General features: G+C 38.2%; 3 protein-coding genes and 1 long non-coding RNA gene across 4 annotated transcripts; all 4 read right to left on the bottom strand.

Moving 5' to 3' along the window:
* Window positions 1-3,621: 3,621 nt before the first annotated feature.
* Window positions 3,622-17,799, bottom strand: LOC103425089 (methylthioribose kinase-like). The gene is made up of 7 exons (XM_029109852.2): window positions 17,569-17,799; window positions 17,118-17,327; window positions 16,434-16,743; window positions 15,775-15,949; window positions 15,478-15,679; window positions 4,441-4,652; window positions 3,622-3,987 (listed from the first exon to the last, which is right to left on the bottom strand). The coding sequence occupies exons 2-7, from the start codon at window positions 17,301-17,303 to the stop codon at window positions 3,819-3,821; spliced, it is 1,254 nt and encodes a 417-aa protein (XP_028965685.2). The 5' UTR covers window positions 17,304-17,327; window positions 17,569-17,799; the 3' UTR covers window positions 3,622-3,818.
* Window positions 17,800-20,079: 2,280 nt separating this feature from the next.
* Window positions 20,080-22,193, bottom strand: LOC114827307 (uncharacterized). Its single transcript, XR_003776482.2, has 4 exons — window positions 22,037-22,193; window positions 21,564-21,617; window positions 20,992-21,047; window positions 20,080-20,410 (listed from the first exon to the last, which is right to left on the bottom strand). It is a non-coding gene; the product is annotated as an uncharacterized lncRNA (long non-coding RNA).
* Window positions 22,194-30,351: 8,158 nt separating this feature from the next.
* LOC139188638 (flavonol 7-O-beta-glucosyltransferase UGT74F1-like) lies at window positions 30,352-30,723 on the bottom strand. Its single transcript, XM_070806272.1, has one exon. It carries the CDS (start codon window positions 30,721-30,723, stop codon window positions 30,352-30,354), a length of 372 nt encoding a protein of 123 aa, XP_070662373.1.
* Window positions 30,724-47,285: 16,562 nt separating this feature from the next.
* LOC139188637 (uncharacterized mitochondrial protein AtMg00820-like) lies at window positions 47,286-47,834 on the bottom strand. The gene is made up of 2 exons (XM_070806271.1): window positions 47,651-47,834; window positions 47,286-47,608 (listed from the first exon to the last, which is right to left on the bottom strand). The coding sequence occupies exons 1-2, from the start codon at window positions 47,832-47,834 to the stop codon at window positions 47,286-47,288; spliced, it is 507 nt and encodes a 168-aa protein (XP_070662372.1).
* Between the last annotated feature and the right edge of the window lie 13,114 nt (window positions 47,835-60,948).

Here is a 60,948-nt window from a genome sequence, read left to right as displayed (position 1 = left end):
ATCCCAGATGAAATAAGTCGTTTCTGCCAGGTGTTGACACGTGTCCTATTTGATGACTTTTCCAACTCATTTCAATTTTCGTTGAGTCACACGCTACGTGTAAAATTTATGTAATACACGAGCGTTGACACTTTGATTTATCGGTCAACATTTATTTACCGAAATTTCGATGTCTACAGTTTTTTTTTTTATAGGAAAAAAGATTTAATTAAACAGAAAAAAACTCTAGTACAATCGATTCCCAAACAATTAAATCTAAAAGCATCCAAGGTCGAAGCAGGAAGGCAATAATCCCAAAAATATGGATTCGTCACTGATAGGCCCATGTGAGCTAATTTTTCTGCGACAAAATTTGTCTCCTTAAAATATGATGCCATCTAATGCATAGAAATCCCGACGCTAGCCACTTGATGTCCTCAATGATCGATAGATGAGCTTGGAATCCCCCTCCACCACAAGCTTTCTCACACCTTTGTGCCTGGCAAAAGAAAGGCCCTCCTTTAAAGCAGTGGCTTCCGTGAGCGAGATGGTGGCCCTATCGAGATTGAAAGCACCAGCTCCAACAAGTTGTCCAGCCTCGTTCCTTAAAACAAACCCAGTAGCCGCTTTATTTAAACAAACCGAGCCATCAAAATTTAACTTCACAAAACCTTGAGGTGGAGACTTTCAACGAATGTCTGTTTGATTACATAGGTTGCTTTTGTTAGTCCTTTACAATTGGCCTCAAATAATATAAACCCACTCTAGCGGCAATGGCAATACTTATAGTAGGATGAGGACTTATACTTCTGAAAAGTTTATTATTCCTATCATTCCATATTTGCCAACATTTCAGAAGAGCCTTACTAAGCTCACTCAGACCACTGCATTTATCATTGTTAATTAATTCTAACCAATCTAAAAAATCATTTGTATGACCAACATTACTCCATCGTGTATTTAACGCAGATTGTTTCCAGACTTCTTTTGCAAAATCACAATTCCGAAAAAGATGATTTTGTGTTTCTTCCTCCTTGCCACATAACGGGCAATCATTGTTAGCATTTTGAATGAATTTACTCAATCTTACCTTAGTATGCAATTTTCCTTGAATAAGCAACCATGCAAAAAAATTTACCTTAGGGGGAATGATTAACCTCCACATCCTCTTAAGGAGCTTTTGTCTCTTCACTTCATGGTTTTGATTACTATGAATCCAAGTACCTAATTTAATTGAGAATTCACCAGTTGATGAATGATCCCAAATGAAGTAATCTTCCTTATTCTGAAGGGAATAGTTACCAAACAGATTTTTTTTCACAACATCTGAATCTAATACTTGAGAAAGCCGAACTTTGTCCCATTTCCCATTATCAATAAAGTCACAAACTTTAGCTTCCCAATTAATATTCTGACACTGATTAACTGGAATGAGGTGGGCAAGTGGATAAGAAAAAACCCAACGATGGGTCCAAAAAAGGATGTCCCTATCATTACCCATGACTCATCTCATTCCCATGTGGATAACATGTCTACTATTTAAAATTCCTTTCCAGGCTATAGAATAGTTTTGTCTAACGTTACAACTTAAAAAATCATTATTCCTTAAGTATTTCCTTCTAACCACTTGCGTCCACCAATTGTTCTCATTTTTTCAGAACTTTCCAACCTAACTTAGCCAGACAAACATTATTGAAATGATCCACTCTTCTAATTCCTAGTCCCCCTTGGTCTGTAGCCATGCAAACTTTATCTCAAGCTAAAGGATAAAGTTTCCTATCTCTTCCTCAGAAGAAATCCCTACATTCCTTGTTTAAATTTTTTGTTACACGAGGAGGACACTTAAAGTAAGACATGATATGGTTAGGCATACCAGTTAGATTAGACTTAATAAGAGTTAATCTACCTGCTTTAGAAAGAGTATTCGTCTTCCACCCCGCTAACTTTTGTTTCACTCTTCTTAATAATTCTTGTTCATTAATTGGATCTTTCCAGAACACAATGTTATGAATACCCAGGTACTTACCAATTGTTGTTTTGTGTTGTATATGTAGGATATTGACACTTATCTGGGTTTCAGCTAATTTAGGGGTTTCTAGTAGCTCTAATTGATCCTCCAATTAACCACTAGGCTTGAGGAATTTGTGATGCTAATCTATCTATCTATCTATATATATAAAGTAAGAGCAACAAAATGGTTACTTAAGCAGGAGGGCACGGTATCAATCTACTGCAATTGGATAGGTTTCCAACTTTCCACAAACTGATGGTTAAATTCCAATCAAGTTGCAATATACACTTTACATTGGAGAAGGCTTTTTAACCAAAATAGTCCCTGAGATTTGCATAACTCCTCACTTTGGTCCCTAAAATTTGAAATCAATAGAATTAGTCCATGAGTTTGTACACAATCAATCATTTTGGTCATTCCGAGAAAAATCTCCATAAAATAAGGATAAAATGACAAAAAAAAAAAAAAAACCTAAATTTTTGTTAAATAATTTTAGCCTATTGTTTATTATATTGAGGGTAATTTTGTCATTTTGATCCTTATTTAACATAATTTTTCACTGAATGACCAAAATGATAGATGATAGGCAATCTCAATGACCACTTCTATTGATTTCAAATCTCATGGACTATAGTGAGGAGTTAGACAAATCTCAGGAACCATTTTGGCCAAAAAGTCATTGGAGAATAGGTTTTTTCCATTAAAGTTCGAGTAACGGAACGATATTACTAAGATGACGTGGAATTTTTTGTACCTCCTTTTCTTTCACAAGAAAAGAATGAAAAAAAAGAAGATAAACGATTTCTACATACTTCTTTTCACTTTTTAGATATAACTTTTTCAAGTCGTTTGATTTAAGTAAAGGAGAATTAAAGGTCAGAATTATGAAAATATGGGCAAAATAAATTGTAGAACTGTAATGGATTATCGCAAGCAAGGTATAAAATATCGATGATATCGGAAATATCGGTAGTCCAAAAACACGGAAATTTCGATGGAAATATCGGGATATTATCGATATCAATAAAAATTGAATAAAAACCACGGAAATTGTAAGAAAAAATTGGAAATTTTTATTGAAACTTTGCAGAATGTTTATTTAGTCAATTCTCTATTAGTTTATCACAAAAAATTGGAAGGAAATGCATTGCATGATAGATATAATTGATTTAAGTTGATTATATAGCGAGCTGGCAAACATTGTGAGTTTAGAAAATATGTAGTAATTAATGAAAGAAGTTTAAACACACCATAATCATTTATATATAATGAATTAGTACAATATTTTACACTTTATACATTGCATGGTAAGATAAATGAGTGACTTAGTAAGGTCTAAAATATCGATGATATCGGAAATATCGGTAGTCCAAAAACACGGAAATTTCGATAAAAATATTAAGATATTATGGATATTTTAGACTATGATCGCAAGGACAACAATACAGACTCTGGAACTTGGCCAGCATTCCGATTCCACCGTGCCGTGTGATGGGTAAGTTTATCTTCACGTGTTATGGCCTTATTAAATTGTGATGTCACGGTTGTAAATCGGCTTCGTGTAAGTATTCACAGGCTTGGAAAACAGATGAGGGATGATCAAGTAGGACATTAAGAATTCACAGGCGACATAATCAAAGCATAGAAGTGATATATATGACATAAAAGAAGCAAAAAAAAGCCATTTTTTATTAGGTATGTTCATAGCCCTACGAAATCGAATTACAAGCAACCACACCAAATTTGTATATTTCTTCCCTGAAATCACTGTTTCAAATTATCAAACATACTGCCAATTTGTCGTAGAACCGTCTCAGAAGTCGTAACGTTACTGGTGTTGAAGAATTGCTGAAATAACTTCATTAATGTCCTGAAATTTTTTCCTCTCCTTGAGAAGGAGCTTTGCTAACTCAAGAGCTCGACGCTCACAACCCGCCCGCTTGCTGGCATCCGCTATTGACTCAAAATCTTCAACATGAGCAACTCCAACGATTCGCCTGTCAAAAACAAAAATAAAAGCATTATTATCGAAATTAATTCAACAGTTTCTTGATGCACTGTGTGTGTGTGTGTGTTTTTGTGGTGTTTGTTCTAGTAGGCCATCCTTCACCGTGGAATATTTATTTTAAGCACGGTGTTTTCTGGTCTAGAAGCTCTTCCTCTTGGTTTTAAAATGACTACTGAGTTACTAAAACAAAAATCTCATAGACGCAACGGGTAAGAAGTTAAGAGACCATGTAAGAATGGCACAAAACTACAAACAAGAAAGCAGTCTCTGCGTATGGGCCATTCCAACGATTCGCAGAAGAAGATTCCAGTTAAGAATGAACGTAAATGAACGATCCATGATCATGATTCTGAATAGATCTCATTATTAGTTTCCAATAAATTTCTTTTGTGCAAAAACATCAAATGCGAGAACTAAAGAAATATGCGGTCTGCCTTCTCACCTTATCATTTTTGCAGCACCAAATCCAAGACTGTCATGAAGCAGATCTTTAATAAATTTCTTTTGTACAAGCTGTACAAGCTCAGGGTTGTTATAAATTGCAGGTAGATATGCGTCGCCAGAATCTTTGTTCGCATCCCATAGTGCAAGGAATTTTCTGTCGAAAAGGTTCCAAGTGTTTTCAATTGTCCTCAAAATCCAAGCCTTGTATGCCTGCATCATAAAACAAATTTCATACAAGACCATCACACCACACCACAACTGAACACTAATAATAGCAAGTCGAACTATGAACTAGGCAGAGGTAGAGTATGGCTAGGCTGGGCTATAGCCTAAATTTTGGAATTTTAGAAAACAGCATGTAGTTTTATAAGCCAAAGTTGTCTAATTTTGAAATTAGCACAGCCTTCTTTGATAAAATTAGACTACCTCGAACACAAAAGGAAAGATAGCCCACCCATATAAACTTTCCCAGCTCCACCCTTGGAACTATTACTCTAACTCTCAGGTTTAACATGTTATAGAACAGGCCTTACACAGTCGGAAATTATAATGAAACTACATGAAGTTTTCTTTTAGTTGCACAAACACCCCTGCTGTTGGATCATCATAAGCCAGGCACAGGCATTGGTAGGAAACCATTTTTAAATACCAATAGTAACAATAACTAAATCTAAACTATCTGGCAACCAAAACAGCATCCGGAATTCCAAATACTCAAAATGTATTTAAAAAAAACACCACTTCCAGAAACAGCAATGCTCCTTCTACTATTGAAACTAAAGCAAATCTAAAATCCACCGTCGAATGTGAAGACAAACTCTACATCTATTCGTTCTATTCAAATGTCGATCTTACAAATAAATTATAATCCAGCTTATATTTTGAAAACTGAATTGGGATCACATTCTTCTCCGATTTTTACCTTTTCCTAAGAAGTTTCTAAAAACACTCTAAAGAGAATCAAGCTTTTAACTTTACTAGTACTGACTGAAGAGGTAGCGTTCTCTAATTTTTAATCTGTTCTTCAACTTGAACACTCACAAGGTGACAACCAATTTCACTACAGAAACTGAGACGGCTTCTTACGCTGAAACATCTAGCAGATGTTGCCAACATTTCCAGTCCACAACTATCCAATGGATGGTTATCGAAATACAACATTTCCGGTCTCCCCCGGGTTACATTTCAAAAACGAAAAAACAAATCACAAACATGAAGGTAATGAAATTATTTGAGAACTCTTGAAGATCAATTTAATGTGATAGCTAAGATGATTAGGAAGGTCTTGATAGGTGACACTGTTGGGTTTTACAGCTCAAAATTAGGATACAACAACAACAACAACAAAGCCTTTTCCCACTAAGTGGGGTCGGCTATATGAATCCTAGAACGCCATTGCGCTCGGTTTTGTGTCATGTCATCCGTTAGATCCAAGTACTCTAAGTCTTTTCTTAGGGTCTCTTCCAAAGTTTTCTTAGGTCTTCCTCTACCCCTTCGGCCCTGAACCTCTATCCCGTAGTCACCTCTTCGAACCGAAGCGTCAGTAGGTCTTCTTTGCACATGTCCAAACCACCGTAACCGATTTTCTCTCATCTTTCCTTCAATTTCGGCTACTCCTACTTTACCTCGGATATCCTCATTCCTAATCTTATCCTTTCTCGTGTGCCCACACATCCAACGAAGCATCCCCATCTCCACTACACCCATTTTGTGTATGTGTTGATACTTCACCGCCCAACATTCTGTGTCATACAGCATCGCCGGCCTTATTGCCGTCCTATAAAATTTTCCCTTAAGCTTTAGTGGCATATGACGGTCACACAACACGCCGGATGCACTCTTCCACTTCATCCATCCAGCTTGTATTCTATGGTTGAGGTCTCCATCTAATTCTCCGTTCTTTTGCAAGATAGATCCTAGGTAGCGAAAACGATCGCTCTTTGGTATTTCCTGATCTCCGATCCTCACCCCTAACTCATTTTGACCTCCATTTGCACCGAACTTGCACTCCATATATTCTGTCTTTGATCAGCTTAGGCGAAGACCTTTAGATTCCAACACTTCTCTCCAAAGGTTAAGCTTCGCATTTACCCCTTCCTGAGTTTCATCTATCAACACTATATCGTCTGCGAAAAGCATACACCAAGGAATATCATCTTGAATATGTCCTGTTAACTCATCCATTACCAATGCAAAAAGGTAAGGACTTAAGGATTGTTGATGCACAAAATCAGTGAGGACTTTGGTACAACAGAAAGTATTAAGTTTGTGACCTTCGCTAGATTGCTCCGGTCATTATTGTAGATAAGTATGTAAATGGATAGAGACAGAAAAGCAAACACAAGATGTACGTGGTTCACCCAGATTGGCTACGTCTACGGAGTAAAGGAGTTCTCATTAATTGTAAAGGGTTTACACAAGTACATAGGTTCAAGCTCTCCTTTAGTGAGTACAAGTGAATGATTTAGTACAAATGACATTAGGAAATATTGTGGGAGAATGATCTCCTTTTATAGAAGACAGTTTCTAGCCTTGTTCTGACATTGACACGTGTCGTGTTGTGATTGGCTTCCGATGTTGACACGTGTCGCTTTGTGATTGGCCTCCTGGTTGGAGAGAAACTCTTCTGGGTCCTTAACGGTATAACGTTGATCGGTGCTCGGTAGTTTCGGGATTGGTCAAGTATGGTACAAACAGTGTTCCCCTAAGTTCCCGAGTGAGGGAAGCTCCTCGGTTGGGGACTTGCAAGATTCAAGCCGCTGAGTAATCACGAAACTTCTAAATACCGAAGTGTGGTATCGTCTTCACTTGCCTTATCTGTCTCATAGGTAGATGTGGCATCTTCTCTGGAAGTACTCTTCCTCCATCCAGAGATGGTATCTTTAACCGGTGGAGATGCACAAAGTAATGTATCAATTTCACTTGAAGCTTACTTGTAGTTTCAGGCTTGGTCAAGAGCGATACAAACCATGTAGTAGGAGTTCCCCAAGTCGCCGAGCTAGGAGATCTATTGAAAGAGGTGACAGACAAGGTAAGCAATCAGAGCTCCAAGCAATTAGTCCCAGATCAGAAGTTTGATTTCGAGTTCCGGCTGATTGTTCTCATTCTCCTTATCTTGCAGGCAGCGTGAAGGATAAAGAGAAGAAAAAGGAGAAGAGATGATATGATATACTTTTGCTTTTAAAGAAATAACTTTCCACAAGGCTTATCCTTGAACTGGGCTGGAGGGTTTTCTGGTTTCCTCCAAAGTATAAGGCCGACTGAAGAATTTGAGGGTCAAAACAAGTCCATCAAATTTAGAGTACGTTCGACCCTGATGATATGTACATTTGCTGTTGACAAAGTAGTGGATGTATCGGCACGTGTTCTGTTACGCTTGTCTCCACATGCTTCCTTGTATCCTTCTCACTTGCCCTATCTGTTCCTCAGGCAAATGTGGTATCTTCTCTGGAAGCATAAGATGTTGAAGATGAGTACTCAAGAGCAATGCCAGGTAAGTAATCAAGTAAGGGATTCTAGGCAGTCAGTTCCTGACTGGAAGCTTGATTCTAAAGGCTGACTGATTGCTCTCTTTCTCCTTGTCTTGCAGGCAGTGGCGGATCCAGGAATCTTACCCCAAGGGGTCGCAGTGTAAAAGTTCAAATAAAAATTTAGGTTGTTTGTTGTGGAGACCCAATCTGAATTGTGTGTTCTGGTCGATCTTGGATAATTCCCTTAGAATTAATGGAATTAAATTGTCCCAATTATGGTGTTTTTGTTTTTTTTGGTGTTAGATTTGTTTAATTATTGGGTTTTTGGAATTTTAACTAAACTCACGTTATAGATCATGCCATGATGATAACAAAAGGACTAGTAGATTTGTGTATGCGATGAGTTTTAGTGAAAATTATACCATTGCAGTGAGGAGAAATCTTCTTGGGTGTGGCCTCTCTGTGGCCCCAATGAGTGTCTGCCACCTATTAAATTCATAAAAACAAAATTAAGAGAAGTTAAGATATTTAATAGATGTCAGACATTCATTGGAGCCATAGAGAGGCCACATCCATTTTGGGTGCAGAAGATTTGATCTCTTGCAGTGAGTGGTTTTTCGGACTTTGGTTTTCGCACTACAAGGATTAAAAACTACCATGTCCAATTAAATTATGAGTTTAATAAAGGTTAAAGTGAAAGTTTAATTAAAATAAATTATCCCTTAAAACCCCCTATTCTCCGCAATTAGTTCTAGATTTTACACATCAATGGCTTTCTTTATCATTTTTTCTTAATGGGTTATCGATTCCTGTTTTCAGCTTTCCCAGCTCGAGTTCTTCTCTCTCAGAACCCAGCTTTCCCAGCTTGCCCGTCTGTTTTGAAAAAAAAGAAGCGCGCGAGCTGCTTCTTCTTCCTCTTCCTGCCGAGTCTTCTTCTTCCTCTTCCTGACGACCCCGACGACCCCAGCTCCAAGAGGTCGCATATGGGAGCTTCAAGGTTGTTTCCATGGTTTCCAAGGGGTCGTTCGACCCCGACGACCCCACTGTGGATCCGCCCCTGCTTGCAGGTAAGAACAAGGCCAAAGGAAAAGACAGGGAAAAAGCATGATATGGGATACTCTTGCTTTTAACCCTGATGATATGAGATATTCTTGCTCTGGTGTAGGTTGTTTGCAGAGGTATTATCGGGGGGAAAGAAAGCTGAGTATTTCGAGAAGCTTCGTTGGGAGTGCCCTCTCAGATATGAGGAATGGTTGAGCATTTTTGCAGGTTTGCCTGTCTGTTGAGGATGGAGGTCGACATATATAGGAGTCTCCCTAACAACAAGTAGTAATGTTATTCCTTTACCCTTCTTGGTCATAGCAATGTAGTAGGAGCTGCAAGCTTCATGTGTTTTAACTTTGTCAGAGCACATTGAAAAAGTGGTCTGTGGTATCTGGAAAGCTGATGTTGAGTGTGAAGATTACAGACAAGTTTTATCCAAAGAAATCTGGCTCTCGAAGTTTAGAAAACGGTGCCTTTTCGGTTTTCTAACAAGAATCTTGTCGGAGATCTGGCTCTCAAGATTCGGAGAACGATGCCTCTTCAATTTTTGAGAAAGCAATCCTGCTAGGAGTCTGGCTATTGAGATTTGGAGAGCGGTGTCTCTTCGATTTTTGAGAAAATAATCCTGTTGGGAGTCTGGCTCTCGAGATTCGGAGGACGGTGCTTCTTCGATTTTGGAGCAAACAATCTTGTTGGAAGTGTTTTCTCGAATGTGAGTAAAAGTTGGGCATTTTTGCTAGTCTACCTTGCCACGGATCACAGAGGTTGACACACATAGGGACTTTCCAGTTATCAAGCAGTGGTGCTGTTCCTTTACTCTTGTGGGTAATAATATAGTAGCTAGACCTTCAAAATTTATGTGTCTAAACTTTATCAGAGATTTTTGGCAAAGTTATCTGTGGTACCCGAGGAGCTGATGTTGGGTGTGAAAAGTGGTGCCTCTGCGAAATCCGGAGAGTGGTGTCTCTTCGATTTTTGAACCAACGGCCATGTTGCGCTTTCTTTGCTATTCTTTAACCTTCTTGGTCATAGCAATGTAGTGAGAGCTGCAAGCTTCATGTGCCTAAACTTTGTCAGAGATCTTTGGCAAAATGATCTGTGGTACCCATGAGCTAATGTTGCGTGTGGAAAGTGATGCCTTTTTGAAATCCGGAGAGTGGTGCCTCTTCGATTTTTGAACCAACGTTCTTGTTGCCCTTTCTTTGCTATTCCTTTACCATTCTTGGTCATAGCAATGTAGTGGGAGCTGCAAGCTTCATGTGTCTAAACTTTGTCAGAAATATTTAGCAAAGTTATCTGTGGTACCCGAGGAGCTGATGTTGCGTATGGAAAGTGATGCCTCTTCGAAATCCAGAGAGTGGTGCCTCTTTGATTTTTGAACTAACGGCCATGTTGCCCTTTCTTTTATAAGGGCACCAATTGTGTGCAAGAAGTACATTCAGAGAGTTATTGTTTGTAGGAATTTTCCCCTTATTTTGTACTTTAGAGATTTATTATACCTCATTTCTCCTTCATCATTTCTAAAAATGTCTGGCCCATCCGACCGTCGTTTTCACTTGAACTTTGGTGAAGAGGTAGCTATGCCTCCTCAGGACAACATATGCCGCCCATCCTTCTTATCCCCTACTGGTCCTCTTACCGTTGGAGACTGTGATGAAGAATGATATGACCGCTGCGGTGGTGGCCAGGAACCTTCTCTCCCAAAGATAAGACTACTTTCCAAACGGTCTGATAAGTTGGCTGTTAAGGATTCCCTGGCTTTCAGTGTTCAGTGTGCAGGTTCTGTGTCTAATATGGCCCAACGCCTATTTGCTCGAACCTGCCAAGTTGAATCATTGGCGGCTGAAGTGATAAGTCTCAAACAGGAGATTAAAGGGTTCAAGCATGAGAATAAACAATTGCACAGGCTCGCACATGACTATGCTACAAACATAAAGAGGAAGCTTGACCAGATGAAGGAATTTGATGGTCAGATTTTACTTGATCATCAGAGGTTTGTGGGCTCGTTCCAAAGGCATTTATTGCCTTCGTCTTCTGGGACTGTACCGCGTAATGAAGCTCCAAATGATCAACCTCCGATGCCTCCTCCTTCTAGGGTTCTGTCCAGTACTGAGGCTCCGAATGATCACTTTCCGGTGCCTTCTCTTTCTGGGGCTCTACTGACTGCTGACACTTCTCCTAAGCAACCTTTGTGAAGGCTCCCTCTTGTTTGTTTATTTTGACTCATGTATATGTATATATTTGTAACTTATCGGAGATATCAATAAATAAGCTTTGCTTCATTTCAACGTATTGTGTTAAATACACCAAAGCCTTCTTCACTAAGTTCTTTGAATTTTTTCTTTTGTTGAAGCTTGTATGTTGAAGTTTTGTGAGTGAAGCATGTAGGTTGAGGTAGTGTTCCCTTAATTTCCCGAGTGAGGAAAACTTCTCGATTGGAGATTTGAAAAATCCAAGTCACTAAGTGGGGTCGGCTATATGAATCCTAGAACGCCATTGTGCTCGGTCATGTGTCATGTCCTCCGTTAGATCCAAGTACTCTTAAGTCTTTTCTTAGAGTCTCTTCCAAAGTTTTCCTAGGTCTTCCTCTACCCCTTCGGCCCTGAACCACTGTCCCGTAGTCGCATCGTTTAACCGGAGCGTCAGTAGACCTTCTTTGCACATGCCCAAACCACCGTAATCAATTTTCTCTCAACTTTCCTTCAATTTCGGTTACTCCTACTTTACCTCGGATATCCTCATTCCTAATCTTATCATTTCTCGTGTGCCCACACATCCAGCGAAGCATCCTCATCTCCGCTACACCCATTTTATGTATGTGTTGATGCTTCACCGCCCAACATTCTGTGCCATAAAGCATCGCCGGCCTTATTGCCGTCCTATAAAATTTTTCCTTGAGCTTCAGTGGCATACGGCGGTCACACAACACGCCGGATGCACTCTTCCACTTCATCCATCCAGCTTTTATTCTATGGTTGAGATCTCCATCTAATTCTCCGTTCTTTTGCAAGATAGATCCTAGGTAGCGAAAACGGTCGCTCTTTGGTATTTCCTGATCTCCGATCCTCACTCCTAACTCATTTTGGCCTCCATTTGCACTGAACTTGCACTCCATATATTCTGTCTTTGATCGGCTTAGGCGAAGACCTTTAGATTCCAACACTTCTCTCCAAAGGTTAAGCTTCGCATTTACCCCTTCCTGAGTTTCATCTATCAACACTATATCGTCTGCGAAAAGCATACACCAAGGAATATCATCTTGAATATGTCCCATTAACTCATCCATTACCAACGCAAAAAGGTAAGGACTTAAGGATGAGCCTTGATTTAATCCTACAGTTATGGGGAAGCTTTCGCTTTGTCATTCATGAGTTCTTACGATAGTCTTTGCTCCTTCATACATATCCTTTATAGCTTGGATATATGCTACTCGTACTCATTTCTTCTCTAAAATCCTCCAAAGAATGTCTCTTGGGACCTTATCATACGCTTTTTCCAAATCTATAAAGACCATGTGTAAATCCTTTTTCCCATCTCTATATCTTTCCATCAATCTTCATAAGAGATAGATTATCTCCATGGTTGAGCGCCCTGGCATGAACCCGAATTGTTTGTCCGAAACCCGTGTCTCTTGCCTCAATCTATGCTCAATGACTCTCCCAGAGCTTCATTGTATGACTCATTAGCTTAATACCCCTATAGTTCATGCAATTTTGTACGTCGTCCTTATTCTTGTAGATAGGCACCAAAATGCTCTTTCGCCACTCATTTGGCATCTTCTTCGTTTTCAAAATCCTATTGAAAAGGTTAGTGAGCCATGCTATACCTGTCTCTCTCAAGACTTTCCACACTTCGATCAGTATATCATCTGGGCCCACTGCTTTTCTATGCTTCATCTTCTTCAAAGCTACAACCACTTCTTCCTTCCTGATTCAACGATAAAAGAAGTAGTTTCTACACTCTTCTGAGTTACTCAACTTCCCTAAAGAAGTACTCATTTCATGTCCTTCATTGAAAAGATTATGAAAATAACCTCTCCATTTGTCTTTGACCGCGTTCTCTGTAGCAAGAACATTTCCATCCTCATCCTTGATGCACCTCACTTGGTTTAGGTCCATTGTCTTCTTTTCCCTTGCTCTAGCTAGTTTATAGATATCAAACTCTCATTCTTTGGTATCTAGTTGCTTATACATATCGTCATAAGCTGCTAACTTAGCTTCTCTCACAGCTTTCTTCGCCTCTTGCTTTGCTCTTCTATACCTTTCACCATTTTCATCGGTCCTATCCTTGTATAAGGCTTTACAACATTCCTTCTTAGCCTTCACCTTTGTTTGTACCTCCTCATTCCACCACCAAGATTCCTTTTGGTGTGGAGCAAAGCCCTTGGACTCTCCTAATACCTCTTTTGCTACTTTTCGGATACAACTAGCCATGGAATCCCACCTTTGGCTAGCTTCCCCCTCTCTATCCCACACACACTGAGTGATTACTTTCTCTTTGAAAATGGCTTGTTTTTCTCCTTTTAGATTCCACCATCTAGTCCTTGGGCACTTCCAAGTCTTGTTCTTTTCTCACTCTTTTGATATGTACATCCATCACCAACAAGCGATGTTGATTAGCCAAGCTCTCTCCCGGTATAACTTTGCAATCCTTACAAGTTATACGATCCCCTTTCCTCATTAGAAGAAAATCTATTTGTGTTTTTGTCGACCCACTCTTGTAGGTGATCACATGTTCTTCTCTCTTCTTAAAGAAGGTGTTGGCTAAGAAGAGATCATATGCCATTGCAAAATCCAAGATAGCTTCCCCATCCTCGTTTCTCTCCCCAAAACCATGGCCACCATGAAAACCTCCATAGTTGCCTGTCTCCTTGCCCACGTCCATTTAAATCTTCTCCTATAAATAACTTCTCCGTCTGAGCAATTCCTTGCACCAAGTCTCCAAGGTCTTCCAAAAAATTCTCCTTCGAACTCGTATCCAACCGTACTTGAGGTGCGTACGCACTAATCACATTGATAAGTTCTTGTCCTATTACAATCTTGATTGCCATGATTCTATCTCCTACCCTCTTGACATCTACAACATCTTGTGTCAAGGTCTTGTCTACGATGATGCCAACACCGTTTCTCGTTCTATTTGTGCCCGAATACCAAAGTTTAAACCCTGAGTTTTCTAGATCCTTTGCCTTAAGACCAACCCACTTAGTTTCTTGTAGGTACATAATATTTATCATTCTCTTCACCATAACTTACACTACTTCCATAGATTTTCCCGTTAAGGTTCCTATATTCCACGTTCCTAAACGCATTCTACTCTCTTGAACTATACCCTTCTGTCCTAGCTTCTTCACCCTCCCCCGTCTAATAGGATCAAAGTACTTCTTTTGTGTGTCTTGTGTAAAGTTGATAGGAGCATATGCTCCCAAATAACTTTGAGTGGAGTCCTTCAAAAACAAGTTTCTATGGCCCCCTTGCTCATTTAACACTACATCCTGGTGCCGATGGAGATACAGCGACCCTTGCTCACTTATCACTGTGCTCGGGCCACATAGCGCGCCACTTACGGGTGACGCCCTAGCTTTAGCGCGATTTCGTTATGGATTCATTTTCATAAGGATTCGACGTAACCTAGGAGTGCCGGCTGTCGACTACCTGACGCCCTCCCCCTCCTCCTTTATCCGGGCTTGGGACCGGCAATGTAAGATAAACTTACACAGGCGGAGTTCTTACGGCTCAAAATTAGGATGATGCAAAAAATTAGGTTTGTGTTACCTATTTGGTTTTGGTGTCCTATTTGGGTTTGGATTTTGACTTCTTAGTTGGTTTCCTTGGTGGAGAGATTTTGTTAATTACCTATTTGATTTGGATTTGGATTTACTTCCTATTAGAATTCTTATTGTAACCTAAGTCCTACGCATTATAAATAGGACCTTAGGGTTAGTGTATTTCGTGTGGCTCATTCGTGTGGCAATTTGGTGAGAGTCAATTTGTGAGTTTGTGAGTTAGAGAGCAATTTGGGAGAATCTTCTCCGTTTGTTTGGGTTCTCTACTCGTTTGGTTTAGGGTTTGTAATTTGTGGGATTTGAGTTGTGAGAGTTTAAACACTCTTTTGTAATCTCCGTTTGTTTAGTGAAATTCCTCGCCGTGCTTCGCTCGTGGACGTAGGCTTTACGCCGAACCACGTAAATCTCTTGTGTTAGTTTGAGATTGTTTGTTTTAACTTTCACCTACAACATTAATATTGGTACTTTGTTAGAATTCGCTTCCGTTTGCAAATAAAAGTAAACAGACACAGGGGAACAATAACAATATACATTTACAGAACTAAATGACTTAACAACAATTTAGAATCATCACACTGAAATACAACATAAGAAATTATATGCAAAAGACAAATAACACTGAAAAACAAAATACATCACAAGAACTGAAAAACATGAAAACAATTCATCAAGAAGAAAAGAATAGTAGAAAGCAATGAGTTAAAGGTAATGATTTAAGATGAAATGGACCAGGACATACTTTTCGATCATTCTGGTCATTAGCATGCCCATCTTGTGCATAGAAAGCCAAAATCAAGTTGCCCAGAAAAGCTCCAATATCAAAACCCATTGGTCCATAAAATGCAAACTCTGGATCTATAACTTGAGTTGAATCATGAGTCACCATTACAGAACTAGTGTGAAGATCTCCATGTACTAGGGCTTGTGCTCTCTCACAGAACCTACACAAGAGGCAATTTGATCGTTCAAATGACAATTAAAATGAAAACATGACATAGAGAGTAATACTGCTACAAAGATTCGATGGTTTCATTACAAGGATTTCAACTCAGCAACTTCAAGCTTCAAAGCATTATCCCCCCGCACAGCCTCAGCATCCAAATCAAGATAAGGAGAAGTCCATCGGTTATATTGAGATACTTTGTAAGGATCAGAAAAAACAACCTGCTCAGTGAGCCTGCACAACTCCACATTGCCACAAAATTCGGCAACTGCAGAAAGTGGGCATGAAGATGAGTTATGATAGATATACAAAAGCAGATTGTTCATGAGGCAAAACTGAAATGGAATTGAATCTGTACACTTTGAAATCAATTTTAGAATACTAAGGTTCAAGTCAAGTTCCTTTACTCACGGCATGTGTTAAACTGAACAGAATTCAACAAGAGATTATCAATCTAAGACAATGATTCTATAAACTCAATGACTATCCTAATCATTTTGGCTAACGTATAAGTGAACCAATTATGAACCACAACTGGAGAACATGGTGCATGATTATTCTCTTCTCTCGCAACCAATCAAACTATTGGCAGGATTCAAAACAATACCACTTTGGAATTGGACCAAAATGTTCAACCAATCAAGATCCAGGACAAAAACATCCCTTCACATGCGACATAGGTGTATGACAAAAACGCACATGACAACTATGTGAAAGCAAAGCAAAATCAACTAAAAGAAAACATTACATACCAGCTTTTTTGTGGTCTGTGGTATTGTGATACAGAAGGGATGTGAAGAACAGAGTCTTTGCAATATAGTCGGACATGTGGTCGGCCAGCAAGGGGTACTCAACTCCAGCAATCAACCCTTTTCTCAGTATGATATGCGGGGGCTCCAAATAGTGCATGCCGATCAAAGACATGGTCCGATCGAAATGATACACTTCAGGAACATGATCAGGACTCAAACTTCCATGCTCTTTAAGTGCCAATGCCTCAAAATATGCTCTTTCCTTTGTCATTGGCCATGACTCACCAATCAAACGGATATATGGAAGAGCCTGCAAAACCAATCAACGTATTTCATCAGATGACATCCAAAGCTCACTAATTTTACATTTTCACCCAATCAAAGTTAAAAAACAAAACAAAAACAAAACATAGACCCCATTGGAGCTGAAACCAAGAAAAACATTTTGGAGTTGAACCCAACAAAATTTGATCTAACACCATAAACCCATTAACATATTTCATCAAAGGACATCAAAAGCTCACTGATTTAATTTTACCCCTATCAAAGTCAAAATCTTAGAACACAAATTAAACACTTTGGAGTAGGACCCAACAAAATTTGACCAAATCCCACAAACCCATTAGTACAATTTGATCAAACACCAAGAACCACTTACTGCCCAAATGGTCAAAAATTATTTACCTGCTTGATGACGAAAGAACCAGAAGAACCAACGACGATGAAGACGAAGTTGAGATTGCCATCGCCAACTTCTTTGATAGTTAAGTTGTCGAACTTGTTGCCGAGTTTAGAAGCGAGAGAAGGCGTGGCCTTTATGTACTCTATGAGGACCTTCTCGTCCAGCGGCCGGAACTCGGAGAAGGCCATGATGCATCGGCAGCGGCGATGTAACTAAATAAATAATGAACGGTGGAATATATGTGTTAAAAATTAATAATTTAAAAAATAAAATTATCCATCATTCTTATTAAAATCTGTGATGTACCACTTGTGTTTCTGTCACAACTAAAAATTTATCCCTCATTACAACTTTATTTATTATTGAATTTAAATTTTGAAATTTATACTTATTAATTATACGAATTTTGAAATTCAAACAATATAACGATGATAAATGAAATTGTAAACATACACCATAGATGATTGTGGTGAGCAAAATTGCTCATTTGGAATTTTGGATGGTTTGAGAGAATTTGTGGACTTTTATGCGCTGGAAATAGAAAAGGAAAGATGGAGACTGTGTATGGATTGGTGCAATGAATCTGGTCCGTTTGTGGATTTTCTCATTGGTTGAATTGGGATGTGGCGTGAGTGGAACCGGATTCTCCAATCTGAAACAGACTCCCTAACAAGGAAACTAAGGGAAGGAATCCTATTTTTTTTTTATAAAAATGGGGATTAGCAGTAGGGTCTACACTAAATCGAACTTTAACGATCTGAATCATTTATTTTTCAAGTTGCACCTCATAGATCATCCTTACAAAATATTAGCCAAATCGGAAATGTTTAAGACATCTAATTGAGTTCAAAGAAATTAACGAATACTTTGTTATATAAGAAACAATGAAATTTTATCTTGATAGATAAATAGGCAAATGGTTTCGGATTGAATTAAATTTTTGCAAAGATGATCTATGAATCGAGACATAAAACTTGACAAATTTTCATTAACTTCTTAACCAATACAAAGAACTTAGTGGGTGCTGATAAATGAAAAATAATTCAGAATTGTTTTTACATTTTTATTATTTTCTAAATTTTTCACGGAGCCAAATTAAACCGACATGCTTAATACTTGTAAGGCTAGAGACTGCTTTCAAGGCCTTTTTCTTTTCTTTGTAGTTATGTAAATCCAATATCACTACCACCTTTTGCAGAAAGAAAACAATTTTCAATTAACAAATTGTTTTGGGAGAGAAAATGGAAATTCATTAATACAAATACCAATACCGATTTCTGGGATTTTAGGGTTTTCTGTTACCCTTGCAACTGAAAGCCTAAAAATCCCAGAAAAATGCCAAGAAGCTTAAGCAGAAAAAAATCAAATTTTCAACAACCAAAACCCAACATCGATTTAATCATAAACGAAAAAAGAAATTAAAATCTAAACACAGAGTCACAAATTAACAAATTGAAAACCCACAAAAAAAATCATAAAATAAAAATAGGCAACTGACCTTAAAACAAAGAATAAATACACAGAACAGAGAGAAGAATACCCAAAATGAGAAAAAATGAAACAAATATATAGAGACAACCATCCCCCAAAACCTGACCTAACTGTACTAAAAAATTTGAAAATAATCAATAGCCCTTTAATCACTACATGTAGGGGACAATATTGAAATCCAATACAAAACTAAGGATTTTCAAATGCCACAATATTTAAAAACTACCATACATAGTTCTTTAAAAATGAGTATAAACTAACATGTAATCACAACAGCAAACAGCAAAAAAATAAAAAATCAGAGAACGCAGTATTCTTTCATATTTTCTAATCAATTTTAAACCCACAAATGGTTACATCTAGACCTTTAATTTACACCCCACCTGTTGTTGTACCCTTGCATCTATTAATCCAAATTCATTCAAGAAACAATGCAGAGGAGAAAATCCAAAAATAAGAATGTCCCCTAGATTCTTTTTTTCATTTATTTCTCACAAATCAATCATATATTTAAAATCCAAGCATGAAAGCTTTACAAAGATAAATAAAAAATGTACATAACTAATTAGGCTTTGAGCATGCAATCAGGGCACATAATTATATACCTAAAAATGGCAAGGAACCAGCTTCTTCCTCTCACGACCAGAATTTCTGAAATTTCTAAAGAAAATAAATCCATTAGCAATTCAGAGAAATTCGAGGACCAAATCTGATTAAATTTTAGACAAATGACCAAAGCTACACCAAATAAATGAGATTAAAAACATTTCGAATCTAAGAAATAGAAGAATGATCATATTAAGACTCCTAATATGACTATATTCAAACATTTTACAGACGAAAAGGCGGGGGAAGGCAGATTATAGCACAGCAAACAAAGAGATAAAGCGAGATTATAAGTTTGACATATTATCAAAGTTCAAACAAACCACAGATTATGCATGTATTTAGTAAACAAAAGAAAACAGTGCTGATATTTGTATATCGAAGATATAAAACTGTGTAGTTACCTTCTATTCGATAAAGGCACTCAAAATCAAAAGATAATGGTGAATTGGTGATGCGGATGCAAAGATTAGCAATTGGATTAGCTATTGTTCTACAATTGGGGATGCAAATGCTAAGATGGCTTTGGAAAACAAAGCAATTGGAGTTGTACCTTTCCAAATCAAGAGATGCAAATTGGCAAAATTTATCATAAATTAGAGGCATATCTTTCTGAAGTGTGGAATTAGAGGCAGCAGAAAACTGGTAGTACCCTGAAATTAACAAGAAATTTAACAAATTGGATGATGAAAATCAAAACAAAGAGGCCCTAAGAAGCAATTAAGAGGGAAAGAGAGTACGTCTACAATGAAGTTCTGATTAAGAGGGTGTGATTTTAGCTTTTGGATTACTCAGGGCCAGGTTTGTATTCTATATTCATATTAGAGATGAGAGTAGAATTGAAAGCACTTCCCAAATTATACACTATTTTCCTTCAACCTAAAAATAGAATTAACCCTTCACATGTTGGGTTCCGAAAACCACATAAGGAGTAAAGTCTAAAATATCAATTTCAATTTAATACTGACCAGATCTCAATAAAAATAAAAGTAAATTAAAGAAGAAAAACATACACACCATGCCTATGCATGTACATTTGCTTATGCACATGAAAAAGAATACACATGTGAATAAAATTAGACATTTTTAAACCTTTACCATCCTGACCACTATGAAAAGCTTTGTCACAGCCGCAGTCATAGATTGCAAAACCACGCCTCTTCTTTACTTGGTCTTCTTAATCCTCTCCTTAATTTCACTGCAAAATTCACCCACATATAAATGACCAACCAGGGTCCTTGTGGAACAATACCCAAAACTGAAGTTCTCATCCTAATCAATTGATTCAATTTTTAACAAATAGACATAAATATTAAAGAGCAACATGCCATGTCGAACAAAACAAATGATTGATCAACTTAAGGAGTGTGTCTGGGAAGGCTTTGGTAAGGCTAAAAGCGTTTCTAGATACCAAAATTTGAGCAGAAATAACTAAAATTGTTATCGAATAGAATTAAATTGCAGTATAAATAGACTTCAATATAAACCATTTACCTTGAAAACCACAACCATGAATAAAATTAAAGTGTAAGTGAACTACTATTTTGTACAATAAATATATAAGGGATATACATTGCAGATATACATGATGCACAAAGTCTCCCATGTTTCCGAAATGAAAACGCTGCAAATCCAAGATATATGGCCAATTAATCATTCAACCGGTAATGGATTGCCGGATATTTTTAGCTGCCTTGTAGTTCTTGTTTGTCATATTCGAACACAACTCAGGAAAAATAAATATAAACACAAAGAGAGAAGAAGATATAAGACAATTACCTATTTAGTGAGTTCTTGGACCTATTTAGAGTCACTGGAATGAAATGAAGCCAGCTCTGCAACAGAGAAACAAACTAAAAGTCAAAACCCGAAATCCAAGTTTAACTCAATCAAATATAATAACCAATGAAGTGAAACTTTGCTTGCTAGTATGGATATGCATGCTATAAGAAACCCAGTTCAAAATGGCATCAGCCGTCTCTGATTGTGACAACTCATTCAACTTAATTTGGTTATCATTTATAGCCTAAATCAAACTACAACTTTATCCAGCGAAATCGAGGAAAACTACCTGTGTCCGATTTCATGTCAGCACCTCAACTTATATCGCATCCAATTAAACTACTACAACAACATACTGACAAAGTGAACATGGAAATTCATATACCATTTGACAATACCAAATCAAGCAATTTCTAAAGACCAGAAATAGATCTTACAAAGCAGAAACCCTATCTCATATGCATTAAAGTGATTAACAATTAACAAATTCTCGGTGAATCATCATAAAATTAACCCATTTTCTCAATTCCAAAAACAAGAAAGATTAAGAAAGGGTTCTGAGTTCTCACCATAACCAAAATAATCATATTGTTTCAGTTTGAACTCGAGTTGATTTCCGTCATCTACATTAACAAAAAACAATAACTTATGTCAGTGCATTCCACCATAAATCAATTCCTAAAATCAACTACATATCACAAAGTTACCCAAAAGACACAAAATACCTGAAAAATTACTATATTAGCACTCCCTCCACCCCAAATTCAGAAAATTAGAAAATAGAACTTGATAACATTGTACGTAGAAAGCAAGGAATCAATAATTTAGGTGGTTTCCCAGGACAATAATGAGCTTGCAGAGATCATATTCATACATGGATGCACAAACACACAGAGACACTACAGAGACCATTTGATGAAAAAAAAAAATAGAGATGCTCAGAGACTCAACACACACTATTCATAGATCCATGACTTAGAAATTCCCAGATCCGGTTGAAATTAATAAAATAAAATAAAAATTTAGGGATGTGAAAATATACCTCTGATAGTCTGAGCTCCGTTCCCCTGATTCCTTCGCCAGCTTGAGGCAAACCTGAGGAGATCGGCAATTAAAGGATAAGAAAACTGGCGGCCGTGCTTTAGTTTTTTGATAAGAGAGAGTTCAAGAGAAAAAGAAGAAGGGGATACCCCTTCCCTTCTGAGATCGTCGATAATATCTGAATTACTTAACACCCATACATTATATTTACACACCTACACTAATCAACACTCATAACATATCAATGGTCCAACAATTATGGAGCTCAAAATTTCTATAAGGGCCAATCAAATCATAAATTAAAATGAAAACATGTAAGTAATTAAGAAGTATTACTTGCTTAGTCGGCTCCTTCTTGTCACTTCAAGGATTATTCAATTCAACCTTGATTCGATTAAACTGCATCACCCAACAAAAAAAACAAAAAATAAATTAAAAAAGAAAATCAGGGGAGTTAAATAAATATACACTGACCTACGTTTTGGCTAGAAAACCCAAAAAGAGCAATTAAACAGCAGTGCATAACGACGAAATTTCTATGAAAAAATATGAATGAGTTTTCAATTAATAATTGAGGCCGAAATAAAGAAGGCCTTTCTCACCTTGATACAGGGGACCAGGATCCTCTCCTGAGCTAAGGATGAGGATCCTCCTCATCAAGGGATATGGGCCGTTGGATGAAAATCCAACGGCTACAAACAGGGAGGTCCTTTTAAAGTTATAATAATTGTAGCCGTTGGATTTTCATCCAATGGCCCACACCCTTTGATGAGGAGGATCCTGGTCCGATACAGGGAGGACAACAAAAATATTATGTACAGATTAATGTAAAATATCTGAGATCCTATCTGTTTTTTATTGACTGATGCTTCAACATCAGTCACCTAATTCATATCACACATCCATACATACCTGAGAACGCTTATTCCCACCACCATAACGTTGTTGCTTTAGTATGTTTTTTCACTGAGAAGAAAAGGAAAGAGCATCATGAAAAATTTAGTTCCAATATACCTGAGAACAATTCACATGTTATTACCTTAAATTGGAGTTAAAATTACTCACCCATTTTTTTTTCATCACACCAAGACAAAAATAAAAGAAGACTTTTAATCCCATAAATTAGCAAATACTCTACTATCCTAAATTCCTAATCCCACTTGACTTTGCTGCCCCCACACCTTTGTCCCGTCTCCCATTAACTAAAAACACTCCTAAATCACATAAGCCACCCATACAACAAAGCCACTGGCTACATCAAATATTAGGCACAATTTAGGTATTGAGAGAGCTAAACCAGTCACAAGTTAGTTACAACAGTAAATAGTTAATTGTGGTATTTGTGTAATTAGGTGTAGAAGATAAGGGTACTGATGTAATGAGCCTCTGTGGCTATATATATTCTTGTGTACTGACAATTAAAGTTAATCAATGAAAATATCTCTTTCTACATTTTCTACATGGTTTCATCGCCAACCGCCTCTCGGCATTCCTTGATCCTCCATTTCTTCCGCTCAGTTTCTCTTATTTATGTTCAAATTAATCAGAGTTCTTCGTTGATTTGGTATTTTGATCACTGTTCTTGATCGGTAATGGCGTCTTTGAGTCGGTGATATTTGGATTTTCTTCTTCTCACCGATTTCATTTCTTGATTGATTTTGTGCTCTCTGTCTTTGATCGATTTCTTGATCGATTTCTTGCTCGATTTCTTGATTGACTTCTCTTTTCTCGAATCTTGAATCTTGCTTTTGTATATCATGGCTTCCCCCTCTCACTCTTCGTCTCCGATTAACTCACCGCCATTACCAAACCCTAATGTTTCTGCAAATTCTCAACCTCAGAACTCGTATATGTCTCTTACGATTCAAAATATTGGTAGCATGGTGCCAATCAAACTCAAACGCACCAATTATCTCCCATGGCGTGCGTTATATGCTCCGATTTTACGCCGGTACAAACTTCTTGGTCTCATCGACGGTACTAAGCCATGTCCGGCTCCACTTCTTCCTGATCGATCCTTGAATCCAGCATTTGAGCAGTGGTTTGAAAAAGATCAAAATCTCTTGATCTGGCTAAACTCGACCCTATCTGAAGATCTCATTCCTTTCACAGTATGTGTTTCCACATCTCGAGAGCTTTGGCAGAAGCTTGAACAACGTTTTGGTGGAGTCTCTGAAGCTCATGTCCACCAGCTTCGCTCTCGTCTTCAATCAATTCAAAAAGGCTCTCAATCGATCTCGGAATATCTACAACAAATCAAGGAAATTTCAGATTCTCTCAATGCTGCCGGCGCCACTATATATGATCGTGATCTAATTGCTGCAACACTTCACGGTCTTCCTGATGAATTCAAGTCCTTTATTGACTTCATCATGTTGCGTTTGTCTTCTACTTCTCTTGATGAATTACATGGTCTGTTGCTGACAAAAGAGATTTCCATGGCTCGTCACAAGCAACATCTGTCCACTGCTGCTACTGAGCCCTTTCAGGCGTTCTATGTCCAATCTTAAGCACCTTTACTGCCAAGGCCTTCTCCACATGCCTTTGCTGCATATAGTCAGCCTCTTCAATCTTCTTTCCATTACAATTCCAATCGAGGCAGAAACAATCGCAATGTTTGCAGAGGCAATCGCAATTTTCGTCCTACTCGTGGACACTACACTGGTTCTTATCGTGAAGGTCGATCTCCTTCACTCTCAGGTTCCTACCCTCTGGTGTGACAATATTTCAGCCATCTCCCTTGCTTCTAATCTGGTATTCCATGCCAGAACTAAACATGTGGAGATCGACTATCATTATATTCGCGAGTTGGTTTTGGCTAATCTCATCAAGGTTAATTTTGTTTGCAGTCAAGATCAGTTAGCCGATATTCACACAAAATCTCTTTCTAAAAGTCGATTTCAGTTTCTTAAATCCAAGCTTCCTCTTGGTTCCTCAGTTAATCCCAAGCTCAGCTTGAGGGGGTGTATTGAGAGAGCTAAACCAGTCACAAGTTAGTTACAACAGTAAATAGTTAATTGTGGTATTTGTGTAATTAGGTGTAGAAGATAAGGTACTGATGTAATGAGCCTCTGTGGCTATATATATTCTTGTGTATAGACAATTAAAGTTAATCAATGAAAATATCTCTTTCTACATTTTCTACATTAGGTAACCAAATTCAAAGAATAGAGTTCGAATAACGAAATGCAAAGAACACGATACATATTGTAAAATTCAAGAACATGATTAAGAGGATTTGAACTATATTGTGTTGAAAACTTACCGAAGAGCAACGATTCTATGGCGGTAGCGGTCAGGCTTCTTGACTCCTTCAATTGGAACCAACTCAAACTAACCCACAAGAAATATATCAAATGAAATGCAAGAACAAAATATAAAAGACACCAAGATTTTAACAAGGTTCCTCAACAGTCAGTGTAACTGGAGTACGTCCTCGGAGCAGTAGGAGCTCACCCAATAATCCACTATCAATCAAATGGGAGTTTACAAAGTGTTGACAATCTCACAACCCAAAATCCCAATACACCCAATAACTTTCACTCATCAAATAAACAAATAGAGAAGGAAATATAATGAATAATTTCATCTCTATACAAAGCTCAAAGCTAATACAACAAATACAACTTTGATTGAGTGAGAACTAACAAAGAAAGAAAATCACCTTTCTTTCTTATATGGGGGCTGCGACACCTCTCTTCTTCTTTTCTGCTGTCTGTTTTCTGCTCTAAAACAAAAGGGCAGCAGCAGCCCTAATCAAAACCTAGGCCACCTCACGTGGCTCTCACATGGGCAAAATAAAAAGGCCCTCTTAATGGGCTATTGAAAAGCCCAATGGAATTTGGCCATAATTCAACAATCTCCACCTTGACCAAATTCCGAAAGCTTCATGACGAGCTAAACCAACATAAAACCATTCCCAAAAGTAGCAAGAGAATAACTCAAGCTGAGCCAAAATGCTCCAAAGCTCATAATGCTCAACGCCTTCTTTATATAGGCAGAATGTGAGGCAAGTTCAAGCAATGAACAAACTTGGCTACACCAACAACCTTAGTCAACATATCAGCGAGGTTGTCCTTAGTTGGAATCTTTTGGAGAATGATATCCCCTTCACCAACAACTTCACGAACAAAGTGATAACGCACATCTATGTGCTTAGTTCTCGCATGATGAACCTGATACTTAGCCAAATAAATGATACTCTGACTATCACAATGCAACTCCACCTGCTTCTGATCAACCCCCAAATCTCTAATCAATCCATGTATCCAAATGGCCTCCTTTATAGCTTCAGAAACTGCCATATATTTAGCCTCTGTGGTAGACAAGGCAACAGATGACTGCAAAATGGACCTCCAACAAACTGGCCTTTTAGCCATAGTAAACACATAGCCTGTAGTAGACTTCCTTTTATCCAAATCACCTGCATAATTTGAATCAACATAACCAACTGCAAAGTGACCAATATCAGAACCATCCCTCTCAAAGCATAAACCAACATCTCGAGTACCATGAAGATACCTAAATATCCACTTAGCTGCATGCCAATGCTCTTTACCAGGATTATGCATATATCGACTCACCATACCAACTGCATAAGCAATATCCGGTCTAGAGCATACCATTGCGTACATCAAATTACCAACCAAATTTGCATATGGTATATTTTTCATTTGCAGCTTCTCTTTATCAGTTTTAGGACATTGTAGATAACTCAATTTAAAATGAGGAGCCAAATGGGTAGTAACCGGTTTGGTTGAATCATGAACTCCAAACTTCCAAATGAACTTCTCAAGGTATTGTCTTTGATTCAAGCATACCAAACCCTTCTCTCTATCTCTAATGATCTCCATGCCAAGGATCTTCTTCGCCTCACGAAGATCCTTCATCTCGAACTCGTTCTTCATTTGCTTCTTCAATTTCTCAATCTCTTCGACATTCTTTGAGGCAATCAACATATCATCAACATATATCAACAAATAAATGAAAGACTCATCTTGCAACTTCTTGAAGTACACACAATGATCATATTGACTTCTAGAATAATTTTGGCCTCTCATAAATTTATCAAACCTCAAATACCATTGTCTTGGAGATTGCTTTAAGCCATAAAGTGATTTCTTCAACTTGCAAAACAAATTCTCTTTCCCTTTCACTTTATACCCATCCGGTTGACACATATAGATCTCTTCATTCAAATCACCATGTAGGAAAACCGTCTTCACATCGAGTTGCACAAGCTCAAGATCATATTATGGAACAAGAGCTAACATAATGCGAATTGAGGAGTGCTTCACAACCGAAGAAAATATTTCATTGTAGTCAATGTTCTCCTTTTGTGCATATCCTTTAGCAACTAATCTTGCTTTGAATCTCACATTGCTTTTCTCATCAACACCTTTCTTCTTAGCATACACCCATTTGCAACCGATAGTTTTCTTACCCTTAGACAATTTAGCTAACTCCCAAGTCTTGTTCTTCAAGAGAGAATTCATCTCATCACCCATGACATTGCACCACTTCTCATTTTCTTCACTCTCAATAGCTTCCTCAAAATTGGATGGAATCTCATCAGTGATAATAGGAAGAGCAAAAGAAATATAATCATTATACCGAGCTGGCTTGGTAATATTTCTTCCTCTGTTCTTGGCAATAGACTCATGAGGTGAAACTTGCTCTTCATCTTGAAAAGAGTCTTCAACTTCTTCAAGATCCTCATGGTCTTCTACTTCTTTACTTGTAGTGGCTTCGACAGCGGAAATAGGATTTAAAGTACTAGAGGCAAGCTCCACCTGTTGGACATCTTTCACATTTTTCTCAGAGTCTTTGAACATACTTTCTTAATCAAATGTCACATCTCTGCTAATTACAAGTTTCTTCATCTCTGGGCACCACAATCTATAACCTTTGACACCACTACTAAAACCAAGAAAGATAGCCTTTTTGGCTCTAGGATCAAGTTTATTTTCAATCACATGAAAATAAGTAAGTGAACCAAAAATACGGATATAGTCATAATCAGAAGAAGGTTTTCCAGTCCATACCTCCATTGGTGTCTTACCTTGAACATCAGCTGAGGGTAACCGGTTGATGATGTGACATGCATAAGTAACTGCCTCTGCCCAAAATGACTTGCTCAAACCCGACTAAGACAATATACATCTAACCTTCTCAAGCAAGGTTCGATTCAATCTTTCTACAACTCCATTTTGTTGTGGAGTTCCCCGGACACCGAAATGCCTCATAATCCCTTTCTCTTTGCAAACTTTAAAGAAAGGGTCGGATGTGTATTCACCACCATTATCCGATCTTAAAATCTTAATCTTTCTCCCAATCTGGTTCTCAACCATTTTCTTCCAACTCAAGAAAATGTTCAACACCCCACTCTTGTGCTTCATAGTGTAGACCCAAGACCTTCTAGAATAATCATCAACAAAGGTCACAAACCAATGTCTACCACTAAAAAAGGGAGTCTTTGTAGGACCCCAAACATCTGAATGCACATAATCAAGAATGCCCTTCGTCTGAGGTACTGCAGTACCAAACTTCAATCTAGTTTGCTTCCCCAAGACACAATGCTCACATAAATCAAGCCTACAAGTCGTGGCACCTTTTAGAAGACCTTGTAGAGCTCTTTCACCAGTATGGCCTAATCTCATATGTCATAGTCTAGTAGTATCTGAATCAGATGTGCCCATATTTTCTGAGACTACAGACGCTTCACCTGTCATGGTGCTTCCTTGCAATAGATACAAATGACCACATCGATAAGCTTTCATCACAACAAGTGCACCATAAGTAACTTTCAATGTCTGCCCATCTAAATGAAACCTGAAGCCCTTGGATTCTAAAGTGCCCAAAGAAATAAGATTTTTCTTCAAATTCGGTACATATCGAACACCTGTCAACTCTTTAACCATGCCAGCATGCAACTTCAAATGAACTGTACCGATCCCTTTTGTTGTGCAAGGATTGTCATCTCCCATGAAAACAACACCACCATCAAACTCTTTCAAGCTTGAAAACCAATCCTTGTGAGGAGTCATATGATGAGTACAACCCATATCCAATACCCATTTAGTAGCACAATCAAATGATGAGGAAACGGTTAAAGCAAAATCAGAAAAATCATTTTCAAGCTCAGCAACATTAGCTTCAGAACTCACTTTGCCTTTGGTTCTCAACCTAGGACAATCTTTCTTCCAATAGCCTTTATTATGACAAAAAGCACATTCATCCCTTTCCAAACTTTTCTACCTTTAGAATTTCCTCTAGGTCGAGATTGTGATTTTTTCTTACTAGAGAAGGATCTCCTCTCCGATAATCTACCTCTAACAAATAAAGCTTCAGGGGTATTATCATGATTTTTATCTATATGCCTCATTTCATAATTCATCAAGGCATTTGACACATCTTCAAATTTCACAGTTTCTTTACCATGCATAATAGTGGTAACAAAATGCTCATAAGAGTCCAGCAAGGAATTCAACAATATTAAGGCCTTATCTTCATCCTTAATATCCTCATCTAAATTCATCAAATCGGCAATCAACTTATTAAAAGCATCAAGGCGTCTAATCATTTTTGTACCTTCTTTGTATTGGAAGCGGTGGAACTTTTTCTTCAAGTGTAGCCGGTTCTCCGCACTCTTCGTCATGTACTTGTCTTCTAATTTTTTCCACAACACATTTGCCAATGTCTCCCGCATCACAAAATATTTTTGAGTTTTTGCAATGCACAACCGAATTGTGGAGCAAGCCCACAAATTTAATTTCTCTCATTCCAATTTCGACATAACTTCCGACTTATCTCCCAAAGCGGCAAGTATATCTTGTTGAGCCAATACATCCTTGACCTCACATTGCCACATCTTAAAGTTGTTTGTGCCATCAAATTTCTCCACTTTAAACTTTGCATTTTGCACCGTAGTTCTTGCAAACCCAAAGCTGCTTCCTAAAGGATTCTCATCTTGCCCGTCTGACATTTTTAGCAACTAGACGGTACCCAAGAGCAACCAGTGCTTTGATACCAATTGTTGTGTTAGGATAGCATCAAACCAATTGGAACCAACTCAAACTAACCCACAAGAAATATATCAAATGAAATGCAAGAACAAAATATAAAAGACACCAAGATTTTAACGAGGTTCCTCAACAGTCAGTGTAACTGGAGTACGTCCTCGGAGCAGTAGGAGCTCACCCAATAATCCACTATCAACCAAATGGGAGTTTACAAAGTGTTGGCAATCTCACAACCCAAAATCCCAATACACCCAATAACTTTCACTCATCAAATAAACAAATAGAGAAGGCATGTCTAAGGGCTGAAGTGGTGGCAATCCAGGAAGCAAAATTTCAGAGTCAGGAGGCAGAGAACTTTGAGCAGTCCTTGTTGGACATGGTAGTAAATGTTGTCCACTGCACAAGACTGAGTGAAGAAAACTGCCTCACCAATCCCAAACTTCTTAGCAACATCTAGAGGCCAAGGCATGAACGCATCATAAACATTACAATCAACGGGGTTCCCTGAGCCCGAAAGCTTTCCGAGAAGCTCGATCAACGTATTTGTCCCTACCTTCTTAAAGCTGTCCAAGTAGGCTTCAATTGTTTCAGCTTGGAGAATCCCACCTTCGTCGTAGCCATCGGAAATGGTTTCGAATGCAATAGAGGTGGATGGTGACCTATGCATGGTGCTGTGGACATGGTGAGTAGTGACGAGTGTGATTTTTAGTCCTTTGTGTTGTAGAACCTTGGAAAATTGGAGCATGGGATTTATGTGGCCTTGGGATGGATAGGGCAACACCAAGCAGTGAGCTTTGTAGTCTCTCTTTCTTCTCCATTTCTCTTTCTTTCCTCTGTTTTTCCTATGTTTTTTTGCTAGGGTTTTCAATTCTTTGCTGTACTCAGCAAGTTATATATACTCGGTATTAATTGTATGCCTCAGTTACCAATCTTAGTCAAAAAACCAGTTTGCGTTTAAATTCCGTCTAAAAGTTGAACGCGAGGGTCACATGCAACAGCAAAAGTACACATGAAATGACGTATTTTCATGCATGAGAGCTACAAGTCCAATTTTTTAATAAAATTTGGGTATGTACTTTTATTGTGATTGGTAACAGAATCCATCATATGAGTATTTTTCAATGAAATATGCACATATAAGTGCAAAAATACACAAGAAATGACGTATTTTTACAATGCATGAGAGCTACATGTCCAATTTTCAAACAAAACTTGGGCATCAATCTCGATTTTTGACTGAGATTGGTAACAGAATTCACCACATGATCATTAAATTTTCTTATTTCATATATGAGCTGAGGGTGATTTGTGCAATTTTCCTGTCAAAATATCTAAAGAACCGAGCCATGCATTGGGTTGCAAAACTCCAAGTGTCAAATATTTGTGTGACGGTGACCATACATATTGGATTGACGAATCTCAAGCTTATGATAAGGGAAAGTAAGAACCAACAGAACCTTGTATGAGAGAAATTAATATGAGAGAGAGAGAGTGTGTGTGAGAGAATAAATCCAAAAAATGCCTTCATATGGAAAATATTGGTCAGTGGCAGGAAGGCAGTGAATGATGAGTTCATAGCAAAACTGGCTATGTGATAGTTTTGAGTCCGTTGTAGTCAAATGTTCATCAAGTTCAATCTGTGATGTTTTGGTAGATATCCGAAAATTTGCCTACTAGAAGTAATGTGTGTTTCTTCTCTATCATTTGCTTGCATTTCCAAATAGCAAAATGAGTTATGTGCATTACGTCTGTTTTTTGTTATAGAACATACACACATAATTTAATGTGGAGAAGTTTGAAATCCGGTCGATACTTTTTGTTGACGATAATGATGGTTTTTTTTTTTTTTTTTCTAGTTGACAGTTAGTTATTTTATATATAAATGAACACACATTTCATAGCCGAAGTAATTGAATGAATATTTTTCTCCTGATCATCCTCTTATGTACCATTGTATGTATAGTTATTGTTAGACTTTGTGGCTTTAGGAACTTGCTTATCCACTATTATGTGGTTTGTTCGAAGGTACTTGTCACTTGTCAATTTCACCATGTGCGTAAGGAAATTGGCCACCTCTGCTGTCTCTGCATCATTAATCGATCTCCTCATATATGATAAATATAGAAGCAAAAATGGAGAACTTGGACCACTTTTCGGGTTTAAGAAATAGAGAACTTAAGAGTGTAGATGGGGCATGATGTGGCAAAAGTACTCATGATGTACGACAAGAATTGCGTTACTTGGAAATGGATCCTTTCTGGATTCCTTTCATCTAATCATTCTCATCAAATAATCTGGATCCTTGAAATGTGATCCAACGGCTAAAAATAAGGGCCTACTTTAAAAGTTATAATAACTTTAGCCGTTGAATAAATTTCAAGGGTCCAGATTATTTGATGACGAGGATTAGGTGGAAGGAATCCGAAGAGGATTCCTTTCCGCATTACTTCACATGCAATAATTAAAAGAAGGAAGCAGCAAGCAATCAAGAATTGGTAATTGGCATGTTGATATGTTATTTTAGGGCCATATTTTGAAAGTTGATGTTTTGAACTTTTCGGGCTGTGCAGATTGATGCAATTTTGATTTGACATATCTGTTTTGAGCCCGGAATATATAGATTTGAAGAGAATGACGAGATCTACAAGATTCATTATGTTGTAATGAGCTCACTCAAAATTTAAGCGAATTATGTTGTTCACCATGTTTTATTCGGATTTTAATATTTTAAAATGTTTTATATTTTGTTATACATTTATTTCCTTTCCTATTTAGATACCTAGGGTTTACATTATAAATAATTCATCTTCGCCTTTAGATTTGTAATCTTCTGCTTTTTATCATATGTAGATAACATTATTATGACCATGTCTATTTCCACTCTGGTGCAGTCAATTATTGATACTTTAGGAGAGGTTCTTGAACTCAAAGACATGGGAAAACTCGCTTACTTTCTTGGATTGGAAATTAAGTACAAAACCATGGATATCCTTTTGTTAATCAAGCTGAGTACTCAAAAGATTTGAGACATACGGCAGGAATGGATATGTGTAAACCTTGTTCCACTCCATGTAAACCTCATAACCAAGTGATGTCTTATGAAGAAATATTATTGCCTGATCCAACTTTGTATAGAAGCCTTGTGGGAGCCTTGCAATTTTTTACTTCATAATGCCTGATATAGCCTTTGCTGTCAATACGGTGTGTTAGTTTATGGCAGCTCCTACAGATGTTCACATGGATTTGGTTAAAAGAATCCTGAGATACTTACAAGGTACTTTGTCTTGTGGATTGACCAATACTGTTGGGACACCAATGGAACTTCAAGGTTATAGTGACTCCGATTAGGCAGCTGATCTTAACCCTAGAAGTTATGTTACTGGTTATGTGATTTATTTAGGGGAAAATCCAAATTTTCTAGCTGTCTAAGAAGCAGAACTTTGTCTCTTGGAGTTCCACTGAAACTGAGTACAAAACTTTAGCGCATGCATCACCTGATATTGCTTGGTTAAGTTTAGTTTTGAAGGATATGCATATGTGGTTGCCCAATCCTCCTGTTCTTAATTGTGAAAATCAATTTGCCATTGCACTTGGTCTTAATCCGGTTTTTCATTCAAGAATAAAGCATGTGGATTAGGGTTGGACACAGGCCAAGCCGGGCCAAGTACAAATTTAGAGGGACATACCAGATTTCGTTTGAAAATGGAACCAGACCTAACCCGACTCGTTTAAAACAGACCCATTCCTTCGGGTCCACGAGTCTTTTTTTATATTTTTATATTTTTTTATATTTTATTTTACAACTTTAGGAGATATACAACCACAACAATGAAGCATCCACGATGAAAATCCGATGGCTAGTAAGGTTAGCTTAGTATTAAAGCTAAGATTGTAAGACAGTAAATACTCTATTCTCTCATTTGTATAAGATAAGATCAATTGTAAACATTCTCTTTCATTGCTAAGAAGTACAAAGCCTTTACTTCCCTCTTCAACTCTTTTCTTCTCTTACTGTTATGATTACCATGAAAAAAGTTGAGATTCCACCATAAAACTAATTGGCAATATTGAGTAGCCTAACTTACGTATAAGTCGTTGTTGTAGGAAGTGTAAAGGAATGGGAATACTTAACAAGTTTATGGGAAATCTGAGTTGCTATAGCAGAGCTCTTGTATTACTTCTTATTGTAACTCTCTTGATACAAAATGATATGCCAAAGGCTATATATATAGTGAATACAAAGTACTAGAGAGTTCTAACTAGAGAGTTCTTCCTAGATAACTTAACAGACATAGGGTAGGAACAATGACTCTAGAATAATTGTTCTTGGGAATGTCTAGAGTTTAACATTTAGAGTAGTGCATGAATAATTATTCTTCGGAATGTCTAGAGTCGTAACATTTAGGGTAGTGCATTAATTCCAACACTCCCCCTTAATGCACTTTATTCACAACTCCAATGAGCTGTCTGAGGTAGCAAAACTTTTCTTTTGGAAGTGCCTTGGTGAGTAAGTCCGCTAGTTGCTCATCCGTTCGGCAATACTCAAGCTGAATTTCTTTCTTCACAACAGCTTCTCTGACAAAATGGTATTTGACTGCAATGTACTTGGTACGATCATGATTGACTGGATTTTTGCCGATTGCAATGGCTAACTTGTTTGTCACAGTACAATGCAGTGCCTCATTCTTGCTTTTCTCTTATATCTTCAAGAATTCTTGGAAGCCATACGGCTTGAGATGCTGCTTTTGCTGCTGCCACATACTCTGCTTCGGCAGATGATTGTGCCACCACACTTTGTTTCTTCATATGCCAAGAACATATCCTTGAGCTAAGAGAGAAAACGTAGGCCGATGTACTTTTCATATCATCCAGCCCAATGATGTGAAATAATCCAACACGCAAATTAAACCCTCTTTTGACAATTGTAGTATATATGTAAGTAGGGATCGTTCTTAAACCGGGGATTAGGAAGGATTGCTAAACACCCTAAACTAACTCAAATAGATAAAACTAAGCTTTAAAACACTTAACTAGACTCAAAAGACTCAAAACAAGTTCACAAGACTCAAAATAAGCTAAAAACACTCAAAACTGCTTAAAAACACAATCTGGGCAATTTGGAACTCTAAACACAGATTTGGACGAATTTTAGGTTTTCCTTAACTCAAAACACTTAAAAACACAATCTAAAACATATTCTAACTAGTTAGACACTCTAAAGTAGAGGGGGATTTGGTTTTGGACGAAAATTAAATAAAACAAAGCAAGAACTAAAACTAGGCAGATTGCATAGATTTGGTGAAATATATGGATGAAGGGCTAACTAGGAGATTTTTCTCCACACATGACATACTTGCATACAAAACAATTTCCAGTTGCTTTTTCAATGAACCATGAACCTCAACACCCCAAGTTCATTAGGTACGCTTAAATTAACCCTCAGATTTCCTTTAAGTCATTGAATTGAATGGAATGGAATTTACTTAACATGATTGTGGCTAACAACCTTTACTACTTATGAATATAAGTTCAAAACGATTAGGTGAAACTCCCTTATATCCTAGCATCACATTTATGCATACAAATTAAGTGTGCACTCTTAACTCACATACATAAACACGTTTTAATTCAAACAGATAATTAAATTGAATTCACAATTCATGAAATCACAACTGAATGTAATCAAATCATATTGCAAGCATAGCCATGGTTTCGAAATTCCCCTTAGCTAATAGGGGTTTAGTTCCTCATACTCATAAAACAAAGATTATTGAATTTAAACATCGAAAACAAAAGAAAGATTACACCTAAAACGTTCCAGCAACTCGAACTTAAGTCCAAGGGTTCTCCTCCTTCTTCCTTGCTGCGGCACAAGAGATGGGTGATGGTTTTGGGGGTGATGGATGGTAAGAATGGCGTGGGATGGCTGATTAGGGTGAAAGGGTGCGGCTGGATGTGTGTGAGAGTGAATGGCTTGAATGAATGATGTAAAATGGTGTCTAGGGTTGCGGCAAAGTTGTTTCTAAATGGCATGAGGGGTGGTGACAAATTTATGGCTGAAAACTTGTATTTATAGACTAGGGTTTTCACAAAATCTGATGGGAAAGGGTTAGGGTTTTGGAGATAAAAGGCTTGGCCCATCCAAGGGAGAAAAGAACTAGGGTTTTATGCAGATTTTTAGGCTTCTAGAAGTGATAGGTGCGGCACAACCCTAGGGGAAATAGATTAGGGTTTAACTTAGCAGAAATAAAAGGCTTATGCCCTAGGGTTTGTGGCAAAAGGGTTTAATCCACCAAGGAAAGGGTTTTGGCCCACTTAGTTTTTGAAAAGGATTTGTATAACCCAAATTCACAAGGAATAAGGCTAGCCAAATCAGAATCCACATGGAATTGGCTTAGGAAAGGCACGGCAAGGGCTTAGAACATAGGTGAGAGAGGATTAGGAAACTTCCAATCCAAGAATAGAAACTTTCAAGAATGGAAACCTCCAAGAATAGCAACTTCCAACTTTAGAAGCTTTGGTTTCCAATTCTGAACTCTTTGTTCTTCATTTTCATTTCTTCATTCCATTATTCATTCCTAGCTTCCTTTGATCTTCAATTTCGTCCATTTCTTTAGCTCCAAGCATGTGTCATCAATTCCAAGCCCAATTTTGCTCCAAAAAGGCTCCAAATGCACTTCTTTGCCACATTAGCCATATAAACTTGAAATTGCACGAAAATGACTTTAAACACTAAAATAACTAAGGAATAACAACAAAAATGCACAAGAACAAGCTAACTAAGTCGCACAAATATGCTCCTATCAAATTCCCCCACACTTAGCTTTTGCTAGTCCTCGAGCAAAACAAAACAAACAAAACAAAACCTAGACCTTCCAACATTTGCCTCAGAGATTTTCAATGAAACATAACATGCCAAAGATCACCACTCACATAGATTTAAGCAATCCTTACCCTCAAGCATACTTAATCGTAGTCACCATTCACTAGCTCACATTTAATCAATTAAAACATGGTTTTGAATGTAGTAACATGCCTTAGAGAATTCCCTCAATTCCTTACTAGATATTCACTCAATTTTCACTCAGACTTTCTGACTACACACCCTACACTAGGTATATGTGAGAAGATTGATTTAAACATGAAAACTAGTACTCATATATGTTTTTCAACAAAGAAAGTAATTTCTGGAATTATTAATGCATGTATATATACGATCTCATGAATGGAATGCTACTACTTAGAAGCGATAACCAGTGATATCATATGCTCACACCAATTCCAAACTCCACATATTGAAACACACAACACTCAAGATAGAAGTCAAGGGTTGTAACGGGGCTAAGGTGTTGGCTAACAAAGAAAGGTAAAGGTAAACAAACGTTCTTAAAGGAATAGTGAGCAAAGTAATGTATTAGGCACTTAGAATTCATTTTAGAATGCATAAATCTACTTTTTAAACACAAGGGAAGATTCATGAAACACCTAGGGTCAAATTCAAACTTTTTGGACCCTTTCTTCAACAACCAACACATGTGAGTTCATTCTCACTTATTTAGAACTCTTTTTCTTTCTTTTCAACACACTTTGTCTCTTCCTTTTTCTTTTCTTTTTTTTTTCACGAAAATTTCTTTTTCTCTTTTATGCCGTGCCCTTGTCTTTGGCACACCAAACACACACCTTGAAACAATCTTCCTTCACACTTGTTTTCTGCAATAATGTCACTCAAAAGGAATTCCTTCTAAGTTATGTTCCACCATACTTAAGAACAACGTATGAATGGTCCTATTCTAGGCTAGGTAGAGATGATGTGGTTAACAAAGAAAATAGGTTAAACAAGGCTCAACGGGGTTTAAACCTACAAAACATATGACAAGGGTGGATTCGGCCATTTGGCTATGGTACACTTAACAACTTCATCTTGAATATGTGTTATGCAAATCAATGTCATGCTTTGAATGGAACGGGCATGAGTTCTAGTATTTGGATCTATAATGATGAAACGCATTCTAAATAGCAGCAACCAAGCAAAGAATAATGAGATCATGCAACGACTTCAGAAAACAAGAATGCATAGATTAATAACTCTCCAATAAACGTTTAGGCTCAAGTCTCTCAGGGATGTAGTGTTTGTTTGAGTTTCTTCCTTCAAGCATGTGACAAAAACTTATTTTTTTTCCTTTGTGATTACATGTGAATTCGTAAACTATAACTACAACCAAGCATAAACCAAAGAGCATATCAAACTTCCACCCATGTTTGCAACTTTCTTTAACAGTTATGCACTTAAAAACCAAATCCTCATCATTGTGTTGGAAGGTACCCTAAGACACAAACAAACACACAAAAACAACTCTTTTTGGCTTTTTCAAAACACTTTTTCAATTTTTTTTTCAAATTTTCGGATTTTTACTTCAAAACACACCAAAACAGCTTAAAAAGCACTAAAAACACCTAAAAACAGTGAGAAACAAATTGTAAGTGATAGGTGATAGAAACCCACGAATTTGCATAAAAACACTTGTTTACCCCTCCACACTTAAATCAAACATTGTCCTCAATGTTTCAAACATAAACTCACAAAAACAAACAAACAAACAAACAACAAATTAAACATGGAAAAATAAGGTAGCAAGGAGAAGGGTTAGAAACGCAAATCTGGGTTTGGAATCAAAGTTCCATCTTCTCCTTGTTGAATGCATGGGTTGCCTCCCAAGAAGCGCTTGCTTTAACGTCTTCCAGCCGGACAAATCTGCCATGTTAAGCTTCACTAGTACCCACGGCATGGAGGGGTACATCATCCACAAAATGCTCCTCGAAATTCTCGTGGTAGGGCTTTAACCGATGTCCATTCACTTTGAATTCTTGTCTTGTCTTCAAGCTTTGAACTTAGACTGCACCATAGGGAAAGACATTAGTAACAACAAACGGGCCAACCCACTTAGAACGTAACTTACCAGGAAACAAGCGAAGGCGGGAATTAAAGAGTAACACTTTCTGCCCAATGGAGAATGATTTGCCTCGAATCATCTTGTCATGGAAAGCCTTCATCTTCTCCTTGTAAATTCGGGCGTTTTCATAAGCCTCATGCCTAATCTTTTCAAGTTCATTTAATTGGAGCTTTCTATGAATTCCAGCGGCATCAAGGTCCATGTTGAATGTTTTGACGGCCCAATGCGCCTTATGTTCCAATTCTACGGGAAGATGGCATGGTTTGTCATAGATGAGCCGAAATGGGGACATGCCAAAAGGTGTTTTATATGCCGTTCGATATGCCCATAATGCATCCTCCAAACGCAAGCTCCAATCCTTCCTTGTTGTCCCAACGGTCTTCTCTAGAATTTGCTTGATCTCCTTATTAAACACCTCGGCTTGCCCATTGGTTTGAGGATGATAAGGTGTTGAAACCTTATGGTTGACATTGTACTTCCTCAACAGCGCCTCAAAGGTTCGATTGCAAAAGTGAGAACCTCCTTCACTTATGATTACTCTTGACATGCCAAACCTTGCAAATAGGTTAGTTCTAATGAAATCTGCAACCACTCGAGAATCATTAGTTCAGGTGGCTTTTGCTTCCACCCATTTCGACACATAATCCACAGTAAGTAAGATATAAGGGAAACCATGTGAGGAAGGAAAGGGACCCATAAAATCAATGCCCTAAACATCAAAAATTTCAATAGGAAGTATGACATTTTGCGGCATTTGATCATTTGCGCTTATATTACCCATTCTTTGACAATGATCACAAGACATACAAAAGGTTCTAGCATCCTTAAATAGAGTTGGCCAATAAAATCCACATTCTAGAACCTTATGGGCTGTGCGTTGTGTCCCAAAGTGTCCCCCACATGCATAAGTGTGACAGAAGGTTAAAATAGAATTGAACTCTATATCATGCACACACTTATGTATAATCTGATCCGAGTAATATTTCCATAAGTATGGATCATCCCAAACATAAAATCTAGCATCCTTTTTCAATTTATCACGTTGGTTTCTGTTTAGAGTGGTTTGAACTTGTTTAGCCACCAAATAATTCACCAAATCAGCATACCAAGGCTCATTTACCTTAATGGATAGCAATTGCTCATCAGGGAATGTTTCTGAAATAGGTAAGGGCTCCTCCTTATGTACCATACGGCTTAGGTGGTTAGCCACCACGTTTTCACTCCTCTTTTTGTCTCGAATTTCGATGTCAAACTCTTGAAGAAGCAGCATCTATCGAATTAACCTTGGTTTGGCTTCCTTCTTGGTGAGCAAATACTTTAAGGCTGCATGATCAGTGAAAATAATAACTTTAGTACCAACTAAATATGATCAAAATTTCTCTAAAGCAAAGACAATGGCAAGAAGTTTTTTTTTCAGTGGTAGAATAATTAAATTGAGCATCATTTAATATCCGGGATGCGTAGTAGATAACATGTGGCTTCTTGTCCTTTCTTTGGCCTAAAATAGCCCCTAATGCATAATTGGATGCATCACACATGTGCTCAAACGGAAGGCTCCAATCAGGTGGAACAATAATGGGTGCCGTGGTGAACAACTCTTTGAGGTGGTTGAAGGCTGCCGTGCACTCCTCATTGAAATTGAAAGTCACTTCTTTTTGGAGGAGACGACAAAGAGGTTGGGAAACCTTTGAGAAATCCTTGATGAATCTTCAATAAAAACCTGCATGTCCAAGGAAAGAATGAACCTCTCTAACCGAAGTAGGAGAGGGTAAGTGGCACACATGATCTATCTTAGATTTATCAACCTCAATAACTTTTTCGGAAATGATATGACCTAAAACTATGCCTTGTTTAACCATGAAATGACATTTTTCCCAATTAAGAACAAGGTTAGTTTCAATGCATCGTTTTAGAATCAAATTGAGATTATTCAAACAACCATCAAATGAATCACCAAAAACACTGAAATCATCCATAAAAACCTCAATAATTTTCTCAACATAATTTGAAAATATGCTCATCATGCATCTTTGAAATGTAGCAGGTGCATTGCATAAACCAAATGACATGCGACGATAAGCAAATGTACCAAAGGGGCATGTGAAAGTGGTTTTTTCTTGATCTTCCGGGGCTATCACAATTTGATTATAACCTGAATATCCATCAAGAAAACAATAAAAAACATAACCCGCTAACCTTTCAAGCATTTGATCAATGAATGGCAAAGGGAAATGATCTTTCCTTGTAGTGGCATTGAGCTTCCTATAATCAATACAAACCCTCCAACCTGTTTGGATTCGAGTAGGAACAAGCTCGTTTTCGGCATTTGTCGCCACAATTACTCCAGATTTCTTTGGAACACATTGAACCGGAGAAACCCAACGACTATCCGAGATTAGATAGATTACTCCATAATCAAGTAGCTTGATTATCTCCTTCTTCACAACTTCCATCATTGGAGGGTTGAGTCGGCGTTGAGCCTCTCGAGATGTTTTAGACCCCTCCTCCAAAAGTATACAATGCATGCATGTGGTAGGGCTTATTCCCTTGATGTCGGCCAAGGTCCAACCAATTGCTGTTTTGTACTCTTTTAACACCCTCACTAACTTACCTTCTTCTTATGCCGTGAGTGAGGAGGAGATAATGACGGGCAAGGTCTCTTGGTCTCCCAAGAAAACATACTTCAGATGGCTTGGCAATGGTTTAAGTTCAAGAGAAGGTGGCTGCACAATTGAAGGAAGTGGTTTATTAGCTGAAACTGAAATTGAAATTGGGTCCAAAAACTTACTAGATTGTGGTGGCAATGATTCAAGGACAGCCACGATCTCAACCATATCTACATTAGGGGGCACAACATGGTATTCTCCATGCATGCCGTGGGTGGCCATTGTGGCTGCTCCATTGTTTGTCAACTTCATTCCTCTTGTAATGACCAATTCAAGTGCATCTTCATTCAATTGTTCAAAATGGTCCTGCGCCAAGGAATCAATTATATCAATAGAAAAACATGAATGATCATCACTAGGATACTTGATGGATTCAGAAAGATTGAAATTAATAAATTCCCCATCAAATTCCATTGTCAAAGTCTTATGAAACACATCAATCTTAGTGCGGACAGTTTTCATGAATGGGCGTCCAAGGAGGATTGGCAACGAAGGGGAATGGTTTGATTCATCCATTTCAAGCACGTAAAAATCTGCCGAAAAGATTAAATGATTGACCTGCACTAAAACATCTTCCAAAACACTCTTTGGATAGGCATTAGATCTATCGGCCAATTGAATAATCACACCATCATTTTTTAACTCACCTAGGTTCATAGATACATAAATTGAATAAGGCATGACATTAATAGATGCACCTAAGTCTAGCATAGCATGTTCAAAACGATTATTGCCAATAACACAAGGAATTGTAAAACTGCCCGGATCTTTGCATTTAGGGGGCATTTTACGTTGTAAGATGGCTGAGACATTTTCACTTACCTTGACAACCTCTTTGTTTGAAATTCTCTTCCTAGTGGTGCAAAGTTCTTTTAAAAACTTGGCATACCTTAAAACTTGCTTAATTGCATCCAAAAGTGGTATATTAACTTGTACTTTTCTAAATGTTTCCAAAATGTCCTTTTCAGCTTCCTTCTTCCTTGATTGCATGAATCTGCGAGGAAATGGTACATTTGGGGGAATAACATTAGAAATAATCAAATTTGGAACCTCCTTACCCTTGGAAGACGAATGGGGCTGTTTGGGTGGCTGCAGCATGGGTGGCACTACCCTTGTCGTGGCTTGCTTTTACTCATCCTCCTCGAATTGCAACTTCTCGTCCTCCATTGAGGCTGATTTAGATGGTTGTGGGGTTGTTCCAACTTGTTTTCCACTTTGCAACATGATTGATTTGGCAGATTCGAATCCTCATTTCGGTTTGACAACGGTTAAACTAGGTAACTTGCCTTGCTATCTGAATTGGCCTATGAACTCCGCAATCTGCCCTACTTGCTTCTCTAATTCATCAACCTTTTTGTCCCTATTTTGCATTCCCAAGCCATAGAAGTTAGTAATTGGAAAATTTGATCATTATCTATGGACAAACCTAATTTGGATTGGGCAGGTTATGCTTGGGGTTGTGTGGGTGCATACGGCCTTTGGTAGAATCCCGGAGGTTACTGCCTAAATGCATTTTGGTGTTGAGGTTGTTAGGGCTCCCTCCATTTGAAATTTGGATGATCTTTCCAACCAGGATTGTATGTATTAGAGAAAGGATCACTCCTTGGTTGGTTTTGGCTCCCATAACCCACGACATTGGCAGATTCTCACCCTCCGTTCTCGATCAATTGAGGGCACTTGTCCGTGAGATGTCCATTCATTGAGCACACACTACAAACAGCCATACTTTGTACCTTTGGTATTTCAACCACCTGCGAAAGAAGAGAAATAAGATTAGCCATTTGATTTTGAAGTTCGGAAATAGCACTTACCTCATTTACTTGTGGCTGCCGTGGGGTTTCTCTTTGGCCTACACCTTCATATTGTTGAGCATTCAATGCTCGGTTAGCAATTAAGGTCTTGGCTGCCATAGGTGTTTTGTCCACTAAAGCTTCTCCTGCTGAGGCATCTAGCATTTGGCGTTCAATTGGTAGAAGCCCTTCGTAGAAATATTGAAGAAGATGCTCCTCATTCGTTTGGTACTGTGGACATAAAGCAACAAAGGTTTTAAAACGTTCATAATAAGTTGGAAATGATTCACCTTGGTTATGCTGAATGCCACTAATCCTTTTGCGTAAAAGAATGACTCGAGAAGTTAGGAAAAACTTCTCCAAAAATGCATGTTTCATACTCTCCCATGATATGACAGTTTCGGGGGCTAGTTCATACAACCAATCTTTAGCCTTTTCCAAAAGAGAAAAGGGAAAAGCCTTCATCTTCAAAATGCTCCCATCAACATTCACGGGAGTCATGCTCGAACAAACAACCTCAAACTCCTTCAAGTGTTTATTAGGATCTTCCATGGACAACCCATGAAACTTAGGAATATGGTGCAATAGGCTTGACTTTAATTCGAACTCATCTATCTTGTCTGGGGTTGCCCTTGGATATTGAATGCATAAAGGCATGGCATTGTTATATCCCGAAGCGGAAAGCTCCTTGATTGTTCGGTTGTTCGCTGCCATAGCTTGTTCTTCCTCAAAAATCTAAGCCGTGGCCTCCTCTTCCACTTGTACTTCATCCTCTTCACGATCTGGTGCAGGTTGAGGTGGTTGGGGCTCTTGTTGATTCCTTTTCCTTTTCAAAGTTCACTCGAAATCGTCGTCAAAGTCTAAGATATTCTGATGAATCGGTTGAGAACTCCGAGTCATAAACTAGTACCTAAAAACAAGAAAACAAAACAAGGTCAGCAACTAAAACAAATGAAATTAAACAAAAAGAAATAACAAGGGATTAGCAAAGTTGCTAATCCCCGGCAACGGCGCCAAAATTTGATGTGAAATAATCCAACACGCAAATTAAACCCTCTTTTGACAATTGTAGTATATATGTAAGTAGGGATCGTTCTTAAACCGGGGATTAGGAAGGATTGCTAAACACTCTAAACTGACTCAAATAGATAAAACTAAGCTTTAAAACACTTAACTAGACTCAAAAGACTCAAAACAAATTCACAAGACTCAAAATAAGCTAAAAACATTCAAAACTGCCTAAAAACACAATCTGGGCAGTTTTGAACTTTAAACACAAATTTGGACGAATTTTAGGTTTTCCTTAACTCAAAACACTTAAAAACACAATCTAAAACATATTCTAACTAGTTAGACACTCTAAAGTAGAGGGGGATTTGGTTTTGGACGAAAATTAATAAAACAAAGCAAGAACTAAAACTAGGTAGATTGCATAGATTTGGTGAAATATATGGATGATGGGCTAACTAGGAGGTTTTTCTCCACACATGACATACTTGCATACAAAACAATTTCCAGTTGCTTTTTCAATGAACCATGAACCTCAACACCCCAAGTTAATTAGGTACGCTTAAATTAACCCTCAGATTTCCCTTAAGTCATTGAATTGAATGGAAATAGCGCATTGCAATCAAATTATTCCTTAAAAGTTCCCTACATGAAAGCGCATAATAGAGAAACAATCAAAGATCATTAAGTTCTATGGAAATCATAAGTGTTGACAAGGCATTCGTAACTATGAAAGCGCATGATACTTATGCTAGGAATTTATTTAACATGATTATGGCTAACAACCTTTACTACTTATGAATATAAGTTCATAACGATTAGGTGAAACTCGCTTATATCCTAGCATCATATTTATGCATACAAATTAAGTGAGCACTCTTAACTCACATACATAAACACGTTTTAATTCAAACAGATAAGTAAACCGAATTCACAATTCATGAAATCACAACTGAATGTAATCAAATCATATTGCAAGCATAGCCATGGTTTCGAAATTCCCCTTAGCTAATAGGGGTTTAGTTCCTCATACTCACAAAACAAAGATTATTGAATTTAAACATCGAAAATAAAAGAAAGATTACACCTAAAACGTTCCAGCAACTTGAACTTAAGTCCAAGGGCTCTCCTCCTTCTTCCTTGCTGCGGCACAAGAGATGGGTGATGGTTTTGGGGGTGATGGATTGTAAGAATGGTGTGGGATGGCTGATTAGGGTGAAAGGGTACGGCTGGATGTGTGTGAGAGTGAATGGCTTGAATGAATGATGTAAAATGGTGTCTAGGGTTGCGACAAGGGTGTTTCTGAATGGCTTGAGGGGTGGTGACTAATTTATGGCTGAAAACTTGTATTTATAGACTAGGGTTTTCACAAAATCTGATGGGAAATGGTTAGGGTTTTGGAGATAAAAGGCTTGGCCCATCCAAGGGAGAAAAGAACTAGGGTTTTATGCAGATTTTTAGGCTTCTAGAAGTGATAGGTGCAGCACAACCCTAGGGGAAATAGATTAGGGTTTAACTTAGCAGAAATAAAAGGCTTAGGCCCTAGGGTTTGCGGCAAAAGGGTTTAATCCACCAAGGAAAGGGTTTTGTCCCACTTAGTTTCTGAAAAGGATTTGTATAACCCAAATTCACAAGGAATAAGGCTAGCCAAATCAGAATCCACATGGAATTGGCTTAGGAAAGGCACGGCAAGGGCTTAGAACATAGGTGAGAGAGGATTAGGAAACTTCCAATCCAAGAATAGAAACTTTCAAGAATGGAAACCTCCAAGAATAACAACTTCCAACTTTAGAAACTTTGGTTTCCAATTCTGAACTCTTTGTTCTTCCTTTTCATTTCTTCATTCCATTATTCATTCCTAGCCTCCTTTGATCTTCAATTTCATCCATTTCTTTAGCTCCAAGCATTTGTCATCGATTCCAAGCCCAATTTTGCTCTAAAAAGGCTCCAAATGCACTTCTTTGCCACATTAGCCATATAAACGTGAAATTGCACGAAAATGACTTTAAACACTAAAATAACTAAGGAATAACAACAAAAATGCACAAGAACAAGCTAACTAAGTCGCACAAATATGCTCCTATCACCCAATCAATATCGGTGTACTCAATAAGCCTTGAACTTCGTGCCCTGCACATATCTTAACACCCTTTTTCCGGCACCAAAGTGAAGCTGACTTGGTTCCTTCATGTATCTTGAAAGCATACTTGAAGCAAACATGATATCCGGCATAGTGGCAATGAGATATAAAAGACTGCTGATCAAACTTCGATACTTTGTGGCATCTGCTTTCTTTGCACCATCACATTTCTTCATCTTTTTAGTTGGCATCAAAGGAGTAGCTACTGTTTTGCATAGACAAATTCAATATCTTGAGTAGATTTTCTGCTTATTTTTTTGAGAAATAAATATCCCATTTTTGGTTTGAGAAACTTCAATTCCCAATAAATAATGAAGCAAACCAAGATCACTCATCTCATAGGTGCTCATCATATCTTTCTTGAACTGCCGTAACAAACTTTGATCATTTCCAGTTAAGACTAAGTCATCCACATATAAGGAAACAATGAGAATGGAAGTTCATCTCTTTAAAATATAGAGTGTAAGCTCACTTTAACTCTTTTCGAAACCACGCTTGGCAAAATACTTATCAATTTCAGCATACCACATTCGAGGTGCTTGCTTTAATCCGTAAAGGGCATTTTTTAGCTTGAAAACTTTGTCTTCTACCCCTTCAAGCACGAAACTTGGGGGTTTTTTAACTTAAACTTCTTCTTCCAACACTCCATTAAAAAATGCAGACTTCACATCAAGTTAATAAATCAACCAATTCTTTTGAGTAGCAAGAGCAATCAAAGTTCTAATAGTTTCCAACCGTGCAATTGGAGCAAAGGTCTCAGAAACATCAATATCTGGCTTTTGAGTAAAGCCTCTTGCCACGAGCCTAGCTTTATGCTTTTGAATGCTCCCATCTTGATTGAATTTTGTCTTGAAAATCCACTTCACGTTTATGACATCTCTATCTTGTGGATAATCAACTAGCTCCCATGTTTGATTTTTCTCGATCATTCTCATCTCCTCATTCATGGCTTTCACCCATATTTCATGATTTTGTGACTCTTCGAAGCTTTCCGGCTCTACACCAACGAAATTGCAAGTCTCATACACTGCTCACAAACTTCGAGTTCTTAATGGAGGACTTTTTGATGAAGGGTAGTTAGGAGAAACAGGTTTTGCATTCGAACTGCTTCCAACATCATTTGAACTTCTTCTTCCGACAACTACTGGAGTCTGAGGCGTGCCTTCTTCTTGCTGCTGCTCTCTTGGAATTTCACTTTCTTCTTTCACAATTGCATATGTCATCTCCTGAACTTTATTTTCATTCCAATCCTAGCTAGCTTTTTCATTAAAAATCACATATCTACTCACAATCAATTTCTTAGTTTCAACATTATAAAGCCTATTACCTTTGGTGCTGGAACAATAGCCAAGAAAGATACATTTTTGGCATTTTTCATCAAGCTTAGTTCTTTTTTTTAACGGGAATATAAGCATAACAAATGCAGCCAAAATTTTTGAAATGACTCACCGAAGGTTTGAATCTGCTCCAAGCTTCAAATGGAGTTTTGTTCTTCACTACTTTGGTTTGACATCTATTAAGAATACATACTGTTGTATACACAGCTTCTGCCCAAATATTTTTTGGTAGCCCTTTCTCATTCATTATGTATCTAGCCATCTCCACGATCGTTCGGTTCTTTCTTTCGGCAATCCCATTTTGCTGGAGACTATATCCTGTTGTCAATTGCTTCCAAATGCCTTCATCTTTGTAGTATTCTTCAAATTCATGAGAGGTATATTCACCTCCTCGGTCACTTCGAATGATTTTGATGTTGCAACCACTTTGCTTTTCTACTAAAGCTTTGAATTGTTTGAAGACTGAAAGTTTCTGATTTCTCCTTCAAAAAGTAAACCCATGTCATCCTCGAAAAATCATCAATGAACATAAGAAAGTACCTGTGCTGGCTTAAGGAATGAGTTGGCATTTTGCCACAAATATCGGTATGCACAAGTTCCAGCGGTGCCTTTGCTCTCCACTGCTTTGACTTGGGAATGAATTACGATGCTGTTTACCCATGACACACCCTTCACAAGCATCAGCTGTTGCTTCAATTTCTGGTAACCCTTTCACCATGCTTTTCTTCTGGAGAAGCTTTAGCCTCTGGAAATTTAAATGACAGAACCTGTTGTGCCTCAACCAAGAGTCTTGCACAACATCAACCTTCAAAGAAATTTCATTTCCAAAATGTATTGAAAGGGGAAAATTTTTTATTTGTCTCCATTGGAACCGTTGCAACGAGTTGCTCATTATCCTTTTTGTCATAAATAGTGCAATCCACATCTTCAAAAACAACTTTGTAGCTATTTCGCATAAGCTGCCCAACACTTAATAAATTTTGAGCTATGTTTGGAACAAGCAAAACATCACGGATATATTTGACTCCCCTTTTTGTTTAGACAGGAACAGTGCCTTTCCCCAATGCTTGGTGATAATAATCATCTCCATTTTCTTCTCCGGATTTTGATTGACCAGCATAAAATAAAATTCCTTCTTTTGCATCATCATTCTCCTCAAAATTTGCTTGAATTCTTGAATCTGCATTCCTTTTCAACATGTCCAAATTTGTTGCAATAATGACACTTTGGCTTCTCGCGGTTAAAACACTTAGCTATGTCATGGTTATTTTTGTTATAAATCTTACAAAAAAAGCTTATAACCTTTAGTGCTTTTGTCATCATCTCTTTTGCTAGACTGGCATTTCTTCCATCTTCTTTGCTCCCCACCTTGCTAGTCATCTCGAGCATTGCCTTTCTTGAATAACTTCTTGGATTTGAATGTGAGCTTCGATTGGAAAGCACTTTCAATAGATTGCTCATTATTTCATCTCAGCCTTCTTTGCTCATGTGACTTTAAAGAATCCATCAATTACTCTAGTGATAAAGTGGCGAGGTCTTTTGACTCTTTAATGGCCGAAACAATCGAATCGTATTTTTCCAGCAAGCTGATCAAGATCTTCTTAACAACCTGTTGGTCAGACATCTCTTCTCCAAGTGTTATAATTTGATTCACCACTTCAACAACTCTAGAAGAGTAGTCTTGGATGCATTCTAATTCCTTCATCTTCAAATTGTGGAACTCCCTGCGCAACGTCTGGAGCTTGATGGTTTCTACCTTGCTGTCACCTTGGAACTCCTTTTCTAATATCTCCCACGCTTCTTTTTCTATTTAGGCTCTTGTGATTCTTGGAAAAATGTTGCCAGTGACTCCGTTTTGAATTTTTGAGAGAGCCTTGGCATCTTTCATTACATCTACTTCAAACTTTTCTCTTTGTGTAGCTGGAACTTCGGTGTCGGCAGCTGGTTCTTCAAGTCTTGTTTCAACTATGCTCTAGAGTCCTTCTGATCGAAGCAAAGTCCTCATCTTCACCTTCTAAAAATCATAATTCTCTCCTCAAAAAATTGGAAGAATAAAGTAGGAAACTAATGGACCTTCTTTCCCACCAGAAGCCATCTGTTGGAGATGTTTTGAACACCCGTATATGAACGAACAAGGTTATGGTACCAATTTGTAGGAAGTGTAAAGGAATGGGAATACTTAACAAGTTTATGGGAAATCTGAGTTGCTACAGCAGAGCTCTTGTATTACTTCTTATTGTAACTTTCTTGATACAAAATGATATGCCAAAGGCTATATATATAGTGAATACAAAGTACTAGAGAGTTCTTCCTAGATAACTTAACAGTCATGGGCTAAGAACAATGACTCTAGAATAATTGTTCTTGGGAATGTCTAGAGTCTTAACATTTAGAGTAGCGCATGAATAATTGTTCTTGGGAATGTCTAGAGTCTTAACATTTAGGGTAGTGCATTAATTCCAACAATTGCAAGGTTTCTCCTTTTACCCTAAACCTTCACATTCTCACACACCCTTTCACATGTGACGAACTTTAAGCCAAACATATGGACAACATATAAATTGGTGTCGTGAAGTACTTGTGGTCGTTGGACTTTGTTGATGCACAACATCAGTGAGGACTTTGGTACAACAGAAAGTGTCAAGTTTGTGACCTTCGCTAGATAGCTTCGGTCACTAGTGTGGATAAGTATGTAAATGGATAGAAACAAGGAAGCAAACACAAGATGTACGTGGTTCACATTAAGTGTGAAGGGTTTACACAAATACATAGGTTCAAGCTCTCTTTTAGTGAGTTTTAGTAAATGATTTAGTGCAAATGGTATTTGGGATTATTGTGGGAGAATGATCTCCTTTTATAGAAGAGAGTTTATAGCTTTGTTTTGACATTGACATGTGTCGTGTTGTGATTGGCCTCTGATGTTGACACGTTTCGCGCTGTGATTGGCTTCTGATGTCGACACAAGTCGCGCTGTGATTGGCCTCCTAGTTGGAGGGTAACTCTTCTGGGTCTTTGACGGTATAACGTTGACCGGTGCTTAATAGTTTCGAGATTGATCAAATATGGTACAAACAGTGCTCCCCTAAGTTCCCGAGTGAGGGAAGTCCCTCGGTTAGGGACTTGCATGATCTAAGCCACTGAGGAATCACAAAACTTCTAAGTACCGAAGTGTAGTATCATTTTCACTTGCCTCTGCCCCATAGGTAAAAGTGGCATCTTTTCTGGAGGTATTTGTCCTTCATCCAAGAATGGTATCTTTAGCTGATGTTGATGCACAAGGTAATGTATCATTTTCACTTGAAGCTTACTTGTAGTATCAGGCTTGGTCAAGTGTTATATAAACCATATAGTAGAAGTCCCCCAAGTCGCCAAGCTAGGAGATCTGTCGAAAGAGGTGACAGACAAGGTAAGCAATCAAAGTTCCAAGCAATCAGCCTCAGATTTGGAAGTTTTGATCTCGGGTTCCAGCTTATTGTTATCATTCTCCTTATCTTGCAAGCAACAAAAAGGATAATGAAAAGAAAAAAGAGAAGAAATGATATGAGTTACTTTTGCTTTTGAAGAAATAAAGGATGAATTGGGTTGTACGTATTGACTTTCCACAAGCTTATTCTTGAACTGGATTTGAGGGTTTCCTAGTTTCCTTCAAATGAGCGAGCCAACTCTAGAATTTAAGGGTCAAAACAAGTTCGTCAAATCTGGAGTACGTTCGACCCTAATGATATGGGATACCTTTGCTTTTCAAGAAGTAATAGGTGAATCGACACATGTTCTGTTGCACTTGTCTCCACATGCTTCCTTGTATCATTTTCACTTTCCCTATTTGTTCCTCAAGCAAATGTGGTATCTTCTTTGGAAGCACAAGATGTTGAAGATGAGTACTCAAGAGAAATGTTAGGTAAGTAATCAGGAAAGGGTTCCAGGTAGTCAGTTCCTGACTGGAAGCTTGATTTCAAGTGCTGACTCTCGAAGTTTGGAGAGTGGTGCCTCTTCGATTTTTGAACAAGAAGATATGTTGAAGATCTGGCTCTTGAAATTCTGAGAACGTCACCTTTTCGATTTTTGAACAAGCAAATTTGTTGAAGGTGTGTTCTTGGATATAAGGAAAAATTAGGCATTCTTGTGAGTATGCTTTGCCACGAAAGCTGGAGGTCGATGCATCTAGGGATTTGCCAATTAGCCAGTAATGGTGATGTTCCTTTACCTCTTGTGGGTAATAGTTAAGGTAGTTGGGGCTACAAAATTCACGCGCGTTAGCTTGGTCAGGGATCTTTAAGAAAGCTACCTGTGGTACCCGAAAAGCTGATATTGCGTGTGGGTAGTGTTGACAAATTTTATCCAGGAAGATCTTGCTCTCGAGATTCAGATAGCGATGCTTCTTCGATTTTTAAACAAGTAGCCCTGTTGCCCTTTCTTTTACAGGGGTGAAGCATTTAGGTTAAAATAATGCTCATTTGATTTCCCGAGTGAGGAAAATTTATCGGTTGGAGACTTGAAAGATCCAAGTCACTAAGTAGTCATGAAACCTCCAAGTACCAAGGTGTAGTAATATATGGTAGGAGTCCCCCAAGTCTTCGGTTGAGGGAGTTGACAAAGGAGGTGTCTTGCTAGTAGCCAAGTTTCCAAAGTAACAAAACTTCACCATTTTCCTTTCTAAGTGATAGCCCAAAAGTCCTCCTTCATATATATTTGTTATGAAAGTTGTTAGGCTCAAATAAGGAGAGGTCTAGGCCCTTTTTTTTTTTTTGAATTTTTGAATTTTTGAATTTTCAAAAATATCTCTTTTTTTTTTTGGATACTTTCACAGCCCGTCCTGAGAATTATTTATCGTGGTCATGAAAAGACAGATTTACCCTTGAGCGTTTGTGACATTGTGGGGCTATGTGTGGTTGAGGACCAATGTGTTAAGTTTCTATTATTTTGGACCCAATTGGAAGTAAGAAAATTATTAGTTGTGATTGGTGACTTTGGACCACACACACACCCATAACCTTCTCCCTCTTCCCTCCTGTGTCCTCTCTCTATCTCTTAGACTCTCTTTCTTTTCCCTCCTGTACGGACTCAAACCCAAAACCCTTTGAATCGTGACAAATCAAGGATTCTAAGACCACCATTGTGTTCATGAGGACCATACGAGTCCTGGGGTACACGTTTCAGGTAAGAACTTCATCGTTTTCACGTCGAAACCATAACCTCGATTTGAAGTACTATTCATGCTCACGTAAAATGTTGATTTTTATGGAATTTCAAGACCATAGGAAGCTTTAAGAGGTTCTAAGGAGGCTCAGAGTGCTTTGTTGGAAAGATTTAGACGTCGGGATAGCTAGTTTCGAAGTTGGCTAGTTTCCTCGAATTCCTCCGACAAGATTTTGTGATTTTTGGAGCTTTAAACAGGTATAACATTGTTTTACTCATCTCCAGCTTTCTATTGGTATAAATTTCATGAAAAATGGTTAAGAAACAAGCGAGAAAGAGGCCGTTGCAGGTCTACCCAGAATCCGGCACCGGCGACATTGTTCTAGCGTCTGGAGGTTGAAGGTGATGCGCATGAGGGCACGTGAGCCATAGAAATTTTTTTCTAAAAATATCACAATGTTCGTGAGGTTGTGTAGGTCACTATGGTATATTCATATACCCATTTTGAGCAATGTATGAGAACTTATTAGCTAGTTTCGCCTATGTGCTTTAAAATAACGTTTTTATAGTTAATTCGCATATAGGTTAGGCTTATCTCAAGGACGAGCGTATCCACGGGGGACTCGGGGTTACGACCCTTCGACATATCAGTGAATGGGCTTTTAGTTTTCAGTATATATTTATATACTTGATATTTTCCCAGAAAAATATGTTTAAATGATAATATGCCATAAATGCCATGCATATACAATTATGTTTCGTGTATGACTTGGTGTGTGATACCTTTTATATATATATATATATATGTGTGTGTGTGTGTGTGTGTGTGTGTGTGTGTGTGTGGTGCTGTTGAGGCACATGTAAATTCAGATAAGTTATGTTTGGTTAGGTGAATCATCGATGATGTGATATGTGATCGAATAATGTTGAGGTCATAAAACTGCACCTTAGGTGATTATGATTTAGCCAGAAATATGAAGTACAAGCCTGTCTATTTATGTCACCTCTCGCACTATATGCTCATATTGGATCCAACTTAAGTGTACAGTTTTGTCATACAAACCTTAATTAAGGTTCCGACTCGTAGGTGACTAGAGATTTATCGCCCGGCTATTATGAGAGAGTAAAATTGAGCATAACTATATTACACCCAATCTTGTCGTACAAACCTTTTTAGTGGTTCCAACTTATGTGCAGTACATTGCCGTATAGGTCATTGTAGTGACTCCGACTAGATTGACTTTTGAGCTATGAATTTAGCCGTACAGACTACCACAGGGGTTCCGGCTAACATATCATAATTCTATGAATTTATTCTTACCTGAATTGCTTACTCTGTTATATCTTGGCATAGCATACATTTGAATATGATTATGTGAAGCATGAATTGAATTGATATGATTTCATATATATATATATATATATATATATGCTTATATCTTGATTCTGGGAAAATTATACATGTTTTACAGTGAGGGGTTAGATATGTTGATAAAAAAAATGATTTTGTAAAACATTTGTTTTTGCCCAGTCATGTTTTCTGTTTTGCGCCCCTCCAAGTTTTAAGTAAGCTTGCTGTTGGTGGCTTGAGGATGTCGGCAGTTCTGACTTATCCAAATAATAGTAGGACATTCCTGATACTGTATAATTAGTACTTGTCCTACTAGACTGCACCTAGACTTTTATGCTCTGATTAGGAGTGTTTATTGTTGTAACTAACTCCTACCACTTTCTGTTTAGTAGTGCACTCTAGTAATTCGGTTTTTAATTATTCGTATAATTCTTACCGTTATCGCTTCCGCACTATGCACATGGCTACTTCACTCTCACATGACGGCCAACATGCCTTAATCTCGATCGGGGTGTGTCAGATACCATGAATTGATTTTGCTTCACACTATCTTGATCAAGAGTGTGTGAAGCTTTTGGCATTTGTAGGTGCCCTCCATTTGTTGAAGCTTTTGTTGGTGAAGCTTTGTAGGTGAAGCTTTGTAGGTGAAGTTTTGAGGTTTAAGCATTGTTGGGTACCATGAATTGATTTTGCTTCACACTATCTTGATCAAGAGTGTGAAGCTTTTGGCATTTGTAGTTGCCCTCCATTTCTTGAAGCTTTTGTTAGAGAAGCTTTGTGGTGAAGCTTTGTAGGTGAAGTTTTTGTGTTGAAGCTTTGTAGGTGAAGCTTTGAGATTGAAGCTTTGTTGGGTACCATGAATTGATTTTGCTTCACACTATCTTGATCAAGAGTGTGTGAAGCTTTTGGCATTTGTAGTTGCCCTCCATTTGTTGAAGCTTTTGTTAGAGAAGCTTTGTGGTGAAGCTTTGTAGGTGAAGTTTTTGTGTTGAAGCTTTGTAGGTGAAGCTTTGAGGTTGAAGCTTTGTTGGGTACCATGAATTGATTTTGCTTCACATTATCTTGATCAAGAGTGTGTGAAGCTTTTGGCATTTGTAGTTGCCCTCCATTTGTTAAAGCTTTTGTTGGTGAAGCTTTGTGGTGAAGCTTTTGTGTTGAAGCTTTGTAGGTAAAGCTTTGAAGTTGAAGCTTTGTTGGGTACCATGAATTGATTTTGCTTCACACTATTTTAACCAAGAATGTGTGAAGCTTTTGGTATTTGTAGTTGCCCTTCATATGTTGAAGTTTTTGTTGGTGAAGCTTTGTGGTGAAGCTTTGTAGGTGAAGTTTTTGTGTTGAAGCTTTGTAGGTGAAGCTTTGAGGTTGAAGTTTTATTGAGTACCATGAATTGATTTTGCTTCACACTATCTTGATCAAGAGTGTGTGAAGCTTTCGGCATTTGTAGTTGCCCTCCATTTGTTGAAGCTTTTGTTGGTGAATATTTGTGGTGAAGCTTTGTAGGTGAAGCTTTTGTGTTGAAGTTTTGTAGGTGAAGCTTTGAGGTTGAAGCTTTGTTGGGTACCATGAATTGATTTTGCTTCACACTATCTTGATCAAGAGTGTGTGAAGCTTTTGGCATTTGTAGTTACCCTCAATTTGTTGAAGCTTTTGTTGGTGAAGCTTTGTGATGAAGTGTTGTGGTGAAGCTTTGTAGGTGAAGCTTTTGTATTGAAGTTTTGTAGGTGTAGCTTTGAGGTTGAAGCTTTGTTGGGTACCATGAATTGATTTTGCTTCACACTAAGAATGTGTGAAGCTTTTGGCATTTATAGTTGCCCTCCATTTGTTGAAGTTGTTGAATTTCTCAATTTTTTTTATTATTATTATTATTTTTTTGGGCAAACTGGAAATTTGAAAATGTGGGATAGACAACATATACAAATTTTGCTTCCACACTATTAAGCAAGAGTGTGTGAAGCTTTCTACGAGTTGTAGTATTTGCATTGTTACAGAGGAGAAATGTCTGAAGCAAATGCAAGATGGCTGAAGAGCTTGATCTTCGTATACCACGCACTGAAGTCGTTGTTGGCTTGCACTAAGACTTTGTTGGTGACTATAACTCTTGTTGGGCATAAGTGCTCCCCTAGTTGAGTTGTAAAGCTTGAGGGTTTTTTATGATTTGTGAATGCTAGGGGTTCACATGTACAAGTTGTACCATTCGTCTTCTAGTTGGTGGAATGAATGGTGAGTTGTTTTCATCACTTAGTTGGTGGTACGAAGGTGAGTTCCTTCATCACCTTTCATCACCTGGTTGGTGGCACAAAGATGAGTTCCTTCTTCACCTAGTTGGTGATAAGAGTGGCAAGTTGCCAAATAATATTATAGTACGGGTTGTACATTTTATCACCTGGTTGGTGGCACGAAGATGAGTTCCTTCTTCACCCGGTTGGTGATAAGAATGGCAAGTTGCCAAATAATATTAGAGTACTGATTGTACATTTCATCACCTGGTTGGTGGTATGAAGGAGAGTACGGGTTGTACATTTCATCACCTGGTTGGTGGCATGAAGATGAGTTCATTCTTCACCTAGTTGGTGATAAAAGTGGCAAGTTGCCAAATAATATTAGAGTACAGGTTGTAAATTTCATCATCTAGTTCGTGGCACGAAGGTAAGTTCCTTCTTCACCTGGTTGGTGACAAGAGTGGTAAGTTGCCAAATAATATTAGAGTACGGGTTGTACATTTCATCACCTGGTTGGTGGCACAAAGGTGAGTTCCTTCATCACCTAGTTGGTGAGAATAAGAGTAAGGTGTCGAGGCACATTGTAGCAAGTGTCGAATGACACAAAGTTTGTTGAATCCTTTCGAAGCACATTTGGCTTATGTATGAATGTGTTGGAATGTATGGTGTTTATGTATGAATGTGTTGGAATGTATGATGTTTATGTTGATTGATATGAGTTATGCTTATGAATGTTTTGCTATGCATGAAGGAATCCATGCTTTCGATATGTGAACCATGTTGGTTGTAACACTTAGTATCATTTACTTTGTGTCAAAGTACGCATGTTAGAGCTTTGAGTTGGAGTATAGAGATAGGTCAACGTAGACCAAGTGTTCCAATGCTAGGAATGCAAAAGACTCAGAAGAAGTTGTCTAAATTCTCTCTTCTTTAAATATTTACCGAATGGCTTGTGTGACAAAAGATCTCAAGCGGTTGAGGTTTAAAACATTTGTAATATGTATGCTTTCTTATAATAGCATTTCCTTCAGTACCTAGTCTTCCACTTTGAAAAAGTGAGGCTTGACTTCATAGTCATAATAGTCGACGGTACGTTTTCCCTTGGTTGTCTTTATACGAACTTTTATCCCTCTTGTTGTAATGAGCTTGCTGAGAGTAAAAATCCTTCCCCTTACCAAGAGACGAATACGTTTGGTGACTTAGCGAATAGCTAAATGAGGCAGAAAAGGATGCAATGGGTGTCTGAATGGCCAAGATCTCCTCACTTAGTAGAAACGAGTGACTAAATGAGGCAGAAGAGGATGCAATGGGTGTCTGAATGGCTAAGTTCTCCTCACTTGGTAGAACTTGACTTCCACTTCCCACTTGTTGATAGGGGTTAACCATATGGGGGTTCCATTGGTATGTGCTTACCTCGGCAAATGCATGATTGTAAGCTTGCATCATTACCTCAGAGTAAGTCTTCCAAGTGTTAGCATTAATCATGCACTTTAATAAGCTTTCATGCATGCCTACCATGAAGGCCTTGAGTGTTGTTTTATCATCTGCCTCAACACAACGAGAGTACTCATAGCAGAAGCAACCGACATATTCACGCAATGAATCATTTGATTTCTGACGAATAGTGAATAGCTCATCAATGTAGTGTACGTGATTAGCTTGGAAGATATGTTGAGCCATGAAAAGTCTCCTTAGCTCAGCGAAGGAATCCACAGTAGTAGGTTGAAGACGACAATACCGATTGAGAGCTTCACTAGAGAAAGTTGAGGGGAATATGAGACATCGTTCCTCATCATTGTGTCTTCAGTATGCCATGGTAGATTCAAAGTGGTATATATGCTCAATTAGATCTTCCCTCCCAGTATAAGATTGTAAGCCAAGCTTCTGTTTTGTTTCTCCTTGTAGAGGGGTGCCAAGGATTCTCTTTGTTAGAGGGCCAGGCCTTGGTTGATCCCAGCCAGGGATTTGGGCATGACGCTCGACTTTTAGCCTGTTCACTTCTTCAAGGAGATGTAGGATAAGAGGGTCCTAAGTAGAGTCAAGCATCATTAGAACTCTCATTCGCAAGTTTTCCTCATCCCTTGGAAGTATGGAAGTTTGGTCAAAGGCATGTGGCTTTTTCTTAGATTCACTGTACTGGCTTTCGAGACGTGCCATTTGGAAGTCCCCCAAGTCTCCTTCACCTTCTTGTCTGTGGTTCTTTTCTTGGATTAGGCGTTGGCCTACGTTACGGTAAATGACCAAGCCCTTCAATGACTTTTGGGTCTTTGACCCTTAAGCCTATGTGGATAAAATTTTCTCGACGCTGTTTTAGGAAGTCTCGACAATCACGGTAAACAGCTCTTGATCTTTCCATTCCTTATGCAAGAATGTGCCTTCCTCCACTTCTTCTACTTCGAGTCAAAGCAGTTGGGTTGAGATAAGTCTCATGTTGATCGACATTTCGATGAATAGCTCACTCCTCGTCAGGAATACCCATGTTGAAGACAGGTGACCCTCCGTGTTAGGGGCCACCCAGTTGATGGTTAACTTCCACGGGGGTGATGAGCTCGTGTGTTTGAGTATGCCTAGCCTCATGGAGCATCTCGAAGAGCTTCTCATATTGCTCCTGGAGGACCTTGTTCTTCATTGTTATCTTATTGTTATGAGCCTCCAGCTCATTGACTTTAGCCTGAAGAGCAAACTTCTTTCATTCCTTCTTTTGTTGCTTCGCACTAAGTGCGAAGGGGTGTCGTTCTGCGTGCTATAGCTTCCTTCGCTCCTCATGTTGGAAAGGGATGCCTGGTCAAAAGAGAGTGTACGAATGGTAAAAACCAGCTTGACAAAGCTGAAGAGAGTAGGAATAAGTGTGTTTCCCATAAACGGCGCCAAATGTTGATGCACAAAATCAGTGAGGACTTTGGTACAACAAAAAGTGTCAAGTTTGTGACCTTCGCTAGATTGCTCTGGTCACTAGTGTGGATAAGTATGTAAATGGATAAAGACAGGGAAGCAAACACAAAATGTACGTGGTTCACCCAGATTGGCTACGTCCACTGAGTAGAGGAGTTCTCATTAATTGTGAAGGGTTTACACAAATACATAGGTTCAAGCTCTCCTTTAGTGAGTTCTAGTAAATGATTTAGTACAAATGCATTTGGGATTATTGTGGGAGAATGATCTCCTTTTATAGAAAAGAGTTTCTAGCTTTATTTTGACATTAACAAGTGTCGTGTTGTGATTGACCTTTGATGTTGACACGTGTTGCACTGTGATTGGCTTCTGATGTCGACACATGTCGCGCTGTGATTGGCTTCCTAGTTGGAGGGAAACTCTTTTGGGTTCTTGACGGTATAACGTTGACCGGTGCTCGGTAGTTTCGGGATTAGTCAAGCATGGTACAAACATACTTCACATATGGGACAACCTAGTTTTATATCATAAAGAAGTAGGATTCCACCATAAAATCAATTGGCAAAATAGAGAGTAGCCCAACTAACTTATAAGCCCATACAAGGTCCTTCTATTACTGACAGCATCTTCATGTTCGACGACAACTCTGGTGATTGGCTAACTTACCATGAAGACGTTTGTTCTATCATTTGTAGTTACGGGACCAATTGTTAATTTCCAAATCACATTTTCAATTTAAAGGTATGCACATGACTCGAATTCTATGCCTGCAAGTTTTAGTTGTTAACCATTGTTGGCACTAATAACATTCAATGTATTTTTCACGTTGATTTTCCAGCTCTGAAGACGCTAGAAATTCGTGATATGGACAACTTCGGAGAGTTATGAAGTAGGCAGCTTCTGCCTTACTCCTTCTGTGAACTTAGAGACCTACACGTATACGGTTGCGATTCGCTGACTGGAAGAGATTTTTGAGTCCATAGGGTCAAATACCAAGGAAGAACACGCTGCAACACTTTCTCATTTGGGCGAAACATCTTCAATTTCCCAACCTCAAATGATTCAAATCAGGGAGTCCAATTGAATCCGAGTCTTTCAATAAACATCATTACACATTTCTGGTTGTGGCAGTTTGGAGTTTATGCTCTCTCCTTCCATTGCCAGAGGTATATATGGTGAAGCTCAAGGGTCTATCCATAATTTAATGCAAGAAGATGGAAGTGGTAGTTGCAAAACCGCTAGCGGGTGAAGAATCAGAGGATAACAGCTTGCTCCCTCAGCCAAGTCATTTGGAAGTTGGCGCTCTACCAAATCTCATAATAGTTTCTCAAGGAAAATGTACTTTAGATTGGCCATCACTTGAAGAGTTAAATTGTTGAAGAATGCCTTCCTATAGAGAAAT

Source organism: Malus domestica, chromosome 10 (genome assembly GCF_042453785.1).
Source record: "Malus domestica chromosome 10, GDT2T_hap1".
Taxonomy (NCBI): Eukaryota; Viridiplantae; Streptophyta; class Magnoliopsida; order Rosales; family Rosaceae; genus Malus; species Malus domestica.
The sequence above is the reverse complement of the archived record's forward strand: the minus strand, read 5'-3'. Positions and strand labels throughout refer to the sequence as shown.

Bases quoted from the DNA above. Each gene is read 5' to 3' on its own strand.
- LOC103425089 (XM_029109852.2), bottom strand. From the start codon at position 17,303: ATGGCCTTCTCCGAGTTCCGGCCGCTGGACGAGAAGGTCCTCATAGAG. The intron at 15,950-16,433 runs GTATGTAATGTT...CACTTTCTGCAG, and splicing joins CACAGACCACAAAAAAGCTG to TTGCCGAATTTTGTGGCAAT. The intron at 15,680-15,774 runs GTAATGAAACCA...CCTCTTGTGTAG, and splicing joins GTTGCTGAGTTGAAATCCTT to GTTCTGTGAGAGAGCACAAG.
- LOC139188638 (XM_070806272.1), bottom strand. From the start codon at position 30,723: ATGCATAGGTCACCATCCACCTCTATTGCATTCGAAACCATTTCCGAT.
- LOC139188637 (XM_070806271.1), bottom strand. From the start codon at position 47,834: ATGACATATGCAATTGTGAAAGAAGAAAGTGAAATTCCAAGAGAGCAG. The intron at 47,609-47,650 runs GTTTGTGAGCAG...TCGTTGGTGTAG, and splicing joins TCCTCCATTAAGAACTCGAA to AGCCGGAAAGCTTCGAAGAG.